General features: G+C 39.0%; 2 protein-coding genes and 1 long non-coding RNA gene across 3 annotated transcripts; 1 reads left to right on the plus strand and 2 right to left on the minus strand.

Annotated features, from left to right (window-relative positions):
• Positions 1-12391: 12391 nt before the first annotated feature.
• Positions 12392-15631, minus strand: LOC128092919 (uncharacterized). The gene is made up of 3 exons (XR_008212095.1): positions 14758-15631; positions 12733-12871; positions 12392-12660 (listed from the first exon to the last, which is right to left on the minus strand). It is a non-coding gene; the product is annotated as an uncharacterized LOC128092919 (long non-coding RNA).
• A 13910-nt stretch (positions 15632-29541) lies between these two features.
• LOC128092918 (uncharacterized) lies at positions 29542-30363 on the minus strand. The gene is made up of 2 exons (XM_052708095.1): positions 30248-30363; positions 29542-30189 (listed from the first exon to the last, which is right to left on the minus strand). The coding sequence occupies exon 2, from the start codon at positions 30034-30036 to the stop codon at positions 29542-29544; it is 495 nt and encodes a 164-aa protein (XP_052564055.1). The 5' UTR covers positions 30037-30189; positions 30248-30363.
• A 19986-nt stretch (positions 30364-50349) lies between these two features.
• LOC120426391 (uncharacterized) lies at positions 50350-52162 on the plus strand. The gene is made up of 2 exons (XM_039591148.2): positions 50350-50474; positions 50532-52162. The coding sequence occupies exon 2, from the start codon at positions 50536-50538 to the stop codon at positions 52108-52110; it is 1575 nt and encodes a 524-aa protein (XP_039447082.1). The 5' UTR covers positions 50350-50474; positions 50532-50535; the 3' UTR covers positions 52111-52162.
• The last annotated feature ends 19927 nt before the right edge of the window (positions 52163-72089 follow it).

The following is a 72089-nucleotide window of genomic DNA, read 5'->3' on the forward strand; positions in this document are numbered from 1 at the left end:
TTCGTCACGGAAAAGCGCTCTTTTGTCTGCCGCTGGGTGGAGGGGGCCGTCCAATGAAAATCCGATGCATCGAGTGTGACGGAACTCGTGGGGTCCCTTCTTCATCACCGCCGGCAGAGATCAAGTCATCCCTTTCTGTCGCGCACTACCTCTGCTGTCTCTGACGAGGGGGGAGATAATTACTCTCATTTCGTCTCCCCCACCGTGTTCGTGTGAGTGTGTATGTTTTTCATTTGCAGCTTTTCATCTCTCTTTTCCGCAAATTAAAACAACTGCCGAGCGCTATAGTGCTGAGAGTGAGCCGAGAGCGGCCCGAGCTCTCCAACAACAGCGAAATTATGTTTTATGTGCCGGCTTGGGACCACGTGGCCAAGGTTCAGCCGGCCGGCAGCAGTAGGCTATGTACACGCTGACTCGACTGTGAATGACATCGCAGCAATCCTTTTCACCAACACTGGCGCAGCACTCATTAAGGCTTCTTCGGTTTGCAGGAGAATCGACGATCCAAGCATGCCTGGACCTTGGCCAAGGCTATCTTGATTGCACGTGACGCCTTTCATTAACAAAAATTCTCTCTCCGTCGTCGTAGTAGCCCTCGTCGTCATTCGGACTTTTTTTTGGGAGGAAAACTCGTTAATGAATGAAACAAAAAGAAAGCAAAAAAGAACAAGCGGTTGGGTTGGGTCGTCCAGCGGGAGAGCATAACCAACAAGTGGACACGGAAGTGTGAAACATTAAAATGCCCGGCCCGACCCGTGTAAACATTAGCGCGTAATTAATTATGTTGTTCGCGTCAGTTTTTTTTTCTTTTCTCGGTCGTTCTTTCTCTCTGTTGTTTTATTGCTTTTGCTGACGTTATCAGCAATTGCTGTCACTCACGGTTAATTTAGGTCCCGCAGGTAGGGTTGTCTGGGATTTGGAGTGGGTTAAAAATTGATGTTTATGAGTTCAAGTCTTATGCTATTTTGAGAAGAAGTATTTGAAATCAAATCCAACAATGTTTGATCAGTTGTAACTTTGCTAACTCTTCGATTAAGACACAATTTAAGCATCTTTGTATTTCACCTCGTAACAAAATATTCAATTTAACAAAAATTCAACTAAATTTACAAAATTAAACTTAAATTTTGAGGTTTCAAATCTCAAACTTTCTCCGCCGAATCAAACTTGCCAATCCAACAGTATCGTTTAACAGGACCTGTAATCCAGTATCTTCCAAGCACAGTTCCGCAGCATGCCATCAACAGTAACCCCATCGCAATCCAGATTTCCGGTGAAATCTTCCGCTTCTCACTATAACCCGCCGGAATTTCGTGACTTTCCATACAATCCACGGTCTGCATCTGACCAAAGGTCAGGTTCAAGCAGGGACATTCCAGTTCCGATCTCGTTTTCCATCGCTTTTCCGAATTTCGAAAGAACTCTCGCGTCCCCGGTGGCACCTCATGGGACAGGTCTTCAATGAGCAGAGTTTCGGTATCGATTACGGTGAATCGAAGCTCGTCCCTACGGTGATGGTGGCACTTTTTCTCGATGGTCGGGTATGCCGTGCCGTCCTGGAGGCAACCGGTTGATGAAATGTTGGCAATGTCAGAGTAGAACAACATTTGTGAATTTTCATTGTCGCAATTGATGTTTACGAAGAAGATCGACTGTTCGTTCGACTTTTCCAAGATAACATCCATATCGACGCAGCCGTGACCAACTGGATCGTAGAAAACGTCGAAAATGTGACCTCTTCGCTTGGAGATGTACCTGTTCCGGGTTATCAGAGGTCTCATTTTTCGTCCGTTGAAATTTGATGAGCAAAGTTGAAATATTTGCGGCTGGATTTGATCCATATTGATGAAACACTCCGTCAGCTGGCATATTTGACTTGATGTCGTTATACACGTTAGTAATATTATCGAAAATGATAACAGTACCATTTCAATGCATTGTACTCTCTTTGAAGCAGAAAGTTTCACTGAACACTGTCAATGTATCGTCTTTTTGTACATTCCCGTAAATTGATTTCAATTCCCAAGAGTTAAATTGACGAACCATGTTTACGAAAATTCCAACGAACTCATCACATATTGATACAGTTTTTCATAATCCAAAGTTGATTCAATCGTTTATGCTTATTCCCTGTAATTATTCTTAAAACCATAAAAATTTTGACAAACTCTGGAGTTTTTTTTGAAGAAATTTTCATTTATTGGTTTGTGGATGTTTTTGAATACTCTTGACTCAAGGTGGTTTCAAAAACATAAAAAAATATTAACTCCGGAACTGTTTCTACACCAACTTTGCATTTCCACAAACAACTTTACTTACCGTCAGCTGGGGCGAATCGGGACACATGGGGCGAATTGGGACAGCAGTTTTGACCATGCATGAGCACAATATTTTGATTTTTCTGGTTGGTTTCGGTTAGAACAGACTCAGATCAACAAGATGTGTACATCCATTTCCAAATTAAAAACTCTTAAATGCTATAAACACTGCTGTCCCTATTCAGACTGTAGTCCCGATTCGCCCCAAATGACGGTAGTTTGCAACGGAAGGAATCACCAAGATTGTAGGTTGGCAATTTTAACATCGGGAACAGTTTAGTATGTCTTGGCAACATCTCATTGACTGTTCACGAAATCGTGAATTGTGTTCGTGAATTCAAGAACCACGAAGGAATATATAAACATTTATGCGCTATCATGAACACAATTTGGGTAATTCTCTACCAACTCACTCGAAATCGGGAAAAGTTGCCCCGACCCCTCTTCGATTTGCGTGAAACTTTGTCCTAAGGAGTAACTTTTGTCCCTGATCACGAATCTGAGGTTCGTTTTTTTGATATCTCGTGACGAAGGGGCGGTACGACCCCTTCCATTTTTGAACATGCGAAAAAAGAGCTGTTTTCAATAACTTGCAGGCTGAAACGATGATGAGATAGAAATTTTGTGTCAAAGAGACTTATTTGTAAAATTAGACGCTCGATTTGATGGCGTACTCAGAATTCCGAAAAAACGTATTTTTCATCGAAAAAAACACTAAAAAGTTTTAAAAATTCTCCCATATTCCGTTACTTGACTGTAAAAAATTTTGGAACATGTCATTTTATGGGAAATTTGTTGTACTTTTTGAATCTACATTGACCCAGAAGGATCATTTTTTCATTTAGAACAAAATTTTTCATTTTAAAATTTCGTATTTTTTCTAACTTTGCAGGGTAATTTTTTAGAGTATAAAAATGTCCTACAAAGTTGTAGAGCAGACAACAACAAAAATTTTGATATATAGACATAAGGGGTTTGCTTATAAACATCACGAGTTATCGCGATCTTACGAAAAAAAGTTTTGAAAAAGTTGGTCGTCATCGATCGTGGCCGTTCATGGTCACCCGCGACAGACACGGACGACGAAACTAAGAGAAACGCAAAATGTAACTTTTTCAAAACTTTTTTTCGTAAGATCGCGATAACTCGTGATGTTTGTAAGCAAACCCCTTATGTGTATATATCAAAATTTTTGTAATTGTCTGCTCTACAACTTTGTAGAACATTGTTACACTCTACTAGTGTTTTTTTCGATGAAAAATACGTTTTTTCGGAATTCTGAGTACGCCATTAAATCGGGCGTCTAATTTTACAAATAAGTCTCTTTGACACAAAATTTCTATCTCATCACCGTTTCAGCCTGCAAATTATTGAAAAACACCTATTTTTTCGCATGTTCAAAAATGGAAGGGGTCGTACCGCCCCTCCGTCACGAGATATCAAAAAACCGGACCTCGGATTCGTGATCAGGGACAAAAGTTACCCCTTAGGACAAAGTTTCACGCAAATCGAAGAGGGGTCGGGGCAACTGCTGTGTGAGTTGGTGGAGAATTACCCATTTACAATTACGGAAATTATTTTTTCGCTGTGTACTTGGCCCAGGTCAAGTAAATATAGGTCGAACGTTATTTACCGTGTAGAACACTCCAATGTCCGCCAATGTCCCAGGGCATTTAACCACTTGGTGAAGTGGCACGCGCAGACTAAAATGATTATCTACTGTGAAATTGTGAAAAATCCCTTGGGAATGAACCTGATCAAAATATAACTCCAATTTATTGTTACTGCAGTTTAGTTCGTAGACAACGCTTAGTTTGATACGATGTATAAACTATTATCCTTTATTATATTAGTATTTTGTACGATCTCAAGAGCATATTTATCTGACTCAATCTGTCAGCTGACCGATTGTCGATCGGAACAGTTTTTTCCTCAATGCTTCAAAAATTTCAGTGCTAGATTAATGTTACCAATGAAACAAAGAAAGCATATGATAACAAAGCGTGGGACTCACTTGTTTGATTTATTCTACGATTCAAACAAACTAGCCTGCACTTTTTTAATGGTAGATTTAGTAGTCACTGGTGAACAATTGGAAGTACAGCTATTGGTAAATTGTAAAAATCTTACTGAGCTAGTAACGTTTAACTATGTTGAGAAGAGTTTTTAGAGCAAAACATGTTTCGAGAAAAATTTGGGCATTCCACTTGTCGCCCAAAAGTGTAATTACTTCTACAGGGAGCAGCTTCGGATCACTATAATAACGAACGATACAGTGTTGATTGAGGATTTGTCGAGTGAAGTATCGCCGGGAACACGAATGTTCTTCAGGACAAGTAGTAGCAAGTCAATCTTTACCGGGCCAAGGTGCTCTTGTAAAAATCTGTACTATGGCCAGATTCGTTATATTGATTGTGTTGAAATGTATCAAAGGCTAGTTTATGGTGGTGGGAATACTTTAGTATCGTTTAAAATATCTATGGTGGCTTGGGTAACTTTCAGTGTATTCTTTGCAGTGGGTTCAATTGCCATTTTCGGGTGGTTTTGGATATCCAAGCAAATAAAACGAAAAACGCAGGTTGTGAATTCAACGTGCACCATATAATCTTAATATAAATGATACAGTTATTATCATTTCTTTTTCTTTTTCTGCAAAAGAATTTCAATTGGTTACTGAAGATGTCATGTTTTTACCTGTTTAATTGTTTGCTTACAATTTAGACAAGAAAAGTGCTAACATGTTTACTTATAAGATTATGTACACTAAAAAGTTCTGGAAATCTGTTGAAATCTTGGAAGGTTCATTTCCTGAATAAAAAGTGATGTCATTTTGATAAAAAAAAAATCAATAAATTCTATTTTGCTTAGTTTTTATACCTAAATAACATGTTTTTTGGCATTAATTTGATAATATCAAATCTCAAAATCCCACCTTCCATCACTTTCTTATCCACATTCCAACGCCACACGGTCCCTCCAACAATTAAATCGTTCGAATTCCACGGCTACTTTGATGACCCACGGCGTTGCTCCGATCAACACGAGGGGACAATTTCATCCTCTTTCCTCCGTCGCGCATTAACGGTTGGTCATTTCTAACAACAAACTTGCCGAGAATCCGTCCAAATAAAGTGACCGCACACCATCGGGACAATCACGTAAATTGCTGGACTGTTTTCGTTTTTGTTTTTGTTTAGGTTGACTGTGACAGAGTGACAACTCTGATGGGAAATTTTTGATGATTTCTGTATTTTTATTTTTAGTTTTTTGGGCCAAACAAAATTAATCTGTCATTTTATGGATTTAGACGAGAAAATCAGAAATAACATCGTTTGACTTAAAAAATATTTCAAACGCTGTTTGCTCATTTTCTTCGAAATGTAATTGAAGTTATCACCCTGGTCCAGGAAACGAGGACAAAAATCCAGCGCAGAAATCAGGGCGTGGAAGCATAGATTTACTGCGACGCGTCGCGACGCCACTTGGCTCAACTGGTGGTGGTGGTAGCCTCAAACGTGGACGATGATGACGGTCCAATGAATTTTAATTGATCTTGATTGAATTACGCTCAATGACCACATCAATGGTTATTTAGGGCTCGATCTGGGCCGAGGTTTTGGACATGGGAAGGGGGACGGGCTCTGATTTCAGCCGAGTGACTCGAATTGATGACATGATGGTTGCTCATTCGTGCACGACGCACATTAGAATTGAGCATGCTGAAGTTAAGTGATGAATTGATGTTTTCAAAAGGCCGGATGCGGGTGCGGGAAAATTATCGTTTGTTGCATTCGACGGTGACACTGCTGCTAGCATGAATGACATACAGTCAGCAAACAAAGTGTTGAACTCGGGATTTATTTATGACCAGCCAGCCAAGTTTTGCCAAAGCCCAGCAATTATCGCTAATGACGATTCCGCCGTCGATCATCCGACACACACAATTTGGCTGCCGCGCCGCCGAACCACGGCTCCACGGCAGTTTTGGAGGGCAAATTGTTGCCAGTCACGCTAATTTACCTTCCCCGGGACGACCTGAAAACGTGGACGTTTTACTCGATTCCTGTGCGAAGCACAGCGACTTGGAACGGGAAGTGGACTCGATTTTAGTGCTCGGAAATTGTTGCTCTATTAGAACCTACCTGTAATTTAAAAAATCAAAAAAAAAAAGTTGCTACAATTATAAAGAAATTTTCCGTCCTCAGCAGGCGTTGAGTTGAAGAATGAATAATGGGAACCCATCAAAGCAAACCTCGTCACCGGAGTCTCGACGATTCGGTCGCGGAGGCCGATCGAAGACTGGCCGGAAAACAAGGTAGCCATGCCGATGAAGAACCCTCAGAAAAATCAGGAGAGCGAGAGAGATCATGAAGATGCTGCCAACGGAAAAGAGATGAAAAGCGCATACGCGAAAGAAGAGGGAGAGAGCCGAAACTTTCCGGTTTATGTAACGCAAACTGATGCACTTTTGGAAGCTCCACCGGGCTCCATCGATTGGCACGCAGACCGATGCAAATTTGCAAAAAAAAGAGCTTCTTCTGTATGGGTGGGATCTCCCCCTACTACAATGACGAGAGAAAGAGAGCGAGAGAGAGAGAGAGCGTGGCGTGTGGGTGGACGAGCGGAGACAAGCTTGCTGCGATGGCCGGTGGCTTGCGTGACGTTATTAAAACTGGGTGCATTGATTTTAATGGCTTCTTTTTTATTTATTTAGGGTACGTTATCCATTAGTGGACCCCTTTCCTATAGTGGACCCTCTGAAGGGTTTTTGATGAAAAATTCAATAAAATCACAATTTCAAGCGTGTTGTTGTCTACAAATCATTTATTTGGCATGTTCAGCATCATTTAAAACAATGTTGACTGACATTGAATTGTCCTTTTCACCAAAATAAGTGTTTTGAGTTCGACATCTGAAATCAGCCATGGCCACTAGCACTTTCACAACAAAACTGCATTGATATTTTATGATTGAATTAACTATCCAATCATTTTTTGACTGCTTATTTAACTTCAGCAAGTCGAAATAATCTAAGTTTAAGGAACTTTACTAAAATAAAGCGAAGAACTGCTCATTTTCGAGCAAAAAGTAGGGGGGTCCAAAATAGGACAACGAAATCCAAACTTTTCCAAAAGTGGACCCCTGTTAATTTAACCTTCAAAAATGAAGAAAACTGTGTATTCAAGCAAAAGTTTCTCTAAAACATACAATAAATGCTTGTTGTTATCAACCTAAACGCATATTTTTTCAATTATGAATATAAATATAGCTGTTTTCATGTTAAAAGTACCAAAAATGCTGAAGCCGTAAGAATTTTTAATTTATCAAAACTGTAGTTAATTGTACATAACTGAAGCATCATAATTGCAGTTTGAAATGATATTTTATAATAATAAATCAATAACAAAACATTTTTTTAAATAAACATGCGTGGTTTTATTAGCAACTGTAAACAAATCTATTATTAAGTTTCGGTCAACCATTTATGTAATTAATATGGAAAAAATGCATCAAGATTCCTTTTTTTAAATATTTTTATGTTTATAGTGGTTTTTGAAACGTTTTCTCTGATCTTTTTCGGAAATAAATGTGTTTAAATGTCTGTTAGGTTTTTTTGTTGTTTAAAGCCAAATTTGTTAACAAAACGTATTTGTTTATAATGAAAAGTGAGCAAAATCCATCTTTTATTCATCATATCTATCATTAGACCTACACCATGCATCAAAACATCAAAAATCGGTTAAATTTGGTATCAAAATAACAGTTTGCCTATAGTGGACCCGGGTCCACAATCGGATTATGGACCCGGGTCCACTATAGGAAAAGGGGGTCCATTACAAGGCAAAAAAACTTTTTTTTCAAATGGCTATTTTTCTGCTCAAAAACAAATTACTGATGAAACAAATAGTCAAAATTGTTCAAAAGACTTCAGATTTCATTGTTTTGTACAAAGGGTTATGAAAAAGTGCTTAAAATAATAAAAATTTGTGAAAAATGTGCTTCGGCTCTACTAGGGGGTCCACTAATGGTTAAAATACCCTACCGTGTCTGGGCAGCGGCGAAACCACCCCGGAATTATTTATGGCGGCTGTTGCTGGGGCTCTTTTTTTCCGTCCTGCTTCCTCGAACGGGGTGGGATGAGCGTGGAGTGGGAAATTTATGTTGATAAATAATTTGATTGAGTTTTAAACTATTATTTCTCTCATCATCTACTGAGTAACACTAACTTTTTAAATACATTATCAACATCTAGCAAAATATTGTCATTAATTTTCAATTTGAAAGCTTTGTCAAACTTTTAAGAACAAGCTTCTCTCTTTAACGTCCTAATCAACACATTCAATTCTCCAATACAATATTTTACTGAACGTAACAAATGTTTTTGATCAATTTTATCCAAAACATAAAATTTGGAGATAAAATTCACGCTTTTGCCAACCCCTTTGTACGCCATCTGGGTTCACAGCATAAATACGGCCATCTTGAAAAGCTTTTCAGGGTATGTTGGAAATGTTTCCCCTTGATGAAATATTTCAAAATGTGATGGAAAGATTAGCATAAAAGCGTGGCCCACTGCGATGCAATTCAAACGAGCAGCATAAAAAATAACTTTTTGTGAGTATTTATTTGATAAGATTTCAAGAAAAAGTTTTACCATAGACTAGCACTCATGAAACTTATGTGTCTTGAACAAATTATATGCTTAGCTTTGGTCAATACAGAAAACCACACATACTTGTCTTAAAAATAAAATACTCTACAACCATGCATTTTTAAACGCGGTTTAACCAAAATTGTTTTTCATAGAACGTCAATTGATAAACATTTAAACACATTAAATTTGCTCGATTCGGTAATGAGAAACAAGCAAATTGTAAAACAATAACTAAAGCAAATACATTTGAAAAATCTCTTTGGATTTTATTTTTTGTTATTTTTAATTTGAATGTAGTTTTATGCGACCAAAGAAGTCAATACACATTATTACTTTTTCCATACAAGTTTTCAAAAAAAATTGGAAGCTGTGGATACAAAAAAGAGGCTATTAAAATATTTAAAAATCGGTATCTTAAGAAGAATTTTCTGATCGCGTAGTTGTAGGTATTTCTTAGGACTCAAAAGAAATGTTTTATTTTGAAAAAATCACCCTAAAATCAAATGTTTTTTTTTTATTTTTAATAAAGTTCTAAAATTTGAAAAAGAACAAAAATGTTAATTTTCAACCATATCAAAAGTTGGTGGAAATTTGAAAATTTGAAAAATATTTTTATTTGAAAATTAAAAAATAGTTAGAAAATTTCACGATACTTAAATATTATGACATTGGTATTTTCAATTCAAAATTTAAAGCTTTATTGGTGCAAGCCGATCTTTGAAACAATTTTAAATGAAAATTTGTAATCTCGCATAGAAAAAATGTTTTACAGTCCAGGCTCGATTATCCGAAGGCCTTGGCAAAATTTCACTTCGAATAATCGAATCACGGAAAAAACATGTTTTTGCGTTGTCTTATTTTTGATTGTTGTGCTTTAGTATGACCACTTAACTGCTCTAAAGTTATTTAGAATTTTTAAATCCAAGATAGCAGCCAAAGTGGTGGTGATGAAATATAAAAAAAATGCATTTTCCAATTTAATAGGCAATCAACCATTAAAATTTGACTAAAATAGGTCTGCAGAACTCGAATTTGTTGTAAAGTAAGAAAATAATAAAAATGCGATTTTTTTTTGTTCATAATTCGATTTTTCGAAGTCCCATACAAACCTTCAGATAATCGAAACTTCGGATAATCGAGGCTTTGGATAATCGAGTCAGGACTGTACTTGAACACGCTGCACGATATCGAAATGTAAAGTAGTTTACGATTGCAAATTTTAGTATACATTAAAACAGTCAAAATATTTTTTTCGATTTTTTTTTCTACAAATTGGAAACTGTGTTAAATATGTTTTGACCAATACCTCAAAATTTGGCAATGTTGACAAATTTATTCTTTCAGAGGTTTTAAAGCCAAAAGTGAAAATTAATATTCTTAAAGAAACTTTTATTATTACTATCTGAATATCAAATTCAATTATAAAAATAACATAAAAATATTTATAGAAATAAACAAATCGAAAGGAATAAAATTATCAAAAGATAAATTTTTGAACAATATTCTCAAAATTTGAATTGTAATTTATAAAATTATATTATTTTTTACGCGATGCGTATCGTTTCGTGCGTTTTTCAAACCTTGTTGTTTTTTATGAGACATTCTTGCAAACATGGGCAATATAGTACAATTAAGTTTTTGTACAGAATACCACATAATAAAAAAACTAGTTTAAAATTTAAATCAAGTTCGATCATTAAACACAGAACACATTTTGTTCTTCTTCAATAATTGTCATAATATTATTATTGAACATATTATTGTCAATTTGATTCTCAAAAATATTCCTCAATTCACCATTTTTAAAGGAGATGTCAGTAAATGCTTCAGTTTCATCATGGCATGATAGATTTGGGCTGACTGAACACGCTTCAATTGAAAAAAAATGATTTTTTGTGAATTTCCTGCCAATAAATAAAAATGTAAATTTGGGTTTAAATCCTAAGAAACCACTAAAATTCAATTTTGGAGCATGTTCAGGGAGTCCAAATCTGTCATACCTTGACGAAACTGAAGCGTTTACTGACGTTGACTTCGAAAAAGTCGAGTTGTGTTATTGTTAACAATTTTGATATTAATCTATGAGAAAGATTGTTTTTGTAAAACACATATTACAACATATCTTAACTTCCAATTAAGATCACTAAAACGCCTCAATTAGCAGTCATGATTCGCTCAATATAAATGCGTACTAAATGGTCTACGCTTTATGCATGGTTTGTCCCTTGAGGATCATAAATCTCTCTCGGTAGATCGCCTCAGATCTTAAACAAACGTTCTTTTAGTCCCACCAAAATCTTTCCTCTTAGCTACGAAAACATTTATTTAAAACGTGCGCAGAATGCAGATTCTATTCCCCCTCGGGGTGAAAATTCCAACCAACATTTCGCGTGACATAATTGCGCAAAATTAAGCGTGTCCCTCACTCCCTGGTTGTTTGCGCAGCTTTGGCGCGAAACTTGCCAAAAACAACACGAGCAACATGGTTGATGACAACAACCGGGATTTGTGCCCATGCTCAACTTAAATCACTTTAATGGCCGTTACAGTGATTAAATTAGTGTAACGACCTAAAGATGCAAAACAAAAGCCGTGTGTGTAAAGAGTTATGAGCTAATCGCAGCAAGCGTCGTCGTCAAATTAGTTGGGATTGCGCGCGAGGTCGCGTTATAAAAACACAATTTGTTCAAAAATAAATGACTAAATGATTCTCAAACGTTTGACGCCGGTGGGGGGGGACGCCAAACCCACAAAACGAGAAACCGATACCGCGTTTGTCGAGTTGTAAAAAAGTTGAAACATGTGCTATAAATACGGCGGGAAAGCCATTACCGACAGCACGCGGAAAAACTTGTCGAAGAAGTTGCTTTTCTATTGACGCCATCGTGCCAACCGAAATATTGCTGAATGAAATACCTAATTTCCCATAAACAACATGTCTGGTCTAGATCGCAGCAGGCGTGCTGAATGACGTTAATCATAATAAATACTTGGCGTGGTCGAAGCAACGGATGATTTCTGACCGCCTACTGCACGATCGCGTGCTTGACAGATTGCTCCCCATGCTACAATGTTGTTTTAGAATTTTATTCAGTGACGCGCGTGACCTTAACCCGAAATTTCCTGAAAACCTTGGCAGCAGCTTTCCGCGAATTTCCCACTAGACCCATTTCTAGGTCAAAGTCAGCAAGTGACTCTGCTGTCTCCGCTCCGTCAACTATCTGTCTGGCACGTTTTGTTCGTTCCGCGAGCTGTAACTCATCTGGATCGAGAGAGCAGCAGCAGCAGACGTAAACGTGACAGGTGAGCGAAGAAGCGCACCGTTGGCCTCAGCTTGGATGGGTTGATCGCACGACCGGAAAATCTCTTCGCACTTTTCCCCGTGGGGTGCCAAAAATCAGCGTGATTCATTGACCTGTGAGTGCATCATCGCCGCACGGTTCGGTGCAGCTAGTTGGTAAGTGTAGTAGGCTGGGTGTAGTTTTTCTAGTAGGTCGGAACCGCACGTGGGAAGATCGATCAACGGCGGCGGTCAGCTGTGCGCTGTGATGACTGATGTTGTGTTGGCGTCTGGGTGGAAAACATGCTGGGTTGCTGAGATCAGCTACTTGGTAGGATGATGGATTCTTGGATGTATTTATTTTTAACTAGGTTGGATTATTTCCTGGTTCAATATTAAGCCAACAACTAAAATTTAAGAGATGTGTCATATTATCAACTGATATAAAATCAAGCTAATCCATTAACGAACTTGAATACCTTTGGGTGTTTCATTAGATCTTCAAAATTATTAGATCTTCAAAAAGGGGAACGCAAACTAAATTTCTAGCTTTTATTGTTGCATTTTTAATCAGCACTTTAAGGGTTCAAACATATAATTCATATTGGGACGCCAGATCTGAAAAATAATAAAAACTTAAACATTTTTTTCAAGGTTTCTTTGATATTTAAGAAGTTTTTAATACATAATAACATAATTATAATAATGTGTGAGCATTTCTTAATAACCCTTGTTTCAAAATTTTGACATCAGTATTAGGATTTGAAATATAGTTTATAGAAGTGATTGTTATTTTTAAATACATTATTTTTCTAAGATTTTGTCCCAAAACATTATAAGACAAAAACTAACTATTTGTTTAACATAAAAAATCATTGATAAAATTGTTTTCAAAATATCGAAGAATAGATGAAATCTTATTTTCGCAGAAAAAAAACCCTTTTGCAGTACTGTACAACGGAATTTTACAAAAAATCTTAATTGATTTGATCGTTCCCAGATCTCCCAAATATAATTTTAATCGCAAGAAAATACATTTCAAATTGTTTTCGGTTGATTAACTTTTAAGTTTTTTTTTTTTTTTTTGAAAAAAAATGTTTGCCCCATGATTTTTTGAACCAAAATTGAAGGGGAAAGGGGGTGACTTAAACTTTGAAACATATTTGCAACAGCCTTCATTGTTTGTTCAATTTTTAAAACTGTTTTATGTTTCAGTAATATTCGGTCTTGATTTTGTTTTTTTATTATTTTATAGAACTTCATTCAGGCCTTTGCATACTTTTTCGAGGAAGGGCGTAAAAAAATAAAAAAAAAGTGTAACAATTTTGAAAACAGACCAAGAAATACAAATTTTAATCGAAAATTTGTTTGAAATGCATTTCATACTAGTCCAGATGTTTTGCAATCACTAGTTTTTGAAATATCTATGATTGACGAAAATGTTTTTTTCTTCGCCTAAATTAATTTTGTTGTGTTGTATTACTATTAAATCAAGTTCAAACATACTAATAAATATGGTTTCCACCGCAGGACAATGCACATCAAAGTGTTTTCAATTGATTAGAATTCCAATTCCATAAAAAGAAAAAAAAAAATGGAACTATAATTTTTGCCCCCAGAGTTTATGACACGATTTGAATTTTGAACATGAATTTTAAAACTATATTTGAAATGACTTTCAAAATTCAATTGCTTTTTCCATGATGTTTAAAAATTGAGAAAAAATCAATGTTTTTCGAGTGAGTCTTTTTTATGTGCAAGAGTTTGCAAGAAACAAAACAATTCTGTAAGTTTTCAGTTAATGATTTTTTTTGTAAACCTTTGTCACTTCTGCCCTTTTCTACGAGGAGAGACTTCCCAAGGAAAAGCCTAAATCGGTTGGGAAATTTACACGCTGACTAATGAATTGTTTTTATAAAGATTTTTGCAAATTTATCTGACATTTCTTTATGACGGATTCCATCGATTATTGTCTTTATTTTCTTTCCACTTGTTAACGTTTATATTACTTTAGATTAATAATTTAATTGATAATAATTTATTGCGATCAATGCAGATTCAGAAAACTTCAATATCACATTTACTTATTTATTACAATAGCATCACTAAAATTTGTTTTTTTCAAGTAAAATTAGCTTTAAAGAACTTTGGCACCAATTCTTTCAAGATGAACACATCAGAACGAATTCTTCCACTTTTAACACACAATGACTTCAGAAATGTCACAAAAAAAATCTCTCTGGCTACGACTCCTCGTTTTCCGCGTTGATAAATGGCAGAACTTGTCGACTGTCGCCTCTGGCTGATCCTCTGCCGGCCGGGATCGGTTGTTGGTGCCACATATCGGCTTAGCTCGTGATTATATCTCTTCTCACTTGGTATCTGGCCCAGGGCCATCTGCCACGCGCAATCTACGGTGACATGCCGGCGCGACAATTGTATTTTTTTGTCTTCACTTGCGTGTGTGATTTGGTTTTTCTTACGAGACGATCATACCCTCTTACCGCATTTTCTAGTGCCGATAGAAAAGGGTGTATACAAAAAATTGGATCTTTTGAATTAAAAATAAATGTATTGAGATAGCGTGGTGGGGCCGATAGCGGCACGAGATAGAATCGCGCCGACTTGTCCCACTAGTGATGAGCACAAAACCCGAGAGTCTAGTGTGAAAATTGGGTGGGGGGGGGGGTCTCAAGTGGGGGGAGGGGGCACCCCAAGAAGGGCGCCGAAGCACGCATCTCTACACTATATACTAGAGGCTATTGCAGCAATAAGCGAGCGCTCTATACATTTCCTCGTCAAACGAGCCGGCCACGACCCGAAGACCGATGATTTCCCACTTTTGGCCAAAAAAGAAAAACCCACGACCAAAGTCTCGGAGACGACGCGATCACATCAGCTCAAGTGGCCGAAGAGACAAGATCGGTCCCGGCAGCATTAAACTTGGTGGATGTGATCATAGCAGGCGGAAAAATTCCAAACAAATTTCCTTGCCTCATCTCCAGAAACGATCGAGTCGACTCAAGTTGGAAGAATTTTCCAGCTAGATAAGTGGAGGGGACATGAAGAAGAAGAAGGGGGGTGGGGGCGAAATGGTCTCAATGAGATTTACGATCGACGATGGCACATAAAGATGTTTACATCATCACCACCACCACCACCAGTGTCAGACGCAGCATCCTTTAGAACCACAATCTCGCAAAGATAAATACAAACAGAGTGTCGAGAAATGCAGCTGCGGTCCATGACGATGACGGATGAGCCTGGCCAGACAAAAGTCGTCGGGAGGAAAAACGGTTAAACGAGTTGCTGTGAGCGAAAAGTCGCGGAAAAACTTCAACGGGGTCGTTAAACAAAATTTCTCAACAATGACAAATATTGATGTTGCATCGTTAGCTTTTCTAAATTGAATCTTCGAAATTTGAGCTCATTTTTTGTTTGTTTTGTTTGTTTTGTTTGTTTTGTTTGTTTTGTTTGTTTTGTTTGTTTTGTTTGTTTTGTTTGTTTTGTTTGTTTTGTTTGTTTTGTTTGTTTTGTTTGTTTTGTTTGTTTTGTTTGTTTTGTTTGTTTTGTTTGTTTTGTTTGTTTTGTTTGTTTTGTTTGTTTTGTTTGTTTTGTTTGTTTTGTTTGTTTTGTTTGTTTTGTTTGTTTTGTTTGTTTTGTTTGTTTTGTTTGTTTTGTTTGTTTTGTTTGTTTTGTTTGTTTTGTTTGTTTTGTTTGTTTTGTTTGTTTTGTTTGTTTTGTTTGTTTTGTTTGTTTTGTTTGTTTTGTTTGTTTTGTTTGTTTTGTTTGTTTTGTTTGTTTTGTTTGTTTTGTTTGTTTTGTTTGTTTTGTTTGTTTTGTTTGTTTTGTTTCAAGAACAATTTTCGAATGCTTGGTATTTATGCTTTTATTTGGAGTAGTCTTTCGTGAATGATAATACATATTCAATTTTCTTCCGACACATTCGACATCAACACACTAAGCAGTGATATTTTCCGCAGATTCTCGATAAGTGCATTCTGCTTAGCTTCAATTTTCTGTAAACTTTGCTCAATCTGATTCAGTTGACTTTGCTGCTGCTGCCAATTCAATCCTATATCAACTTTATCTTCTTGTGTTTCGTCAGCAATTTGGTTATCGTCGATGTGTTCTAAGGCGAACTGATAAAAAGATTCTGTCAAATCGTCATTTTTATGACACAGTTGTGTGATATTTGCTTCCAGCTTTTTAAATTTGTTTTCATTTTCATTGAACTTATTTTTGAACATTTGAACAGTAGCGCTGATCGTAGAATTGAATTTTCGGATTTCTTCAACAATCTGATGGTTTGTAGTTTGATATGATTTTTTAATATCGTTAAGTTCGTATGCTAATTTGTTTCGGAGTTCATCATGTTTTCTCCACATTTTATAGCTAAATATTTCAAGTTTTGCATCGATTTCACCTATATCAAGGCATTTTGATTCGTCCTCTTTGTAGATTTTCACATTTCTCACCAAAAGTTCTTCAATCAAGAAATCCCTCCAAACACAGTAAAGAGGATTACCGTGAATTCGAACATCCCGTAGAACGGGGAATGCACTTAGTACTGACACTGCCATTGGAATTCGATTTCTGTGCAGGTGGAGATGTCGCACTGATGTTGCATTCCAATTTTCGAAGCTGAGGTTTGTCAGTTGATTTTCATGCAAATAAAATAGCTCTAAGCTTGGAAGGTTGATTGTAGCTTGAGGTGAGTGAGATAGCTTTTTAATTTTGTTTGAATTCAAGTGTAGTGATCTTAGCTTCAGCAATCCACTAAACTCGTCTAAATTGATGAACTCAATCTGATTATCTGATAGATCTAGCTGAGTTAATTGCTTTAATGAAGTGATACTTTGTGGAAGTTTAGCAAGCGAAGTTTTCCACACAATCAACGATTTCAGTTTGAATTCTTGAGCTGAATTTATAATGATATTGATTGTTTGACAACTATCGAGCTGTAGATGTTCCAATTGAGGCACGATTTCAACAGTCGGTACTTTTCCTCTGTCAATTTTTAAGTCATTCAACGCTGGTAATTTTCATTGCTCCGGCAGAAGTCTCAGCGGTTAGTCGTGTTTTTTCGCGGTGTGTTTGGCGCGTTTTTCACGGCGATTCCGAGGCGTGTGCGAGCGGACAAGCCCGTTCCGGTGGTCAGAGAGGCCACAATCTGGTCGTCGTGGACACGGCGGCGGTGCAGCAGCGGAAGAGGAACGAGTTCCTGCATCCGAGCAGCAGCAGCAGGAGGAGTGAGCAGCAGCGGCCGCGGAGGCAGCTGAGGCGAGAGACGGTCGTTGGTCGGTGGAATCGGCCCCGGAGAGTCGACTGCGGTCGGCGGACCAGTTTTCGGCCAGGCCAGGTCGGAGACAACCCCGTTGTTTACGTGGCTGGCAGCAGGCAGCACAACAACAACAAAAAGCGCGCGCAAACGAGCTTCCCGCGCATCCCGCTGCGGGCGGCAGCCAGTGCGGCCAGTTCGGCGGTGAGTGCGAAAGGCGAGTTTTTTGTTTGCTTTTAGTTTTTTTTTTTTTTTTTTTTTTTTTTCTCATTGGTTTTTTTTTTCCTGTTAGATTTTTTTTTTCTCATTTCTTCTGCGTTATTTTAGTCTTATTTTTGGTTTTGATTAGTTTTCTTCCGTTTTTTTCCTCAATCATGGATCCGACCGAGTCGGAACACGAGGAATCTGATTTCGATTCAACCATTGATGGTGACGAGGACGTGGAAATGGAGGACTCTGTCTCGGGAGTTCCTTCAAACACCACCAACAGGGACCACTTCCTGAAGGATAAGGATGCTGACGGTAAAGGGGGATCCACGGACGGGTCTAAGAGGACGAAGCGAAAGCGTCCTAAATCAGATCCGAATCCGGTTCCCCCTCAACCACCGATTCCTCCCTTGACTCCAAACCCAATTCCTTCTCCCAATCCAGATCCAATTCCTCCTAAAACACCGGTGCCGAATCCGGATCCAAATCCCCCCCCGATCCTGAATCCTCATTCCCAAAAACCGATTCCTCGTCCTCGTCAGTATCAAGAGGGATCGCAAACGGAATGGGTGGTCTTCTTCCGGCCCAAACAGAAGCCGTTAAACTTTGTACAGATCACCAAGGATTTGCAGAAGCACTATCCTGGGGTGGTCGAATGTACCAAGCTGAACAAGAGCAAGCTCCGCGTGATCGTGAACTCCGCGGTGCAAGCGAATCAGATCGTAACTGATCTGCGGTTCAGCATTGAGTACCGTGTTTGGATTCCGGCCCACAAAGTCGAGATCGACGGCGTGGTGACCGATGACAGTCTGTCGCTTGTCGACCTCTCAAGGGCGGTGGGACGCTTCAAGAACCCTAAACTTCCAGCTGTGGAGGTACTCGAGTGCCGGCAACTGGGCAACGTCACCACCGAGGGTGGCCAGAAGAAGTTCATTCCTTCTGCCTCGTTCCGGGTGACTTTTGCAGGGTCAGCTCTGCCGGACTACATTGAGCTGTACAAGCTTCGGCTTCCAGTTCGATTGTACGTTCCGCGAGTGATGTGCTGCGAAAACTGCCAGCAGTTGGGACACACCAAGACCTACTGCAGCAACAAGAGCAAGTGCTCAAAGTGCGCCGGCCCCCACAAGGACGTGGATTGCCAAAAGCAGGCTGAAAAATGCCTGCTTTGTGGCGGGGAACCGCACAAAACTCGACAGTGCCCAAAGTACAAGGAGCGCGAGGACAAGATGAAGCGATCCTTGAGGGAACGCTCCAAGAAGTCCTTCGCGGAAATCCTTAGTCAGGTGACCCACCCCAATCGCTTCGCTCCTTTGGCGGACGAAGATTCGGGGGACGAAGATTCCGATGTGGAGGTCCTCTTCCAGAGAGACGAGGAAAGTGACTCTTCCGGGCCAAACCCGAAGCGCAACAAGGCTTCCAAGTCCAAAAAAGCCGCTGGCGGCAAGAGTAAGGAAAATGACTCGTTGAACTTCGAGGAGGATTTTCCTTTCGGTCCGTCGGGTAAGCCCGCTCCGAAGCCGGCACCGAAGCCCGTTCCCAAGCCGCTGAAGCCCGTTCCCAAGCTGCCAAAGATCCCCCTGAAACCGGTTCCTCAACCGAATCCGATCACCGATGCCTTCAAAGGAGTCCTTCCTTTTTCCACAATCGTGGAATGGCTGTGCTCTTTTGTGAGTGAACCGACGCGTTTAATCATAAAGCGGTTTGAGCCTCTCGCTAGACACATCGGGAAACAGCTTGCTAGCACGATGCCCCTCTTGTCGTTCATTTCCTTTGATGGGTAATACACCAAAAACGAAAAACGGCATCTCCTTTCTACAATGGAATTGTAGAAGTTTAACCCCCAAGTTAAACGATTTTCAACAATTCGCATTCGAACGGGACTGTGATGTCTTTGCGCTGAGCGAAACGTTTCTTATCGGAGATGAGACGCCAGCTTTCCGGGGGTACAACATCATCACAGAGAGCAGGGCAGGACCAAATAGAGGTGGAGGCGTACTGATTGGGGTCAGGAAATGCCACACTTTTAGAAAGGTCACGCTCCCGAAGCTAGGAGGAATCGAAGCAGTCGCAGTACAGGCCAGGATCAGAGGACTGGACATTTGCATTGTGTCCGTCTACGTTCCCCCACAGGTGTCATTAACTCGACAAAAGTTGTGGGGTATGCTTGAGCTGTTGCAGGCACCGCGACTGGTTCTGGGTGACTTTAATCTTCACAGCACCGAGTGGGGAAGTCACAAGACAGACCCTCAAGCATATCTGATTCATGAACTGTGCGACGACTTCCAGATGACCCTCCTAAACAGGGACAAGCAAGTTACGCGGATTGCAACACCACCAACGCCAACTACGTCCGGTACGAAGGCGAGTGCCATCGACTTGTCGCTCTGTTCCAACAGTTTGGCAGTTCTCTGTGACTGGAACGTGCTCCAAGATCCTCGTGGCAGTGATCATTTGCCGATCGCTATTCTGGTTAGCCATGGCCCACAGCAATCGACAACGGTGGAGATGCCTTACGATCTGACGCGAAATATCGACTGGAAACAGTACGCGGAGGCAGTCTCCATTGGAGTTGAGTTGCGAGCAGGGTTGGCACCGCTTGAAGAATATGCTTTTTTGGCTAACTTGATCTATGACAGTGCTATACAAGCTCAGACGAAACCCGTCCCGGGACCATACATCCGAACGCGCCCGCCACTTCCCTGGTGGGACAAGGAGTGTACGGATCTCTCGGCGGCCAGGTCAGAAGCTTATGTGGACTTCTGCAAGTGTGGAATCCGAGCGAACTTCCAAAAGTACAGAGCTCTTGATCGCAGGTACAGTAATACTCTGAAGCGGAAGAAGCGAATGTACTGGCGGGAGTTCGTTGAAGGACTACCAGCAGATACGTCCATGAGCACTCTGTGGCGCGTTGCGAGGGCCATGCGTAGAGGTTCCGTTCCGAACGAGAGTGTGGAAAAATCGGACAAGTGGATATTGGATTTCGCCAAGAAGGTGTGCCCGGACTCGGTGCCGACACAACCATCATTCGACGTTGTTGATGGGAGCGATTCTAATCCTCCCTTCTCGATGGTAGAGCTCTCCATAGCACTATTGACGGGCAACAACACTGCTCCTGGTCCGGACAAGATCAAGTTCAGCTTGCTGAAGAATCTTCCGGACGTCGCCAAGCAGCGTCTGTTGAAACTGTTCAACACGTTGGTGGAGCAGAACGTAATTCCACACGAATGGCGACAGGTCCGGGTGGTTGCCATTCAAAAGCCCGGTAAGCCGGCGTCCGACCACAACTCGTATCGTCCAATCAGCTTGCTGTCGTGTCTACGCAAGTTGCTGGAGAAGATGATCCTCGACCGCCTCGAACCATGGATGGAACGAGAGCACTTGCTGTCAGACACGCAGTATGGCTTCCGGAGAGGCAAGGGAACAAGCGACTGTCTAGCCTTGCTGGCCACAGGGATCGACATAGCCCGTGGTAAGAAACAGCAAATGGCTTCTGTCTTTCTAGACATCAAGGGTGCATTCGATTCAGTCTCCATCGATGTGTTGGGAGTAAAGCTGCGGCGGAGCGGTCTCAATCCGACGATGTGCAACTTCCTCATCAACCTGTTGTCAGAAAAACACATGCACTTTGTGCAAGGTGATCTGGCAATCACCCGGATAAGTTACATGGGTTTGGCACAAGGCTCACGGCTTAGTCCATCCATGTATAACTTCTACGTCAGCGATATCGATGATTGCTTGACCGGAGACTGCACCCTTATACAGTACGCAGATGACGCAGTGGTTTCAATCGCTGCCAAGAAGGAAGTCGATCTGCTAGAACCCTTGCAAGATACTCTGAACAACTTGGCCCATTGGGCAGTTGGAAAGGGTATTGAATTCTCTCCGGAGAAGACGGAACTGGTCGTTTTTACGGGGAAGCATGAACCGCCGCAGCTCAATCTTTCTCTCTCGGGAAAGACTATCGAGCAGTCGGACCACTTCATGTACATGGGTACCATCTTTGATCAAAAGGGAACATGGGGGAAGCACATTAACTACCTGAAGCAAAAGTGCCTGCAAAGAACTAATTTTCTGCGCAGTGTCTCTGGCAACCGGTGGGGTGCTCATCCTTCTGACCTGCTTCGACTGTACAAGACAACGATACTCTCGGTGCTGGAATATGGCAGTTTCTGCTTCCAGTCAGCTGCGAAATCACGCTTGTTGGTTCTCCAGCGGATACAGTACCGAAGTCTTCGCATTGTCTTGGGATGCATGCACTCAACTCACAACATGACCCTCGAGGTCTTGGCGGGAGTATTGCCTCTGCGAACTCGTTACTACGAACTGTCTTACCGGTTCCTGATCCGGTGTGATTACAGGAATAAACTGGTAATTGACAACTTTGAAACGTTGCTGAACCTTCACGTTGAGTCTCGGCGCATGCTTCTATATTATGACTTTATGTCATCGTGGGAGTGGAGCCTGAGCACAACGGTACAGCGCACGCCTCCGTTAACCAGCAGCACCCTGATTGGCTTCGACACGTCCATGAAAGCCGATACTCGCGGTATCCCAAACCATCTTCTGCGGGGAGTTGTACCGTCGATCTTCGCATCAAAGTACAACCATGTTCCTCCAAACAACAGATTCTTCACCGATGGCTCCAAGCTCGACGGCTGTACGGGCTTCGGTGTTTATCATGAATCTTATCAGCTGTTCTTTAAGCTGAAGGACCCGAGTTCGGTTTATGTCGCAGAGTTAGCCGCGGTTTACTGCGCACTGCGAATCATCGAGACCATGCCACCTGACCACTACTTCATCTTCACCGATAGCTTTAGCTCTGTTGAGGCTATCCGGACTCTGAAGCCGACCAGGGAGTCTACGTTTTTCCTCACGGAAATACGCAAGACTTTAAACAACCTGGCGGCTCAGTCCTTCAGCATCACGGTGGTGTGGGTCCGCGCTCATTGCTCGATTCCGGGTAATGAGAAAGCGGACTTGCTCGCCAAGAAGGGTGCTGAGAGTGGAGACATTTATGAAAGGCCAATTAGCCTACAAGAATGCTACGGTTTTCCGAGGCAGCGTGCGCTTCTGGATTGGCAAAATCAATGGGACGACGACACCAAAGGACGTTGGATGTATTCCATACGACCTAAGGTGCAAAGAAAAGCCTGGTTCAAGGGAATGGACTTGACGCGTGGATTCATCAGAACGATGTCCCGCCTTATGTCGAACCATTACTCGTCCAAGGCTCATCTGTACCGTATCAACATGAGTGATACGAACCTTTGTGACTGTGGGCAGGGTTATCAGGACATCGACCATCTCGTATGGGCGTGTCCAGATCACCATGTTCACAGAATTAAGTTGAAAGATACCCTCAGGGCCCGAGGAAGACCACCAGAAATCCCGATGCGAGACGCGCTATCTCAACTAGACCTTGATGTTCTCTATCCTATCTATCAGTTCCTCTCAGATTCCAAAATATCTATTTAGTTTTCTTCCAGTTAGTTTCCCTTCAGTTAGTTTTCCTCTAGTTAGTATAACTCGCCTTCACACAAAGCCGTCGTTTCTGGTTGCACCGGAAGCAAAGCAAGATCGCCCCAGCAGCTGGACACCGAGTTGCGGCTGAGGACAAATCGCAAAGGCCAGCAGAGCCAACCAAGACCCCTACACAATCCCCCTTCCCTTCCCACGCCTTGTCTTTAACATCAATCCCTTCCCTACTAACCCCGAGTAGGCCGCGGGTAATCGGCTTCCCTCCCACTAACATTTACACACAAGATCCTCTGTAATTATTAAATCAAATGTAATTACAAAAGCCGACTCGGTCCTAACCAGGTCCCAGTACCGAAAAGGACCTAATAAAAATAATTTTATTAAAAAAAAAAAAAAAAAAAAAAAAACGCTGGTAATTTTGCAAACATTTTGCTGCTCATTGTTGACATTTTTTTTTTTTTTTTTTTTTTCATAAAATTATTTTTATTAGGTCCTTTTCGGTACTGGGACCTGGTTAGGACCGAGTCGGCTTTTGTAATTACAAAAAACTTAATAATTACAGAGGATCTTGTGTGTAAATGTAAGTGGGAGGGGAGCCGATTACCCGCGGCCTACTCGGGGTTAGTAGGGAAGGGATTGATGTTAAAGACAAGGCGTGGGAAGGGAAGGGGGATTGTGTAGGGGTCTTGGTTGGCTCTGCTGGCCTTTGCGTTTTGTCCTCAACCGCAACTCGGTGTCCAGCTGCTGGGGCGATCTTGCTTTGCTTCCGGTGCAACCAGAAACGACGGCTTTGTGGGAAGGCGAGTTATACTAACTGAAGGAAAACTAGCTGAAGGAAAACTAACTGGAAGAAAAACTAAATAGATATATTGGAATCTAAGAGGAACTGATAGATCGGATAGAGAACATCAAGGTCTAGTTGAGATAACGCGTCTCGCATCGGAATTTCTGGTGGTCTTCCTCGGGCCCTGAGGGTAACTTTCAACTTAATTCTGTGAGCCTGATGATCTGGACACGCCCATACGAGATGGTCGATGTCCTGATAACCCTGCCCACAGTCGCATAAGTTCGTATCACTCATGTTGATACGGTACAGATGAGCCTTGGACGAGTAATGGTTCGACATAAGGCGGGACATCGTTCTGATGAATCCACGCGTCAAGTCCATTCCCTTGAACCAGGCTTTTCTTTGCACCTTAGGTCGTATGGAATACATCCAACGTCCCTTGGTGTCGTCGTCCCATTGTTTTTGCCAATCCAGAAGCGCACGCTGCCTCGGAAAACCGTAGCATTCTTGTAGGCTAATTGGCCTTTCAAAAATGTCTCCACTCTCAGCACCCTTCTTGGCGAGCAAGTCCGCTTTCTCATTACCCGGAATCGAGCAATGAGCGCGGACCCACACCACCGTGATGCTGAAGGACTGAGCCGCCAGGTTGTTTAAAGTCTTGCGTATTTCCGTGAGGAAAAACGCAGACTCCCTGGTCGGCTTCAGAGACCGGATAGCCTCAACAGAGCTAAAGCTATCGGTGAAGATGAAGTAGTGGTCAGGTGGCATGGTCTCGATGATTCGCAGTGCGCAGTAAACCGCGGCTAACTCTGCGACGTAAACCGAACTCGGGTCCTTCAGCTTAAAGAACAGCTGATAAGATTCATGATAAACACCGAAGCCCGTACAGCCGTCGAGCTTGGAGCCATCGGTGAAGAATCTGTTGTTTGGAGGAACATGGTTGTACTTTGATGCGAAGATCGACGGTACAACTCCCCGCAGAAGATGGTTTGGGATACCGCGAGTATCGGCTTTCATGGACGTGTCGAAGCCAATCAGGGTGCTGCTGGTTAACGGAGGCGTGCGCTGTACCGTTGTGCTCGGGCTCCACTCCCACGATGACATAAAGTCATAATATAGAAGCATGCGCCGAGACTCAACGTGAAGGTTCAGCAACGTTTCAAAGTTGTCAATTACCAGTTTATTCCTGTAATCACACCGGATCAGGAACCGGTAAGACAGTTCGTAGTAACGAGTTCGCAGAGGCAACACTCCCGCCAAGACCTCGAGGGTCATGTTGTGAGTTGAGTGCATGCATCCCAAGACAATGCGAAGACTTCGGTACTGTATCCGCTGGAGAACCAACAAGCGTGATTTCGCAGCTGTTTGGAAGCAGAAACTGCCATATTCCAGCACCGAGAGTATCGTTGTCTTGTACAGTCGAAGCAGGTCAGAAGGATGAGCACCCCACCGGTTGCCAGAGACGCTGCGCAGAAAATTAGTTCTTTGCAGGCACTTTTGCTTCAGGTAGTTGATGTGCTTCCCCCATGTTCCCTTTTGATCGAAGATGGTACCCATGTACATGAAGTGGTCCGACTGCTCGATAGTCTTTCCCGAGAGAGAAAGATTGAGCTGCGGCGGTTCATGCTTCCCCGTAAAAACGACCAGTTCCGTCTTCTCCGGAGAGAATTCAATACCCTTTCCAACTGCCCAATGGGCCAAGTTGTTCAGGGTATCTTGCAAGGGTTCTAGCAGATCGACTTCCTTCTTGGCAGCGATTGAAACCACTGCGTCATCTGCGTACTGTATAAGGGTGCAGTCTCCGGTCAAGCAATCATCGATGTCGCTGACGTAGAAGTTATACATGGATGGACTAAGGCGTGAGCCTTGTGCCAAACCCATGTAACTTATCCGGGTGATTGCCAGATCACCTTGCACAAAGTGCATGTGTTTTTCTGACAACAGGTTGATGAGGAAGTTGCACATCGTCGGATTGAGACCGCTCCGCCGCAGCTTTACTCCCAACACATCGATGGAGACTGAATCGAATGCACCCTTGATGTCTAGAAAGACAGAAGCCATTTGCTGTTTTTTACCACGGGCTATGTCGATTCCTGTGGCCAGCAAAGCTAGACAGTCGCTTGTTCCCTTGCCTCTCCGGAAGCCATACTGCGTGTCTGACAGCAAGTGCTCTCGTTCCATCCATGGTTCGAGGCGGTCGAGGATCATCTTCTCCAGCAACTTGCGTAGACACGACAGCAAGCTGATTGGACGATACGAGTTGTGGTCGGATGCCGGCTTACCGGGCTTTTGAATGGCAACCACCCGGACCTGTCGCCATTCGTGTGGAATTACGTTCTGCTCCACCAACGTGTTGAACAGTTTCAACAGACGCTGCTTGGCGACGTCCGGAAGATTTTTCAGCAAGCTGAACTTGATCTTGTCCGGACCAGGAGCAGTGTTGTTGCCCGTCAATAGTGCTATGGAGAGCTCTACCATCGAGAAGGGAGGATTAGCATCGCTCCCATCAACAACGTCGAATGATGGTTGTGTCGGCACCGAGTCCGGGCACACCTTCTTGGCGAAATCCAATATCCACTTGTCCGATTTTTCCACACTCTCGTTCGGAACGGAACCTCTACGCATGGCCCTCGCAACGCGCCACAGAGTGCTCATGGACGTATCTGCTGGTAGTCCTTCAACGAACTCCCGCCAGTACATTCGCTTCTTCCGCTTCAGAGTATTACTGTACCTGCGATCAAGAGCTCTGTACTTTTGGAAGTTCGCTCGGATTCCACACTTGCAGAAGTCCACATAAGCTTCAGACCTGGCCGCCGAGAGATCCGTACACTCCTTGTCCCACCAGGGAAGTGGAGGGCGCGTTCGGATGTACGGTCCCGGGACGGGTTTCGTCTGAGCTTGTATCGCACTGTCATAGATCAAATTAGCCAGAAACGCATATTCTTCAAGCGGTGCCAACCCTGCTCGCAACTCAACTCCAATGGAGACTGCCTCCGCGTACTGTTTCCAGTCGATATTTCGCGTCAGATCGTAAGGCATCTCCACCGTTGTCGATTGCTGTGGGCCATGGCTAACCAGAATAGCGATCGGCAAATGATCACTGCCACGAGGATCTTGAAGCACGTTCCAGTCACAGAGAACTGCCAGACTGTTGGAACAGAGCGACAAGTCGATGGCACTCGCCTTCGTACCGGACGTAGTTGGCGTTGGTGGTGTTGCAATCCGCGTAACTTGCTTGTCCCTGTTTAGGAGGGTCATCTGGAAGTCGTCGCACAGTTCATGAATCAGATATGCTTGAGGGTCTGTCTTGTGACTTCCCCACTCGGTGCTGTGAAGATTAAAGTCACCCAGAACCAGTCTCGGTGCCTGCAACAACTCAAGCATACCCCACAACTTTTGTCGAGTTAACGACACCTGTGGGGGAACGTAGACGGACACAATGCAAATGTCCAGTCCTCTGATCCTGGCTTGTACTGCGACTGCTTCGATTCCTCCTAGCTTCGGGAGCGTGACCTTTCTAAAAGTGTGGCATTTCCTGACCCCAATCAGTACGCCTCCACCTCTATTTGGTCCTGCCCTGCTCTCTGTGATGATGTTGTACCCCCGGAAAGCTGGCGTCTCATCTCCGATAAGAAACGTTTCGCTCAGCGCAAACACATCACAGTCCCGTTCGAATGCGAATTGTTGAAAATCGTTTAACTTGGGGGTTAAACTTCTACAATTCCATTGTAGAATGGAGATGCCGTTTTTCGTTTTTGGTGTATTACCCATCAAAGGAAATGAACGACAAGAGGGGCATCGTGCTAGCAAGCTGTTTCCCGATGTGTCTAGCGAGAGGCTCAAACCGCTTTATGATTAAACGCGTCGGTTCACTCACGAAAGAGCACAGCCATTCCACGATTGTGGAAAAAGGAAGGACTCCTTTGAAGGCATCGGTGATCGGATTCGGTTGAGGAACCGGTTTCAGGGGGATCTTTGGCAGCTTGGGAACGGGCTTCAGCGGCTTGGGAACTGGCTTCGGTGCCGGCTTCGGAGCGGGCTTACCCGACGGACCGAAAGGAAAATCCTCCTCGAAGTTCAACGAGTCACTGTCCTTACCCTTACCGCCAGCGGCTTTTTTGGACTTGGAAGCCTTGTTGCGCTTCGGGTTTGGCCCGGAAGAGTCACTTTCCTCGTCTCTCTGGAAGAGAACCTCCACATCGGATTCCTCGTCCTCCGAATCTTCATCCGCCAAAGGAGCGAAGCGATTGGAGTGGGTCACCTTACTAAGGATTTCCGCAAAGGACTTCTTGGAGCGTTCCCTCAAGGAACGCTTCATCTTGTCCTCGCGCTCCTTGTACTTTGGGCACTGACGAGTTTTGTGTGGTTCCCCGCCACAAAGCAGGCATTTTTCAGCCTGCTTTTGGCAATCCGCGTCCTTGTGGGGGCCGGCGCACTTTGAGCACTTGCTCTTGTTGCTGCAGTAGGTCTTGGTGTGTCCCAACTGCTGGCAGTTTTCGCAGCTCATCACTCGCGGAACGTACAATCGAACTGGAAGCCGAAGCTTGTACAGCTCAATGTAGTCCGGCAGAGCTGACCCTGCAAAAGTCACCCGGAACGAGGCAGAAGGAATGAACTTCTTCTGGCCACCCTCGGTGGTGACGTTGCCCAGTTGCCGGCACTCGAGTACCTCCACAGCTGGAAGTTTAGGGTTCTTGAAGCGTCCCACCGCCCTTGAGAGGTCGACAAGCGACAGACTGTCATCGGTCACCACGCCATCGATTTCGACTTTGTGGGCCGGAATCCAAACACGGTACTCAATGCTGAACCGCAGATCAGTTACGATCTGATTCGCTTGCACCGCGGAGTTCACGATCACGCGGAGCTTGCTCTTGTTCAGCTTGGTACATTCGACCACCCCAGGATAGTGCTTCTGCAAATCCTTGGTGATCTGTACAAAGTTTAACGGCTTCTGTTTGGGCCGGAAGAAGACCACCCATTCCGTTTGCGATCCCTCTTGATACTGACGAGGACGAGGAATCGGTTTTTGAGAATGAGGATTCAGGGGCGGAGGGGGATTTGGATCCGGATTCGGCACCGGTGTTTTAGGAGGAATTGGATCTGGATTGGGAGGACTTGGATCTGGATTGGGAGGAATCGGGTCTGGAGTCAAGGGAGGAATCGGTGGTTGAGGGGGAACCGGATTCGGATCTGATTTAGGACGCTTTCGCTTCGTCCTCTTAGACCCGTCCGAGGATCCCCCTTTACCGCCAGCATCCTTATCCTTCAGGAAGAGGTCCCTGTTGGTGGTGTTTGAAGGAACTCCCAAAACGGAGTCCGCCATGTCCACGTCCTCGTCACCCTCAAGGGTTGAATCGAAGTCGCATTCCTCATGGTCCGACTCGGTCGGATCCATGTTTGCGAATAAACGCGATAAACTAAACGAAAATGAAAGTGATGAAACTAATCGCAAAAGTAGAAAAGGAGAAAGAAAAAAAAAAACTAACCAAAAAAAAAAAAACTATGAGAAAAAAAAAAAAAAAAAAAAACTAAACGCTAACAAAAAACTCGCCTTTCGCACTCACCGCCGAACTGGCCGCACTGGCTGCCGCCCGCAGCGGGATGCGCGGGAAGCTCGTTTTCGCGCGCTTGTTGTTGTTGTTGTTGTGCTGCCTGCTGCCAGCCACGTAAACAACGGGGGTTGTCTCCGACCTGGCCTGGCCGAAAACTGGTCCGCCGACCGCAGTCGACTCTCCGGGGCCGATTCCTCCTGCCAACGACCGTCTCTCGCCTCAGCTGCCTCCGCGGCCGCTGCTGCTGACTCCTCCTGCTGCTGCTGCTCGGATGCAGGAACTCGTTCCTCTTCCACTGCTGCACCGCCGCCGAGTCCACGACGACCAGATTGTGGCTCCTCTGACCACCGGAACGGGCCTGTCCGCTCGCACACGCCTCGATTTCGCCGTGAAAAACGCGCCAAACACACCGCGAAAAAACACGACTAGCCGCTGAGACTTCTGCCGTAGCAATGTCATTGTTGACATTGTTGGCCATTTGAAGTTTATCGACGAATATTCTGCAAATTGGGACAATTGTTCAATATCTCTCTCAGTGTTTATTACGAAACTTTGTATTTCCCAAGTGTCATCATCAAAGTTGTATTTCACTGTTTTCATAAGAGAACCAACGATGCAACTGAGGAAAATCCTGAAATTGAAAGATAACTTAATTTTGCAAGATTCAATTGTTGGCCTGGCAATCTTACAAGCTTCTCAAATTGTGCAGCATCCTGAACTGGTTGAGTCAGCTTGAAACGACAAACTGAACGGGGTTGAGAAGCTCAGAACACAAGAAAGTCAACTAAACAAGATTATGTTTACGCTTAATGTAAACGATTTGAGTTCAATTATGGCGTTTTTTTTTTTTTTTTTTTTTTTTTTTTTTTTTTTTTTTTTTTTTTTTTTTAATTTATATTTATTCAAATTTCTTTTCCATGTACATTCATTCAGTAAAAATATTATTGAGTGTCCAATCACAAACGATGACTTTTCACCTCAATTTTAAATACTACCAACTTTCATTTATTCATGAAATATTGTAGCTTTCGCTATTCAGTGATTTCAAATGTAGGAGGTCCTACATGTACAAAAGGGAAAAGGGATACCTTAAAACTAACTTATAAACTATATAAAGAGCGGATCAATGCAGCTGAAGACTGCAATGATTTTTGTCGAAATGCATCAATTATCTTATTGGACATAACATCCAAAGTGTCAACTTCGGCTAATTGATGAAGTTCACTGGTGCTGAACCAGGGAGGAAGTTTCAGAATCATTTTCAGAATTTTGTTCTGAATCCTCTGAAGTTTTTTCTTCCTGGTTAAGCAACAGCTTGTCCAGATCGGCACAGCATAAAGCATGGCAGGTCTGAAAATTTGTTTATAAATTAACAGTTTATTCTTGAGACAAAGTCTAGAATTCCTGTTTATAAGTGGATACAAACATTTAATATATTTGTTACATTTAACCTGGATACTTTCAATGTGATCCTTGTAAGTAAGGTTTTTGTCAAAACCAAGTCCAAGATATTTCACTTGATCCTCCCACTTTAAATTTACCTCATTCATCTTTATAATGTGATGACTTTTTGGTTTAAGAAAATCAGCCCTTGGTTTGTGAGGGAAAATAATAAGTTGAGTTTTTGCAGCATTTGGAGTAATTTTCCATTCTTTCAAATAAGAATTGAAAATATCCAAGCTTTTTTGTAATCTTCTTGTGATGACACGAAGGCTTCTGCCTTTGGCGGAGATGCTTGTGTCATCAGCAAAAAGTGATTTCTGACATCCTGGGGGCAAATCAGGCAAGTCAGAAGTAAAAATATTGTATAAAATTGGACCCAAAATGCTTCCTTGAGGGACGCCAGCACGTACAGGTAGTTGATCAGATTTGCTATTCTGATAACATACCTGCAGAGTACGATCCGTCAAATAATTTTGAATAATTTTCACGATATAAATCGGAAAATTAAACCTTTTCAATTTCGCAATCAAACCTTTATGCCAAACACTGTCAAATGCTTTTTCTATGTCTAGAAGAGCAGCGCCAGTAGAACAACCCTCAGATTTGTTGCTTCGAATTAAATTTGAAACTCTCAACAACTGATGAGTAGTTGAATGCCCAAGGCGAAATCCAAACTGCTCATCAGCGAAAATTGAATTTTCATTAATGTGCGTCATCATTCTATTAAGAATTATTCTTTCGAATAATTTACTAATAGATGAAAGCAAACTAATGGGCCGATAGCTTGAGGCTTCAGCAGGATTTTTATCCGGTTTCAAAATCGGAATTACTTTGGCATTTTTCCAACTACTGGGAAAATATGCCAAATCAAAACATTTGTTGAAAATTTTGACCAAGCTACTTAAAGTTGCTTCTGGTAATTTTTTAATTAAAATGTAAAAAATGCCATCCTCACCAGGGGCTTTCATATTTTTAAATTTTTTGATAATAGATTTTAATTCATTCAGATCCGTATTAAAAACTTCATCTGATGAAAATTCTTGTTCAACAATATTCTGAAATTCTATTGAAATTTGATTTTCAATAGGACTCAAAACATTCAAGTTGAAATTATGAGCACTCTCAAACTGCTGAGCAAGTTTTTGAGCTTTTTCCCCATTAGTTAATAGAATATTATCACCATCTTTTAAAGAAGGGATGGGTTTTTGAGGTTTCTTAAGAACCTTTGAAAGTTTCCAAAAAGGTTTGGAATAAGGTTTAATTTGTTCGACATCTCTTGCGAACTTTTCATTTCGCAGGAGAGTGAATCTGTGGTCAATAACCTTTTGCAAATCTTTTTGAATTCGCTTCAGTGCAGGATCACGAGAACGTTGATACTGTCTTCGGCGAACATTTTTCAGGCGAATCAGAAGCTGAAGATCGTCATCAATAATGGGAGAATCGAATTTGACTTGGACTTTAGGAATAGCAATATTCCTAGCATCCAAAATTGCATTAGTTAAAGATTCCAAGGCTGAATCAATATCAGCTTTGGTTTCTAAAACAAAATCATGATTTAAATTATTCTCAATATGATGCTGATACCTGTCCCAATTAGCTTTGTGGTAATTAAACACAGAACTATTGGGTCTGGTAACTGCTTCATGAGAAAGTGAAAAAGTTACTGGAAGGTGATCAGAATCAAAATCAGCATGAGTCACTAAAGGACCACAATACTGACTTTGATTTGTCAAAACCAAATCAATAGTTGATGGATTTCTAACAGAAGAAAAGCAAGTTGGCCCATTCGGGTATAAAACCGAATAAAGACCAGAAGTGCAATCTCTGAACAGAATTTTACCATTGGAATTTACTTTAGAATTATTCCAAGATTGGTGTTTGGCATTAAAATCACCGATGATCAAAAATCGAGATCTATGCCGAGTAAGTTTATTCAAATCCCCTTTGAAATAATTTTTATTTTCCCCAGTGCATTGAAAAGGCAAATATGCAGCTGCAATCATAATTTTCCCAAAAGAAGTTTCAAGTTCAATGCCCAAACTTTCAATAACTTTTAACTTAAAGTCACGTAACGTGCTATAAGTCATACTACGGTGGATAACTATTGCAACTCCACCGCCATTTCGATTCATTCGGTTATTAGTTATAACTTTATAATCTGGATCACTTTTCAAATAAGTGCCAGTTTTTAAAAATGTTTCGGTTATAACAGCAACATGCACGTTATGAACTCGTAAAAAGTTGAAAAATTCATTTTCTTTCGCTTTTAAAGAGCGAGCATTAAAATACATAATATTAATGGAATTACTTAGATCCATGATTAAACTTCAGGGTAAGAACAACATCATTCGCAAATTTTAATCCAATCTGGATTGCTTCCATCATGGATGTAGCATTACTCATTGTTTGAATCAAACCAAACAGTGAGTTTTGCAAAAAAGTCATTTTTTCAAACGTAACATCGCCGAGATCAGAAGATCCCAAAGCGTTGCCAGCAGAAAAATTTTCAAATGAGATTTGAGGTACCTGCCCAATTTCAGAAAGATTGGTAGAGGATTTAAAATTCGTGGATGAACCCGAAACGACGTTAGCATAAGAAATGCCATTGTTGTTACCTAAATTTTCCACGGTAGGGGTATTTCTAGAATTGTTCGAGTGAGACAGCACGAACGTTTGATTTAAAGATGCAGGTACAACCTGACTTTGAGAAAATTTCGGTTTGGATTTCGGCTGATGCTTAGCACGAGAATCCAAAACCTTTTTTCTGATGGGGCAATCCCAGAAATTTGATTTGTGATTTCCACCACAATTTGCACATTTAAATTGGGTGACTTCTTTCACGGGACAATTGTCCTTGTCGTGAGAAGAATCCCCGCAAACCATGCATTTTGGAACCATGGCGCAATGATCAGTACCGTGACCGAATGCCTGGCAACGCCGGCACTGGGTCAGATTCTGGCCATTACCGCCATGTTTCTTAAAATGCTCCCACTTTACCCGTACATGGAACAAAAACTGAACTTTGTCCAAAAGTTTCAAATTGTTGATTTCATTTCTGTTGAAATGAATCAGATAAAATTGTGAAGTCAAACCAAAGCGAGAAATATTCCCGTTTGATTTTTTCTTCATTGGTATTACTTGGGATGGGGCAAAGCCAAGCAACACCTTAAGTTCGTTTTTGATCTCATCCACCGACAAGTCGTTGGAGAGACCTTTCAAGACCGCCTTGAATGGCCGAGCATTCTTGGTCTCATACGTGTAGAAATTGTGTTTGTGGTTTTTCAAATAACCAACAAAAGTTTGGTGATCTTGTAAAGATTCCGTCAACAAGCGACATTCTCCTCTTCGACCAAGCTGGAACGAAACCTTCAAATTGCAAGTTTCCTTGCAATTTTTCAGTTGCGTTCGAAAGCTGGCCAAATCGGAGACGGAAGTCACTACAATTGGCGGAGCCTTTACTCGTTTCTCGACGGCAGAAGGCTCAGTACGAGGAGAAGGTTCCTTGTCTTCAGTTTCGGATAAAACACCGAAACTGTTTGTCAATGGAATTGGAGGATTGACCTCACATTCAGAATCAGAATCAGACCTCAGAAGAGGCTGTTTTCTTTTTCTGTTTCCGTTAGCCGGTTTAGCGTTCAAACGCTTCACCGACGTAACGACCAAATCTTCAGAAGATTTGCGTTTACCTTTGTTTTGACGCATTTTGCAAGCAAAGTTCTCTTAAAAAGATGGCTTCGTTTGTAAAATACAACAAAATTTCAGGTGGGGTTAGTCTTGAAAAGACTGTTTAGAATTTTGGAAAATAACTCAGGTAGTCTTTAAAAAGACTGTGAATTTTGTTTTGAAATAACTCTGAGCTTAGGTAGTAAAAAATACCGCAGCTCTAGTGTCCGTTCACCACGAAGGTTCGCAAGACACTGAGTTCAATTATGGCGTAAGAAACTGTAAACAAAGCCAAATGAAAGTATAAATTCGTTATTCTTCCTTTATTAAATGTTTGATTGCAACCTACGTTAACATTTTAATTTATTCATCATAACATTTTCTATTTTTGCTAAAAAATATTATCATAAATGAAAAATAATTATTATTAGTTTCAAGTAAATACGTAAGTTTTTTACGTGTTTTTTCCCAATACAAATTTAATTTTAATCTTTATATTTAAAGGTTTGTTACTTTTGTGACTTAAATTTTACAATTTTAAAAATCTTATATTTTAAAATTTAACCACCGTTTCCTCCAATCGAACCTCAAGTGCCAATAAACCCGAAACATCTGTCCGCGTCCATCCGGCGGCGCGCTCAATTCGGTTCCAATTGGCCATCATCGTTTTCACCCATGTCCCGTCCCAATCGGCAGCGAATTCCAAACGCACGACCGCCTCAAGTGGGGTAAAATGTGTAAATCTGCTCGCGAAACACCTGTCGGTTGGTTCAACCACAGGCTAGATAAACTAAGTTTTTAATTTTATTTAATTTTTGTAAAAAATAGCTTTATGAGGGCAAAAAAAAACCTTTTTAAAATCTAATTTATTATTTATGAACTACCCCCTTTCAATAAGCGAGAAATTTGGCGTAGAATAGCGTGGAAATTTTAATTTTTCACTCCTTCGACGACGATGTTGCTTCTGCTGATGATGCCAAAGATTCCTGAGATATTTATGATGCATCTTTTGGCGCGGAAGCTGGCGGGTGCGAAAAGATGCACGCCGTGAAGCCATTAATCATGGGGTAGTTATTTTTTCTACCTTCGACTATTTTCGGCCCACCCCAGGAGGGGAAGGATTTTTTTTTTTTTTGAATAAATGCCGTTGTCATCGTTCATAATTCGTGCCAGGAGAATGGGTTTGACCCACCATGAATTTTGTCGCGTGTGGTTTTTTTCAGTGGAAGTGGCTGCTGATTTAGGGTGCGAAAAAAATGAGACTTGTCAAGCGTGATGCTAATCAGCATAGTTTAGGGAGATGATTTGTGAAAATCACTTTGTCTTTTGACGTGAGATAAAATTAAAAAAACTGAATTTATTTTATTTATGATTATAGTAGACCCTGACAAGTTAAAGTTACTTTTGCTCTAAAAAGTAACAATCACACAATTTTCAGTTGAGTTTTTTTATTTTCTGACACAATATCTAAAAGAAGAAGTGTATAGCCATTCATTTAGCCCAAACATTAAAAATAGGAAATTTCCCCCTACAATCTTATCACTTACCTCCAAACTGCGCATGCCCACTACTTTAAGGAGAAATCCACGAAATTCAACACCAGCGAGAAGCATCCCGAATGATGGTGAATTCGCGGTGGATTATTTTTCCCAAGGATTCATAACCTAAGGGGGTGGTGGTGGTGGTTGGTGGATAGGCCAGATTTCCATCGCTAGTGCAGTAGCCGGGCCGAGATTGCCTTACCGGGATTGGGTGCCACCGGTCCCGTTATTACATACAAAACACGTGGTCAACCAAGTTTATTCTATGCCCATTAGCATAAGCTTATCGGAACATAGTGCCTAAATAAATAGGTCATTTTTGAGCGCGCCTCCGCACCAGCGAATTTAATTTCCTCGTGGAAGGTGCGAACTATGCCAAGGGCATGGGCGATCAGGTTCAACCTGATGCATGTGGGCAAATCCTGTTTGAATCTATTTTGTCCTATCTGGTCATAGGGGGTGGAAACAAAGAATTCCCAAAACAATCCTTTAACTTTCCAATGATTCTTTAACCATTTTATCATGATTTTTCAGACGGTAATGACAAAATTTATGCCAATTCAATAAAAAATCCGATCTGATTTTGAATGAAAGTGATTGAAATTTTTCAATACTTTTATGTTATTTATAACAAGTTTTGTTACTTGTTGGTTATAATTTTGAAATTTTTGAATTGTTATTGTTAAAACAGAGTAATAACATTTAAAGTTATGTTGCACACATGTCCTTGTTGTTGGTTTTGTACATTTTAACAACTAAATGATGATGTTCTTACAATAACAACAACTGACCTTCCCAGGTTATTATTCAATATAAAAAAATGTTATTCTCAAGCTAATTACGTCCCCTCAGGATTTTAGAAACTGAAGGGCTAGTTTTGTTTTTTTAACATCTGTCATTTACTGAAAACCATGTAAATTTCAGAATTTCAGAAGAGATACTGTGCGTCTCCACTGCCTGGGATCTTCAATGGAGACGCCATATCTTTAGACAAGCTTGGAGTGGTTTTAATTGTAATTGTAACTTAACCTTCATCTTTATTTATTTATTTATCTGATCATAACCAAAAACTGCCTCTTAATCATGATTATCCTTATTTTTTTATTCAAGCTTTAAAAGTCAGAAGCTTAGATAAATATACCTAAATTGTGGTTGAAATTTTTCAATTGGCCAATAACATTTAGTGATATTTATAACAAGTTTTGTTATTTGTTGGTTTTAGTTGTGTTGTTTTTAAGTTATTATTGTAATAACAGAGTAATAACATTTTAATTAATTTTTGAACATTGCCTTGTTATTGATTTATTTGTGTTATTTTAACAACTTATCTGACCATCCCAATAAATGTTGATGAACTTACAATAAAAAGAACTGACCTCCCCAGATTTCATATTCTTCAATGTCAAAAAATGTTAATTTCAAGCATTTTCCGTCTACTCGGGATATTGGAAACTTTACGAACTCAATTCAAAACCATGCAAATTTCACAATTTCAGAGGAGATACTGTGCGTCTCCACTGGCTGGGATCATCAATGGAGACGCCATATCTTTAGATAAGCATGGAATGGTATTATTTGTAAATATTCAACTCAAGTTTAACATTAACTTTATATAGCTCAACCAAATCTAAAGCAGCTATATGCGTTTGGGCTGCTGTTTAATTGAAGTGGGATCGTAGTTTTGAAATTTTGTACTAAATTTGGCATGTTGCATGCAAGTTTTCATACAATATGTTCAGATGTCGGATGGTTCCCTTTACCGTGTCAGGTAAAATAAGGGTTTGTTTTGTTTTGTTCTCATAACAAAATTATGTGAGTTTAGGTTTTTAACAAAATTAGATTTTTGTTGTATGGATCATTGTCCACAAGTGGTGAGTAGTCCGAAATCTCTATAAGTTAGTCTCTACGTCATTTAATAATGCTTCCAAAGACATAATTCATAATACACCTTGAACGTATACGAGCATTTTCTCTCTTCACACTTCAAATTGATCAGATACAGATTTAAGGCAGGAGATTTCCACTAAGAAATTCCCTTCAAAAATTCGAATAACACCGGAGTCAGTGGTGTTATCCCAATTAAGCCGGAGTCAGGCTTATCGGAGTCGATGGAAGAATAGAACGCCGTGGCCCATGTAGATTGTAGCGCGCCCGGTTACGCTAGTGAAGTATATTTTTGTACAGAATTACAGTTAGGTTCGACAATATGTAACTCTCGACGTTTAATGAATTTTATCACAACATGGAATTCTCGACGTTTAATGATTTTTTTCAATAGTCTCATAAATCACAGTTGCAATAAATTAAACCAATCATATCAACTTTTTAAATTCAACGATACTCTCGGTGCTGGAATATGGCAGTTTCTGCTTCCAAACAGCTGCGAAATCACGCTTGTTGGTTCTCCAGCGGATACAGTACCGAAGTCTTCGCATTGTCTTGGGATGCATGCACTCAACTCACAACATGACCCTCGAGGTCTTGGCGGGAGTATTGCCTCTGCGAACTCGTTACTACGAACTGTCTTACCGGTTCCTGATCCGGTGTGATTACAGGAATAAACTGGTAATTGACAACTTTGAAACGTTGCTGAACCTTCACGTTGAGTCTCGGCGCATGCTTCTATACTATGACTTTATGTCATCGTGGGAGTGGAGCCCGAGCACAACGGTACAGCGCACGCCTCCGTTAACCAACAGCACCCTGATTGGCTTCGACACGTCCATGAAAGCCGATACTCGCGGTATCCCAAACCATCTTCTGCGGGGAGTTGTACCGTCGATCTTCGCATCAAAGTACAACCATGTTCCTCCAAACAACAGATTCTTCACCGATGGCTCCAAGCTCGACGGCTGTACGGGCTTCGGTGTTTATCATGAATCTTATCAGCTGTTCTTTAAGCTGAAGGACCCGAGTTCGGTTTACGTCGCAGAGTTAGCCGCGGTTTACTGCGCACTGCGAATCATCGAGACCATGCCACCTGACCACTACTTCATCTTCACCGATAGCTTTAGCTCTGTTGAGGCTATCCGGTCTCTGAAGCCGACCAGGGAGTCTGCGTTTTTCCTCACGGAAATACGCAAGACTTTAAACAACCTGGCGGCTCAGTCCTTCAGCATCACGGTGGTGTGGGTCCGCGCTCATTGCTCGATTCCGGGTAATGAGAAAGCGGACTTGCTCGCCAAGAAGGGTGCTGAGAGTGGAGACATTTTTGAAAGGCCAATTAGCCTACAAGAATGCTACGGTTTGCCGAGGCAGCGTGCGCTCCTGGATTGGCAAAAACAATGGGACGACGACGCCAAGGGACGTTGGATGTATTCCATACGACCTAAGGTGCAAAGAAAAGCCTGGTTCAAGGGAATGGACTTGACGCGTGGATTCATCAGAACGATGTCCCGCCTTATGTCGAACCATTACTCGTCCAAGGCTCATCTTTACCGTATCAACATGAGTGATACAAACTTATGCGACTGTGGGCAGGGTTATCAGGACATCGACCATCTCGTATGGGCGTGTCCAGATCACCAGGCTCACAGAATTAAGTTGAAAGATACCCTCAGGGCCCGAGGAAGACCACCAGAAATCCCGATGCGAGACGCGTTATCTCAACTAGACCTTGATGTTCTCTATCCGATCTATCAGTTCCTCTCAGATTCCAAAATATCCATTTAGTTTTCTTCCAGTTAGTTTTCCTTCAGTTAGTTTTCCTTCAGTTAGTATAACTCGCCTTCACACAAAGCCGTCGTTTCTGGATTGCACCGGAAGCAAAGCAAGAACGCCCCAGCAGCTGGACACCGAGTTGCGGCTGAGGACAAAACGCAAAGGCCAGAAGAGCCAACCAAGACCCCTACACAATCCCCCTTCCCATCCCACGCCTTGTCTTTAACATCAATCCCTTCCCTACTAACCCCGAGTAGGCCGCGGGTAATCGGCTCCCCTCCCACTAACATTTACACACAAGATCCTCTGTAATTATTAAGTCAAATGTAATTACAAAAGCCGACTCGGTCCTAACCAGGTCCCAGTACCGAAAAGGACCTAATAAAAATAATTTTATGAAAAAAAAAAAAACTTTTTAAATTGATATAATATGTATGAAATAAGAATAAAAACTGTACGTATGTAAAATTATAGAAAATAAAAGAACGTTTGAAAATACCTAATAATTTAGGAAAGAGGGAAAGTATAATATAATTTTTTGCAATTCCGTCGTGAAACTATTTACTTTTCCTGTCATTCTTGAACGATGAAATAGCCTACTTTTCTGTACCAATAATAACAGAATCGAATAGCAACACTTTTCAAAATAAATGCTGAAAAGTTCTACTTTTCAGCACTGAAATGGGTGCTGAAAAGTTGAACTTTTCAGCACTTGTTTGGAAAAGTAACACTTTTCAACATTTTTTTGATTTAAACGATTTATTGACAAAATACATGAAAATTTGAATTAAAATTTCACTCAATGGGTGTTTTTCGGAATTGCAAAAAATGTTGTATGGAACTCGTTGCAAAACTTGATTTTTCAGCACTCTTCGTATTTATCCAACTCGGTGAACCTCGTTGGATAAATGTACGACTCGTGCTGAAAAAATACACTTTTTGCAACTTGTTGCATAAACTACTATTGTAAGTAATTGAAATATATATACAACACTAAAACAGTTTTTTTTAAATAAAAGTAAGTTTGAATCATTTAAATGATCCAAGTTTGAGACCGAAAAATCGCAACGAGCATTAACAATATTTTTGATTAACCGATTGGAAACACTTTTCAAAACAATTGCTGAAATGGATACTGAAATGTTGAACTCTTCAGCACTTGTTTTGAAAAGTTAAACTTTTCAACATTATTTTGATTTAAACGGTGGATTGACTGAATACATGGACATTTGACTTACAATTCTACTCAAACGATGTTTTTCGTAAATGCAAAAAATGATGTATGGAACTCGTTATAAAAATGATTTTTTCAGCACTCGACGCATTTATCCAAACCAGTAAACCTCGCTGGATAAATGTACGACTTGAGCTGATATATTCTTCATTTTGCAAGTCATTGCATAAACTACTATTAAAGCATTTTAAAAAATCTAATAAAACAACGAAACTTAAGAAAGATTTATTTCTGTCACTTTCACAAAACAACACTTCTTTTGATAATTTGGTTTATTACTTCTAACATGAAATAATTTAAATAAAAAATTGTCTGTATGTTGCAGCAGTCACGTGCTTAATACGCACATTGTATAGAAGTTTCCGTGCAACCAGCTAAAAGTTCAACTAAAAACATTTGTAGCGTTAATCAAACCATACGGTACTGCGGGACACAAGTAGCACAGACTGCTTGTTCTAAAAACATCCTATTGGATAATGCGCAGAAGCATGCTTGATGCAGAATATCGTATAAAACAAAATGACAACTAAAGTGATGAAACTAAAAAAAATCATTTGTTCGATGGTCCCTAACGAAAAAAATATTTGCCAATTCAAATGTTCAAGTTGCCCTCATGATAGTGCTATTGTAGGAAACATTTTTATCTTATTTTTTCAAATCAGATTTTGAATTGAAAATAATTCACTTCATACCAGCAGGAACGCAGAAGAAAACAGAACAGATGTCACAAGAAATATCTAATATTATTTGCAACACGTTTATTGTTTATTTACATAAATAGTGGAAAATTTTCTTTAAAAGTTTAAAGTTATTTTTTCACCATCCCAAATTTCAATTTTTGTATACTTTTAAGTTTCGCAAATGGTAAAATTACATCTGGGAAGGAGTACGTCTTTTATATCAGAAAAAATGTTTAATTTTACCTCTGAAAATGTGTAATTTTACCACTTTTCCGGTGTAATGTCTCTTTTTCAGTTTAAATTGAGGTAAAGTTACAGCATTGAAGAGGAAATATTCAATCTTCCAAATTAACAATTTTTTTACTGGGTAGTGATATCCTAATGTGAATTTATTTTGCATGATAAGCAGTTATTTCAAGTATTCGTAATTTTCAGCAACTTTTTGTCGTATTAATTTTTCGCAAACAAAAGCTTCAAGCTTCTTTGAGTAAGCGCTTTGACTCAAACTTTAAAAAATGTACTAAAACATCAAAGCTTACACGTTTCATTCATTTAAGACCATTCAAATGATCAAGTCTAAAAATAGGTTTAGTTCATTTTAAGCTTTGAATCAACAAGTGATCGTTCATTTTGTTTCAAATTATGCTTTTTTTTAATGTTTTAGAGTTGTTTCCATGATAAAAATTCCAAAAAAAGTATTCTTCTATGGATTTAATAGGAAAGTTTATGAAACTATTTCTAAAGCTACATCATATTGACACATTTTGAAAATAAACGAGAGCAAACACGTGGTGCATTTTACGATCTGAGTTTTACGAGCTTACCGAATGAACCGCAAGCATGCGCACCAAGCTTGGCGGTTGAGCTAGCATGTGCTCGGCAGAACAATGCTGTTTATTTTTGAAAGCAATCCCAGGAAGTTCTTGTTTATGATCTTTGACTCGAAGGTCACGCAGAGGTTTTTTTTTTTTTTTTTTTTTTTTCTCAACTTATTTTTATTAGGTCCTTTTAGGTGCTGTGACCAGGTTAGGACCGAGGAACGATAATACAAAAAATAATAAAAAGAAGATGATCATTTTCCTGCGCCATGTGTCAACAAGTGTGCGATCACATCAATCTGTTCCTCGGGTGTCTTGCACTGCCTCAAGCGAACTCTATAATCTCGATAAATGGTCCACAGCTCGGACTCGCTGTACAGCTTCCGTTCGCCTGGTTGGTCCTTCGGGGTTGCACCAGTATTTTCTCGACTTTTTCCTGCAGGACGAGGATGCTTTTCTTCCGTCCCGATGGACGGCACCGCTCCAGGTAGCGGAGGAAAATCCGCCGCGTTGAACGCGGCTACAGCCGGAGTCTGTTTCTCCTTCTTCCATGCTGGAGGCTTCGGCTTGGACGCCTGCTGCCTCGACTGGATGAACTGCGCACGTTTGGGACAGCTGCGGTCCAGACCCTCGTGAGATCCAGAGCAGTTGACACACTTCTTGGCTTCCGTTTCTTCTGCTTTGCACTTTTCCGTGCTGTGGGCACCCCCACAGCTGCTGCACCTGGGCTTGAGATGGCAGTTACTGGTTCCGTGACCGAACTGCAAGCAGTTCTTGCACTGGGTCACGTGCGGTTCTTTGCTCCGGTAGGCCACCCACCGGACGACGACTGGTCCCACTTTCTTTACCTTGCTACTCAACTCCTTCAGACTGGTGTGACCCTTGGGGAAGAGCACGATGAAAGGCGTCTCATCGATGGCGGGAAGCTGCTGCTTCCGCCTGATGGCGTGTACTGCCAAGACGTCCAGCTGATGTTCCGTCTTGAGCAGCTCCTTGACGTAATCCGGTTCCGTGTTCGGGAGACCTCGCATTACTACCCGGTGCGGTCTCGCACTGCGCTTTCCGTGCGTGTAGAACTGCACCTTATTCTTTTTCAGGTGGGCTTGCACCGTGTCGAAGTCGTCGCTCGAGAAGCACGTAATTTTGGTGCCGTACCGCGTCAGTTTGTGTTCCGGCTGGACATCACATGTCGACATCACCTTCGCAAGGCGGGCGAAGCTCGTTTCTTTCACCACCAGCGGCGGCTGCTTCTTCTCCCCGGCCGACTTGCCGGGTGCTGGTACCACGGGGGTGGTTTTTTCTGCTGCTGGGTTCGCATTGTTGTTGTTGTTGCTCTTCTCCGCTAGCGGGCTGAACTTGTTGTTGCTGAGCAGTTTCTCCACTTCCTGGCCATTGCCGTCGTTGATCTCCTCCTTAGCCTTCCTGCGCCGAACCTTGATCACGGGACGAAATTCGCCCCCGTCCTCTCCTCCTCCTTCGGAGTCTTCCACCTCCATGCCCGTCGCCGCCTGCGTTTTGGGTTGGAAACCGTCCGGTTTCTCCCACACACTTTTCTTCATGGCCGCGTTCCAGTAGAACGGCCTTCCATCCTCGGTCCTGTGCTCCGTCCACTCACTCTCCGCCGTCGCGGCCGCCGCCATGGCCGTCGGCGAAAGTTAAAAAAAAAACACCGTCAAAAACGCGCTAAGCTCCAATCAAAGGACACACGTCTGCTCTGGGCGAGCTGTCAAACTGGAATGACACGCAGAGGTTGATGTTCAAGTCAATGTTTTGAATGTTTGATAATTCTAGCAGTTTTATTTTTTATTTTGGTTTAATTTTTCAGGACTTTTTTTTTATTTCGTTAAAAATTATTTGTTATAAACAACGATCCCAGACTAGGAAACTTAATTCACTTTTGCCTGAGATATCCAAAAACAGCATTTTATATGAGCGACATCCATCGTCATTTGTTACTTTGTCACATGGTTGCAAATAACCAAGAGTGACGTGAAACCCTTAGGAAACAGAACCAGCATTTTTCCTAGTTCAGGTCCATCAGTGATGGCGACAACAACCACTTTTTTATTTCCCGAGTTCAATTTCAATTCCCCCCTTTTGATGATATCGTTATCAGAAGCATGCGCACATTGTTCTGATTTTTTCCCTGGGTTTTCTTTCCCTCATCTGTTTTTGTTGCTTATTTTTAGCATCGAATAAATGACACCGACTTGCTATATGTCACGAGTTGAAATCGATACCATCGGAAGGTCGAGATTACACAAGATCATCTGTAATCACTATTAGCTTTAAGAAAAATGTAATTACAAAAGCCGATTCGGTCCTAACCAGGTCCCAGTACCGAAAAGAACTTAAAAAAAATAATTTTATGAAGATAAAAAAAGGTAGAGATTTAGAGCTATATTTTCTATTTTTTCATTCTTTCAAATATGTTCCCAGACAAGGAAACTTAATTCACTGTTGTTCCGGGCGTCCAAAAACAAGAAATAAGTTCTACTATTGCTATACCATATAACAATCAACGATTGTAAGGTGAGGGCCGGTGACTCATAAATGCCACCCACGAACTGCTCTGCCAGTGATGAGGTGGGTGAGCCTGGCTTTCGGCCAGGACATACCGGAATGTGACCTGCGCAGTTGAAAACTGTCCTGGGGAAAAAGGATATTTTGTAGAATGCAGATCTGAATATAAAATACAAATGTCTCAGTGAGATAAGATATTGCTAGGACATGTTAAAACGAAAATTTATTTCAAAATATCCCTTTTAAATGATCCCAGACAAGGAAACTTAATTCACTTTTGATCTGGGCTTTGCAAAAACTTTGAATTCATAAGTTTTTCTATAACATATTAGGCTGGTAGAATTCAATCTATTAAGCTTGAAAGATGCCTGTATTGAAGTGCAAATTGAGTCTACGTAAAGCTTAATCAGTGATAGCCACTGGATCGATATCCTTATTTTGGAGGGATTTTATTGGAAGGATATTTGGAAAAGTGGCACATGCGTAGGAGATTAATGATTCCATTGAGAATGAACTCGAACAGATCTGTTTTGAAACGTTTCAAAGGAAATATTTCACTTTTAGAAGAACATTCACTTCATGCTACAATTCAAGCACAGTTTTTCATGCAATCCGAATGTTGTCTCTGTTTGCATGCAAGTTGTTTTCTTTTTTTTAAGCTTGTTCTTTGAAAATTAATTAACTCCGGGATATAAATCAATTTTGAGACTGTTCCAAGAAGCGTTTCAAATAATGTTTATGTTTATTTATTTTTTTATCTGCACTAGTTATGTTTCTCTTTGTCTGTTATACCGAAATTAAAAAAAAACTAATTTTTGGATACGAAAACAGATGTTCTCATTCGCTCCATGTGTCACCCAAGATGACGATATGACTATAAAAACAGAAAAAAATGTTTCAGTATTAAACATTTTTTCATAAATTGTCTCTTTTTTGTTTATGAAAAAAGGTAACAGCTTTGCAAAAAAAGAGTATTTTTTTATTTATAATCGACAAATTTGATGGCAATAGGACACGATCCTTAACACGAAAAACTCGCCCGAGTTTACCTTATAATTCCGAATGTTACACCATTTATGATGTAACAATTTTGCACGTTAATAAACACTTAAATTTACATGCATTTTGATGTAAATCTACAACAAACCTTATGTAAAATGTGATTTTATGTGTGATTCAACCGTTTACGTCAAATTTCAACATCAACAAAGTCTACATGTGATTCATCTTTTCCGTGTCGATTGAATTCACACTGTTTTCTTTGTTCATTATGCAACTATCGCGGCAAACACTAACTGTTAATTTTAAATTGGACATATTGTCGATTTTGATAACAAATCTGTTCAAACATTTTGTTTTTCTGTTTTGAAAGTTTATACCCAGACCAGGAAAATTAATTCTCTACTGTGCTGGATGTACAAAAACATGATTCAAATAACTGAATCTTTTTGTTTATGATGAACTGGTTTCCAGCCTGTGGCTTAGGGCACTGACGAACCAGCTACGCCAGCGATGCATCAGCATTAGGCTCTGACGTGAATAACTAAGGTTTGATAATATATATTTTTCTAATTGGACTCTATCGTCGATATTCATAACCATCCTGTTAGTTTTTTTTTTAATAATTGCAGCCCTGACAAGGAAAGTTAATTCGCTTTTGTTCCAGGACTTCCAAAAAACCCAATTTTAGTTTGACTGGTATATAATATATAATTATATGCAAAATGGTAAACTTTGGGGACAGGATTTCAGCATTTCCTTTTTACGAGACTCAGTTGTGACAGTGATGGAGGTCCTTGCAGGAAGAATCGTGTCAGGATTCTATAAAAGAACGAGGGGTGTTTGAATTTATTTTGTTTTATTTTTTGCTAGGGACGCTGCTTAGGTTTTGTGTGTGATTTGATCAAAAACTCAACATATTGCGCTGAATCAGTCTGCAGGGCAGGACACTCTCGAGGGTAGTTTATAATGCGATTTAAGTTTATTCTTTTTTTTCCTCATTTTTACCCTTATCATATCGACCAGTGCACGAAAACTGGAAATGTCAACAGAAGTAGATATCGATCAAAATTACAACATGACATGAGAAAGATTTTGCTTCGTTTAGATTAGTTTAAACCAAATGCGTTCCTCCTTCAAGTTTCAATTGACATCTGAACTTCATTTTGAACATCTCTTTCTCACTCATTACATCCTTTTATTATGACATGTGACTTCTCTCCAACAAGATTACCTGATATAGAAGAGAGAGGTTAGATCGCAGATATCAAGCAGCCGAGCTCAGTGGTTGCTCTAGCGATGTAAATGCTCTGGGTTTTTTCGCTGCATTCCAATTGGAACCCGCTGGGAGATTAGGGAAAGTGAGAGAGGATGGAATTTTTTTTCCTGTTGGAGTCCTCGCTTTGTACTAAATCAAAAAAGCAATACAAATGTTTGGCAGATTCTAAATAGTCTAAGAACTAGGAAAAAGGAATCTTGTGATTTTTATCCTTACATGTATGTTTTTTCGTAATTCAAATCACAATTACAGTATGTTTTGTTCAATCTTGTAGAGCCCTCCATGGACTAAATCATCTAGCCAAGGATACCTGATAGACTGAAGTCCTACGGTCGTGTGATACACAAGGTTGCATCTTTTTAATAGATGGTCCATATCTCCTTTAGGAATACTTTTTTGTAAGCTCACTTTCGCAGAAGAGAATTTAATTTCCTTGCGGGGAGCATTTCCATACTTTTTTTTTCATAACATATTCTTATTAGGTTTATTAGGTACTGCGATCAGGTTGGGACCGAGGATCAAATTAAAATGTAATATATAATAATAACAAAAATAACTTCTTATACTCCGTACTTCGAGATCATGTAACTGACTAGGGTTACTTGGTCCAAGCGGGTCTTGCAGGTCTTGAACTTGCCGATGTTCTCGGAGAAGATGCCCCACAGCTCAGCCGAACTGTAGAGCACCTCCCCGGCTTCCTCCTTCGTGGCTCCACCGTCTCGTGAGCCACCTTGGGCGACTTTAAATTTCCTTGCGGGGAGCATTTCCATACTTGCTAGATTTTTTTCTGCAATCAGCAAATTATTCTTACTGTTGTGCCAATCGCCAGGAAATTGAATTCTCTGCTGCGATTAGGGGCATACAAAAACTATTAGTTTAAAAAATAAAGATTGGTACCTCCGTACTTTAACATAATTCGTAGTTCCCATTTTTAGCAAAAAACCAAAACTGAAACATGGTCCTAATGTGATATTTTCCATTTTCCAATATTCAAGCAGGAAACTTTTCCAAGGAAAAATACATTTTCACTTGCACACCAATACACTGTAGGATCGACGCAGGATGCGATGCGCGATGGTACGGAAATTGACCAAAGCAGGCTACGTTATGAAATGTTTTGCTGTCTAGATTTTTCTCGACAACGTGAAACAAGTTCAGAAAATCTGAAAAAGCCAATTTGAAAAAACGGTTATCTTTTATATGAATTTAATGTTTACTTCTCTTGTTTTATATTTTTTTGTAATTTTATTTCTATGATATTTTGTATATAGAATAAGCTCGAATCATATTTGTTTTGCTTACAAGTTTCAGGTTTATTTATATTTTCCAGTCGTTTTTTCATATTTTTTTTTTCTTCTTGGATTATATATTAGTCACAGTAAGGCCGTTGAAAATATTTTTCAAGGTTTATATCTTGATTTTTCTGGTGAAATTTCAATACAGCTAGAAGTTTTTTTTAGTTTTTATCCCTCGATATTGAGTTTTTTTTGGTGATAAGTAGCTTAGGTTTGAAAAAACTGGACTGGTGTAAAGATAATTTTGAAACACTTTTTCATTCAATTTAACATTTATGGCTTGTATTTTTTATTTTTATTTGGGACAAATCATAATGCAATATAAAATAGAGGTTGCTAATTTTGATATGCATTAGGGTAGAGTAGTCATCAATGAGACACGGGCAACAATGATAAAATGGCTCTCACAAGTCGTAGTTTCAACCAATCAGGCTCATATTTGGGGGAAAGGTGTGTCTACTGGATACACGTCTGCCATTATAGTGGCTTTGGTTATGGACGCTCCCTTGAAAAGTTATTCATAAATGTTTGATTCTGGGGTGTAAAAGTAAATTATGGACAAAAATTACTTTTTCGCTCGTAGGCTGCCATTAACACCAAAACTAATATTTCTTCAAATTTCTTTCGACGTTCCATAGGGATTGAGTTGGGCTACAATGTCCTTTCATTAGGTTTGGCCAAAATTTAGAATATACCCAGTATACAGGACTGTCTCATTGTTCCCCGCTCATTGCAGCTCATGAGTAACAATGAGACACTTTGATTTTTCTTCATTAAACTTTTCAAAATCTATGGAAATCTTTCAAAACATGAATTAAAAGTGATTTTTGGCATATTTATAGAGTTTTAACTTCATTTAACCAAAAATGCAAAGTTATTTGGTATAAATATACGAATTTTACAAAATTTAAATACATTTTAGTATAACTTTTGTTATTTAAAGTTTCATGTAGGCAAAATTGCTCTAAAATGTTCAAGGCAAGTTACCTGCAATGGAACAATACAAAACATGATGTTTTACTAGAAAAATCTTGATTTTCGTAGTGTGTCTCATTGTTCCCCAGCTGTCTCATTGTTCCTGCCAAGTGCGTCTACAATGAGACAGTTGAATAACTCTGGCTGTAGATGTCGGATCGATCTCATATTTTGGTCAATGTTAGAACACATTAAAAGAAAGAAAATGCAACAAAAAGCTAATTAAAACATGCTGATGAAAAAATGAGAAAAATCTTTGAAAGTTGAAAACCAAAAGTGTCTCATTGATGACTACCCTACCCTATCTTTACTTGTTCTAAAAATTGTTGGAATTTTTGAAATACCGATAATAATTATAAATAATGTGTAGGTAGGATTTTGAATTATGGTTCCAAATATTTTGAGGATTTCTTCATGGTTTACACCAGAAGGCTTCTGATAAGATAATATCGCTACATTAGATTGTCCACATTTGAAATTCGCAAGTATCGAAATCAATAGGGTTCCTTCGATATTGTTGATTTTTTTGTTTCTTAAAATTTTACTTCTAACTTTTTGACATGATTGAATTTCTTTTAACCAGCTTGAATTTTTGTAACCAGAGAATCAAAACACAATACAGACTAAACTACCTATCTTATCAGTGTGACACCTGTCGTAGCGATAATGATTGTTTGCCATTAAACCAGTCGATATTTGTTCAATTCAAAGTTGACTATTTGGTAATGCTGAAAGCACGTATATTTTCTATGTATGAAAAATTAATGATCGTATCAAAACTCAAAAAAGAGTTGTAACTCTTTTGGGTAGGTAATTTTTACTAAATGGCATTACAGTGCATTAACTATTTGCTTCTTTTCTAGCACAATGGATCCACAAGTCAGGAAAAATAATTTGCTTATGTTTGCCATCGAAGACCAAGATCACACAGAAATAGAACGACTCTTAACCAATGGTGCAAATCCAAATTTCGTCGATGCCAACTGCACCAATGGACTGTGCACTCCATTGCACATAGCTGTGGAAGAATGTGATCCGAAATCAGTGGAAATTCTGCTCCGCTGGGGTGCCAAGTTCGACACCAAACTCAGAAATCACAAGTCTCCGTGGGAGCTGGCTAAAAGTAAATTTCAAATCAAACCCATCTTTGAAAAGCACTTCCGAAGCACTCCGAGACTTTTGGTAGTCAAGAATTCATCAAACCCTACAACTTCAAGTGATGGTGAATACCGCCGACGACCGGGATCTGCCGGAATTTCTGGCCAGCTGTACGAGGCCCGTTTGATGGCGCTGGTTTATCTCCGGTTGGAACGCCTGGGATGCCAATTTTATCTTGGATCCAACGTGGACGGAATAGGAAACTTTGACGATCTGGTCGTGCGGTATCGCTGTGAAGGTGCAGATCGGGACACTTTGCTGTTTGTTCAGGCCAAACATCGTGAAGACCCTGACAAAAATAAAATCAAGTTTGCAGCTGTTGAGGATGTAATGTGTGAAAAGGGTGACTTTAGTGTGCATACAAATTTCAAGAACTATTTGATGATTCGTGAACAATTCGGTCGAGACAGATCCGGGGGATTCTTTGAAGGAAATTTCGAGGATTTAGATGTGGAGCTAGTTTTGTACACTTCAGCAAAGTACGAGTATACGTTGGTACGTAAAGTTAGCAACAGTGATTTGCTAAAGACAAATGACGAAGGTGGAATATTGCAAGTAGACGATGAAAGTGAAATTATAACAAATTTGTGTAAATCGGCCGATAAAAATATGGTTAAAAACATTCTTCAAGCAGAAAAAAAACTCATTGGTTTTAATTGTATAAAATATCTTGCAAATGATTTTTTGAAAAAGTTTCGTATTTATTTCAATCAAGCAAAAGAGGATTCAGTACGGAGAATTGTTTTAAATGAATTCGACGACAGATTATATGCTTTAGAGTTTTTAGATGTTATACAAATGCACTGGATGCAAAGTGGGCGAATTCAATTTCTTACTGAATCCAGTAATCTTTTCCTAATTTTAAATACGAGTTGTGTACTCTATGCTCAAAGTAATTCAAGTAGGCCTGTTTTTGCTGAAGAACAAATAAAAGTTGTAAAATATCTACCTACAACAAGACTTAACATCAGGCTGCTATTTGAAATTGAAGACAAAAATCATAGAAAAATGCTAGAACTGCTGCATTTTGAAAAGGCTGATGCCAACTTCTTTGATGCAAACGCTACAAACGGAAACAGTACCCCACTGCACATGGCAGTGGCCATGAATGATCCGATATCGGTGCAAATTCTGCTCAACGCTGGAGCCAAACTTAACGCCAGGAACAACAAAGGGGAAAGTGCTTGCGAGATGGCTTTACGACTAAAATATGCTGACGTTTTGAGTGTAGTTCATAATTTTATTGTGACGAAATTAGGAATTAGGGTGTTAAATGTTGAATAAGACCAATAAGCTTCTCACCATTTCGTTTTCAATAAACAAAACTGAAACTTTTTTATCGGCAGTTTTTTTTTCTATAGCCTTATTTGGACGCAAATAAGGTTCGGATCTATCATGTAAACTACATTGGATAGATAATGTGGTCACCCTATCTTAAGATATTCGTACATTAGTTGGGATTGATTTACAGTCCAGACTAGATTATCCGAAATCCTCGAAAAAAAACTTCAGATCTTATTCTGGGTCACTGAGTTCAAATCTGTTCTGAAAATTTCATTTAGTGATTATGAATTCCTAATAAAACTTTGTAAAGCACTTCATGGTTGCAAATTTGATTTTACATTAGAAGCTCAAAAAAAATTGACCAAAATTTCTGTTTTTCTCAAAAAAAAAAAATATTAAAAAAACATAACTATGCGAAAAATGTTTGTCAATACTTTATTTTGGCTCAAAATTTACGGTTTTTTGTCCCCTAAAACAAATAAAACAATCAAAAAAAAACTCAGAACTAGGGATTTTAGGATGCTGGACTTTTGTGAAAAAAAGTTTTTCTCAAAATCAACCTTCCGACACCAAATCGATCAGAAAATTCTTTAAAAAGTTTTTCGATTTTCAAAAATTTACGTACCATTTTTGGCCAGCTGCCAAAATTGTATGGAGACTTGTATGGGTTAACCGCAACGAAATAAAAAAAAAGAATATTTCAATATTCGAATATATGTGTCCCGGAATGTGATTTTTGTATTTTTGGTGTGATGTCTCTAGCAAAGTTGTCCACAATGCAGATACTAATAGTGACACTGTGAAAATACTAATTTTTAAAATAACGTTTAAAAAAAATAACGTTTTTGCACAATCAGTTAAATTATGAAAACTTGTTGTTGTTTGTTTATTTAAGGATCTATTAGACTATGACAAACAAACAAACTTGCATTTTTTTCGTGTTTGACAGTTTGCTAAATTCGCAAACTTGTTTGCGGCAAACAAAGCAAAATCTGTGCAGGCTTACGTTTCTGCAAACAAATGCTGGCAAACAAACAAGCTAACAAACTGCCAAACTGTCAAATAGTGCGAGTTTGTTTTTTTGGCGATGGTCCAATATCTCCTTCAGGAAAAATCAAAGAGATATGTACTACATAAAAATTTCAAAAATCATTTTCAACAGAAAAACTAACTTAATCCACCTATGTGGTTGATGCCTTCCTCACTTTATACCAACAATGTGTAATATTGGTTTGGACACATATTTCAGCTATTTTTTTAGGTCCAGAAAAATAAGTACACAGATATAATTTAAGTTGTCATAACTCGAGACAGGGTTGCCAGATTTTCAATGTTGTGGACTCCTAGGAAAGGTCTCTCGATTACCTAACCAATGATGAGTCGGATGATGGATCCGGACATCGTTTACATGCATTTTAGTGAGATCCGGCTTCAAAAAAGTACATAAATATCTTAAGTGGTCATAACTCGAGACAGGGTTGCCAGATCTTCGATGTTGTGGACTCGTTGGAAAGGTCTCTTGATTACCTAACCAACGATGGGTTGGATGATAGATCCGGACATCGTTTACATGCATATAATTGAGATCCGGATATATGTGAAAACACATTTTTATACATAACTTTTGAACTACTTATCGAAACTTCAAACAATTCAATAGCGATGTATGGGACCCTAAATCAAGTCGAATGCAACTGGTTCGATCAAAATCGGTTCAGCCAGTGCTGAGAAAACTTGGCAAGATTTTTGAACACATACATACATACACACACACACACATACATACACACACACATACACACATACACACATACACACACACACAGACATTTGTTCAGTTTTCGATTCTGAGTCAATATGTATATATGAAGGTGGGTATTCGAGCTTTTTATAAAAAGTTCATTTTTAGAGCAGGATTATAGCCTTACCTCAGTGAGGAAGGCAAAATTAAACCATTACTTGCCGAAAAAAAGGTTATTAGAAAACTCTCAGGAATTTAAAATTGTCTGTATGCAGTCCTACAACTCAGTTTTTTGTTGTTGTGAATATAAGAAACTTGAGAAGAAAATTCTCATTTAAAAAATAACTTTTTATTAGTATTTTTTCAAAAGTAAAACGTAAGAAAAAGTACACTTGTTGATTAATACATTATTTTTTCATCAAATGCACTTCGCCAAACTAACCCTCTTCGTCCGAAATCCCCCCTTCAAAATTCCACCTTTTTCGCCACCGAAAACGATTCCAGCGGGATTCCACTAATTAAAACGTCACCCGATGTCAAACGGCCGGCCGACTGATGGAACGTGACACTTTCCCCTGCCCCACCGCATTTCGAACCCGTTCCAAACCCGATCCCGAAACGAGATCGCCGGTTGATCTGGTTCGTTTTCGTGGAAGCAGATCGCTCTTCTCTTTTCGTTTTTTCTTTTTTTTTGATAATGCTGCGCCTGCCACGAGATTGATCTGATCGGTGTTGATTGATTCTGCTGGGAGATTATGAAAGAGTTTTGTAATTTGATATCAATTGGTGCTCATTTTTTGTGTTTGGTGTTTAGCTGATAGCTTATTAATCAATAAAGGATAAAGATTTATGAAATGGTATAAAAGTGGATGATTTGTGGGGAAAATTAGCCAAATTTCTGTTTGTTAAACCAAACCAATTAATAAATGAGGATCGATTTAAACCCAATCGATCATAAAGCCAATTTTTGAAAACTTTTTACAGAAGAGAATACCATCTTCGAATGTTCATTCGAATGGTTATTCCTCGTGAAAAGTTCATTTTATTGATTCGACAAAAATCAACCGCTAAACTTGAATGCAAGTAGGCTATGAAAGCTAATCGTTCGAACTAGCCATTCCTTAAACATTTGAACAGTTTATTTTAGTACAGCCGCTCATGGCACGCTTTGCCTTAAAAAAAATTTCAGTGAGAATTTACTCTCAATCTCCTGCTATAAATCCAACTAAAGAGAACCAAAAAAATACACACACGAGAGTCGATCTGCGCATGGTGGATGCTGCGGAGAGAATCAACATTTGCTCTCACCTCTCCCTTTCCCACAGAAACCCACTTTGGTCCATTTGTTTATTTTTCCTGTCTCAATTTTATAGCAACTCAACTTTGCTACTGGGCGCGTCTGCGGCGGGGATCGAACCTCGAGAGGTGATCTGTGATAAGAGGAGGAGATGACGAAAGGATGCTGCTGCGTGCAGAGGAGTGCGGTGAGAAGCAAAGCAAAAAAATAAAAAAAAGAGACAAACGTGCGCGCGCGAGGTCCAGGAACGGTGCCCCAGTGAGTGACCTTGCTGCAATGCAGGTTTTCTGGTTTTGTGCGTGGCACTGTGGAAGTGTGGAAAAAGCTGATAGTGGATGGTCTAGTGGTTGGAATATCAGGTTGATTTCCAGGGTTTTTTTTTTTATTATCAGGTCCTATAAACATATGAAAGACAATAGTTTATTGGTCCTTTAAAAAAAAAACTCTGGATAATTTTGATCATAGAAAAGTTTGAGAGCAGTACATTTTCAAACATGTTATTTTATTATAAAAATTTTTTTGCATCACGTTTTATTTTAAATATGATTTAATTTTTAATTTTTTTTTTTAACGTCACTTTTGCATTTCAGAAATCAATCAATGCAATCAACATTTTTTTCTTAAAACAGTTAATGAATTATTTCAAGGGAAAACTGTATGTTGCTATCCTAACAAAATTGGAAAATTGTCTATTTGTCTAATTGTCTATTAACTATTTGTTTTGCCTTCCTCACTGAGGTAAGGCTATAATCCTGCTCGAAAAATGAACTTTTGAAATACAGCTCGTAGACCTATATTCATGTATACCTATCGACTCAGAATCGAAAACTGAACAAATGTCTGTGTGTGTGTATGTGTGTGTGTGTGTATGTATGTATGTGTTCAAAATTCTTGCCAAGTTTTCTCAGCACTGGCTGGACAGATTTTGATCAAACCGGTTGCATTCGACTTGGTTTAGGGTCCCATACATCGCTATTGAATTGTTTGAAGTTTCGATAAGTAGTTCAAAAGTTATATATAAAAATGTGTTTTCACATATATCCGGATCTCACTTATATGCATGAAAACTATGTCCGGATCCATCATCCAACCCATCGTTGGTTAGGTAATCAAAAGACCTTTCCAACGAGTCCAAAACATTGAAGATCTGGCAACCCTGTCTCGAGATATGTCCTCTTAAGTGGTATTGATGCACTTTTTTGAAGCCGGATCTCACTTAAATGTATGTAAACTATGTCCGGATCCACCATCCGTCCCATCGTTGGTTAGGTAATCGAAAAACCTTTCCAACGAGTCCAAAACACTGAAGATCTGGCATCCCTGTCTCGAGATATGGCCACTTAAGTGATATTGATGCTCTTTTTGGAAGCCGGATCTCACTTAAGAGGCAGTATTTGTAGATTCTGCTCGGTTTGTTCTAGAGGTCGTATCGAGGTGCTCCGATTTGGATGAAACTTTCAGGGTTTGTTTGTCTATGCATGAGATGAACTCATGTCAAATATGAGCCCTCTACGACAAATGGAAGTGAGGTAAAACGGGCATTGAATTTTGAGGTCCAAAACACATGAAAAATTTTAAAATTGCTCGCAATTCCGCAAAACTTCATCAATTCCAACTCTCTTAGGTGCATTCGAATAGTCTTTCGAAGCCCTTCAAAATGTGCTATAGACATCCAGGATTGGTTTAATTTTTTCTCATAGCTTTTGCAAATTACTGTTAAACATGGATTTTTTTAAAACCTTAATATCATTTTGCAACAGCCTCCAACACCCATACTCCCATAGGTCAAAAGTTAGGGAATTTCATAGACTATAAGCCTGCGGTATTAACTTTTTGGCCAATCGCAGTTTTTCTCATAGTTTTACGATTTTTCTAGAACAAACTTTTTACAACGTTAGTTTTTGCCCTGTAGGCCAAGAGGACGGCACTTTTTGGTCTCAATTTTGTCAAATTCGGAATCCTTGGTCAATTTCACGTAAGTAAGAAGTATTGGAGTTGTAATTTTGATTTAAAAATAACTAAATAAAAGATTTTTGAAAAAAGAAATAGATCTTATTTACCCTGTGATCAATACGTCAAATGCTGTATCAAGTAGGCGAAAACTTGTTAAACCCCTAATCCGACAAAATTCTAAATAATATTTTAATTAATTCTAAATGGCATTTTTTCCAATCAAATTCAAAATTCCAACACCTCAATCTAATGTAAAATTTTCTGAGGATTCCGAATTTGACAAAATTGAGACCAAAAAGTGCCGTCTTCTTGGCCTACAGGGCAAAAACTAACGTTGTAAAATGTTTGTTCTAGAAAAATCGTAACACTATGAGAAAAACTGCGATTGGCCAAAAAGTTAATACCGCAGGCTTATAGTCCATGAAATTCCCTAACTTTTGACCTATGGGAGTATGGGTGTTGGAGGCTGTTGCCAAAAGTTATTAAGGTTTTAAAAAAATCAATTTTTAACAGTAATTTGCAAAAACTATGAGAAAAAGTTAAACCAATCCTGGATGTCTATAGCACATTTTGAAGGGCTTCGAAAGACCATTCGAATGCACCTAAGAGAGTTGGAATTGATGAAGTTTTGCGGAAATGTGAGCAATTTTAAATTTTTTCATGTGTTTTGGACCTCAAAATTCAATGCCCGTTTTACCCCACTTCCATTTGTCGTAGAGGGCTCATATTTAGCATGAGTTCATCTCATGTATAGACAAACAAACCCTGAAAGTTTCATCCAAATCGGAGCACCTCGATACGACCTGTTTCACATCGGTGAAAAACTCGCTCTTAAATGTATGTAAACTATGTCCGGATCCACCATCCGACCCATCGTTGGTTAGGTAATCGAAAAACCTTTCCAACGACTCCAAAACATTGAAGATCTGGCAACCATGTCTCGAGATATGGCCACTTAAGTGACATTTATGTACTTTTCTGAAGCCGGATCTCACTTAAATGTATGTAAACTATGTCCGGATCCACCATCCGTCCCATCCTTGGTTAGGTTATCAAAAACCCTTTCCAACGAATCCAAAACATTGAAGATCTGGCAACCCTGTCTCGAGATATGTCCACTTAAGTGATATTGATGCTCTTTTTTGAAGCCGGATCCCACTTAAATGTATGTAAACTATGTCCGGATCCACCATCCGACCCATCGTTGGTTAGGTTATCAAAAAACCTTTCCAACGAATCCAAAACACTGAAGATCTGGCAACCCTGTCTCGAGATATGGCCACTTAAGTAATATTTATGTACTTTTTTGAAGCCGGATCCCACTTAAATGTATGTAAATTGTGTCCGGATTCACCATCTGACCCATCGTTGGTTAGGTTATGAAAAACCCTTTCCAACGAGTCCAAAACATTGAAGATCTGGCAACCATGTCTCGAGATATGGCCACTTAAGTGACATTTATGTACTTTTCTGAAGCCGGATCTCACTTAAATGTATGTAAACTATGTCCGGATCCACCATCCGTCCCATCCTTGGTTAGGTTATCAAAAACCCTTTCCAACGAATCCAAAACATTGAAGATCTGGCAACCCTGTCTCGAGATATGTCCACTTAAGTGATATTGATGCTCTTTTTTGAAGCCGGATCCCACTTAAATGTATGTAAACTATGTCCGGATCCACCATCCGACCCATCGTTGGTTAGGTTATCAAAAAACCTTTCCAACGAATCCAAAACACTGAAGATCTGGCAACCCTGTCTCGAGATATGGCCACTTAAGTAATATTTATGTACTTTTTTGAAGCCGGATCCCACTTAAATGTATGTAAATTGTGTCCGGATTCACCATCTGACCCATCGTTGGTTAGGTTATGAAAAACCCTTTCCAACGAGTCCAAAACATTGAAGATCTGGCAACCATGTCTCGAGATATGGCCACTTAAGTGACATTTATGTACTTTTCTGAAGCCGGATCTCACTTAAATGTATGTAAACTATGTCCGGATCCACCATCCGTCCCATCCTTGGTTAGGTTATCAAAAACCCTTTCCAACGAATCCAAAACATTGAAGATCTGGCAACCCTGTCTCGAGATATGTCCACTTAAGTGATATTGATGCTCTTTTTTGAAGCCGGATCCCACTTAAATGTATGTAAACTATGTCCGGATCCACCATCCGACCCATCGTTGGTTAGGTTATCAAAAAACCTTTCCAACGAATCCAAAACACTGAAGATCTGGCAACCCTGTCTCGAGATATGGCCACTTAAGTAATATTTATGTACTTTTTTGAAGCCGGATCCCACTTAAATGTATGTAAATTGTGTCCGGATTCACCATCTGACCCATCGTTGGTTAGGTTATGAAAAACCCTTTCCAACGAGTCCAAAACATTGAAGATCTGGCAACCATGTCTCGAGATATGGCCACTTAAGTGACATTTATGTACTTTTCTGAAGCCGGATCTCACTTAAATGTATGTAAACTATGTCCGGATCCACCATCCGTCCCATCCTTGGTTAGGTTATCAAAAACCCTTTCCAACGAATCCAAAACATTGAAGATCTGGCAACCCTGTCTCGTGATATGTCCACTTAAGTGATATTGATGCTCTTTTTTGAAGCCGGATCCCACTTAAATGTATGTAAACTATGTCCGGATCCACCATCCGACCCATCGTTGGTTAGGTTATCGAAAAACCTTTCCAACGAGTCCAAAACATTGAAGATCTGGCAACCCTGTCTCGAGTTATGATTACTTATGTTATATGTGTGTACGTTTTTTTCTGGATTCAAAAAAATAGCTGAAATATGTGTCCAAACCACTCATATTACCCATTGTTGGTAAAAAAGAGGAAGGCATCAACCACATAGGTGGATTATGTTAGTTTTTCCATGTAATTTTGCCAGCTGAATCTGATTCTGTTCTCATAGTTGAGCCAAGGTATCAAAATATCAATTTTTGGTCATATTTCAAGGTTTTTTAATGTAAAATAATCAGATAAGCTATTAAAACCCTAATTATGACCAAAAATCAATATTTCCGCTGTTTGGCTCACTTCTGAGGACAGATTTTCGATACCATGCCCTTTTCTTTTGTAAACTAAGGTTGTTGCAAATAATTTTCAAAGATGTTGTCTCCCCTTCCCCTTCAAAAACGGTCCGAAAAATCAGGGGGCTAAAACAATTGTTTTTCAAAAAGCTTCAAAATTTCAACGTTATTTTAATTGCATTCAGCTGAAATCAAAATAAAATGCATTCCCATGCGTTTAACATGTTTAAGCTAATTTATTAATATTTTGAGTTTTAGTAAATTTTCGATGTATAGTGCAACAATATGTTTTTTCCGCAACAAATAAATTAGGGCGTCCTATATTCCCGGGTTTTGAATTTCCCGGGAAACGGGAAAAATATTTTTAGAATCCAAGGAATTTCCGGGATCCCGGGAAATTTTTGCACCAGTCAAAAAATCAATATTCATTATATTTGTTATGTTTCTCAAGCTTAAAATTATAGAACTTGCTCAACAATATTATTTGGTGATAATCTAAATTCTATTCTAAAAAATGACGACAGTTTTTAAATTGCTTAAAAGAAATTAAAATTTTATTTTTTCTGTTCTTTGTTGTGCTTCACATTTTGTAACGTGCTACAATTTTTAATCCAATGTGATTAAAATTTAATAAGTATTTTATAAATATATTTATTATACATATTATTTTATGTTACTTGACTAGAAAAGCTTGAAAAATTTCTTTAAAAATGTCTAAAAAAAAAGAAGAAACGGCATCAAATAAAAGATACCAGTCAATATTGAGTTTTACATAAGTTTTGAATTTCATGTTTTAAAAAAAACATATTTTACAAATTATTTATCTGTGCAAAATTGGGACTGCAGTTTGAATAGGTACAGGAGATTTTAGAGCAATATTTTGAAATCGGTGTTTTGTTCGGTTCCTGTTTTAACCGAAGTCATTCAAAATGTTATGCAAAAAATTTGGCTTAAATAGCTGTCTGATGAAAAATAATTCAACATGATATTTTTTTTCCAAGTCATCAATATACGTGAATATACGTAAAATAATACCCAGTCTTTCTAAAAATAAATAAAAATAAATTGAAAACATATAAAGCACTGGGCACTTTGCAGATCCGTAAACTATTTTTTTTTTTCAATTTTCCCTTAGGCTGGCTTCAAAATTGGCCCGAAAAATCAGGGGGCAAAAAAAATTTTTTTTTTTCGTTTAAATGTGAAGACTATGACTTGTTATTTAAATTTTTATATTTTTTTATTTTTTCGCCCCCCCCCCCCTTGACCTCAGCCAGGGCCGAGGGACAAAAACTTTTTTAAATATTTGCATCGGCCTTATAACCCAAATTAATGCAGTTTATAACTGTATACAAATTTTAATACTTTAAAATTCTTATGGATTACTCAGTATTCAACTATTTATCAATTCCACAGCTAAATCTGAATTTTCAGAGCAAAATTTGTTTATTTTTTTTCAATTTCGGGAATTCCCGGGACAAATTATAAAAAAAATCCCGGGTTCGGGAATTCCCGGTTTTGGAAAAATCTCGGGAATTCCCGGGATGGACGCACTTAAATAAAACGTAATAAAGATTTTTGGAGAACAAATGATAGCAATTCAACTGTACCGTAAACTGGGGTCAATCGGGACACATGGGGCGAATTGGGACAGCAGTTTTAACCATGTTGGAGGCTCCAACTTGGAGCACAATATTTTGATTTTTCTGGTTGGTTTCGGTTAAAACAGACTCAGGCCAACAAAATGTGTACATCCATTTCCAAATTTAAAAAGCTTTAAGTGCTCTAAAAACTGCTGTCCCCATTCAGACTTAAGTCTAGATTCACCCCAGATTACGTATTTTGCGCAATACATTTTGCCATGACTTTTGCATTAATATGTTGAAATTCTGGAATGTTTTTTGGAAAAATATAATTTTTTGCCCTTACATTTTTTTTAACTAATTAAAACGTTTTGCTTTATTGTTCTTAATTTCACAAAAAAAATCAAAATAATTTTAAACGAGCCAAAACACGCTAAATATGATAATCAGAGGCGTTCAGTTAATAAGACTTCTATTGCCATAACATTTTTTAAGTTTTTGCAGCGGCCATATTTTGTTTTGTAAACAAAAAAAGGTTTGTTTGTAGAGCCCTTTTCAAATGTTGCTTAAGTATTTAGGAATTTAGGAAGAATTAAAAAGGACGTCAAATTTTATAGAACTTGGGACTCAAAAATAACTCTAGACTTATTTATAGCTTATATTTTTTTTAAAATAATCTAGCACAGCTATTTAAATAGGTTCACTATTAAACCACACCAGATGCTAAACATTTCAATGTAATTTTTTGGATCTTTTAAAACATCAACGAAATATTTTTTCTTATTGGATTTTTTGAAGGTTTTGAATTTCCTCCATATTTTAAGAAGATTTTTAAAGAGGAGGGGATTGACTTATCTATGAAAACATTTACTCGGCCTTATTGAAAATCAGTTATTAATTTCAAAGTGCGAAATATTTGCTTGATTTTTATTCTTGTGGAGAAAGACAATATCTCGGGTGAGTTTTCAAAAAGCCGTAAGAGCCATCGTGACCTCTGACACTAATTGCCGTTTTTCTCGAAAATGAAACAAAATTTAATTTATTTTAAGTATGGGGCACTTGAAGGACGTGTAGAAGAACAATTTAGAGCATTTTTGATATTGGTTTTTCGTAAGTAGGTCGAATACCGATGCAAAAAGGGCTTTGTTTACCAATGGCTTTTACGGCTTTTTGAAAACTAATCCGAGATATATTCCTTTGCAAGTTTAGTATAAAAATGTTAGTCTTTTACATTACTCAGCATTTAGGCCGTTGCAAATATTTTCCGAAGATTATGTCACCCTTTTAAAAATTGGTAAAAAAATATTTCAATAAACATAAAATTTTCAATGAAAATAGAAGTCTAATCAAACTGAAATGCATGTTTATGCATTGAAAATCATATTTAGCATGTTTCAGCTCTTAGTACAATTGTTACCTCAAAAATAAACATTAAACTTTTAAAAACATTGGACAATTCACAAAAAAGACAAACATCTTATAAAACACATTTATTTTTTGAAAAAACTTGAAAATAGCTAAACACTCATTAAAGCAACTTTTCAATCAAATTTGTCTAAAGAACAAGAAGTCTGTGCTCAAGATTTGTTATTTTATTGCAATCTCACATTTGATAATGAACAAAAAAATGCTTTGATGATTTTAGTGGTTGATGATTGCCTCTAACTCAATTTAAATTTGGATTAATAATCGGGTAATTCTCCGCCAACTCACACAGCAGTTGCCCCGACCCCTCTTCGATTTGCGTGAAACTTTGTCCTAAGGGGTAACTTTTGTCCCTGATCACGAATCCGAGGTTCGTTTTTTGATATCTCGTGACTGAAGGGCGGTACGACCGCTTCCATTTTTGAACATGCGAAAAAAGAGGTGTTTTTCAATAATTTGCAGCCTGAAACGGTGATGAGATAGAAATTTGGTGTCAAAGGGACTTTTATGTAAAATTGTACGCCCGATTTGATGGCGTACTCAGAATTCCGAAAAATCGTATTTTTCATCGAAAAAAACACTAAAAAAGTTTTAAAAATTCTCCCATTTTCCGTTACTCGACTGTAAAAATGTTTGGAACATGTCATTTTATGGGAAATTTAATGTACTTTTCGAATCTACATTGTCCCAGAAGGGTCATTTTTTCATTTAGAACAAAATTTTTCATTTTAAAATTTCGTGTTTTTTCTAACTTTGCAGGGTTATTTTTTAGAGTGTAACAATGTTGTACAAAGTTGTAGAGCAGACAAATACAAAAAATTTGATATATAGACATAAGGGGTTTGCTTATAAACATCACGAGTTATCGCGATTTTACGAAAAAAAAGTTTTGAAAAAGTTGGTCGTTGTCGATCATGGCCGTTCATGGTCACCCGCGACAGACACGGACGACGAAACAAAGAGAAACGCAAAAAGTAATTTTTTTCAAAACTTTTTTTCGTAAAATCGCGATAACTCGTGATGTTTACAAGCAAACCCCTTATGTCTGTATATCAAAATTTTTGTAATTGTCTGCTCTACAACTTTGTAGAACATTGTTACACTCTAAAAAATAACCCTGCAAAGTAAGAAAAAACACGAAATTTTAAAATGAAAAATTTTGTTCTAAATGAAAAAATGACCCTTCTGGGTCAATGTAGATTCGAAAAGTACATTAAATTTCCCATAAAATGACATGTTCCAAAATTTTTTACAGTCGAGTAACGGAAAATGGGAGAATTTTTAAAACTTTTTTAGTGTTTTTTTCGATGAAAAATACGTTTTTTCGGAATTCTGAGTACGCCATCAAATCGGGCGTCTAATTTTACATAAAAGTCCCTTTGACACCAAATTTCTATCTCATCACCGTTTCAGGCTACAAATTATTGAAAAACACCTCTTTTTTCGCATGTTCAAAAATGGAAGGGGTCGTACCGCCCCTCCGTCACGAGATATCAAAAAACGGACCTCGGATTCGTGATCAGGGACAAAAGTTACCCCTTAGGACAAAATTTCACGCAAATCGAAGAGGGGTCGGGGCAACTTTTCCCGATTTCGTGTGAGTTGGTAGAGAATTACCCAATCACGAAACAAACAGTCATTTAGAGTCTGTAATCCAAACCGTAGCAAAATATTTAAAAAGTTTATGTCCTTGGACTGTAAGCTAGATTCTAGTTTCCATTTTCAGTGGATTTCTGTCTTAGGTTTCTTGAAGATCAGACTCTGTTTGTCCCCTGAAATGAGAAATATTTGAAATGGTGAAAAAATACATAATTTCAATTCAATTCCAAAAAGCGTAACAACCTCAAAATACTACAATTATCCAATTTCCTCCCTCTTTCCCTGCTAAACGACCTCAACCACGACCTACCCCAAAAGAACCCAAGTTGAGCCGATCACGTCTCGGCAGACAGCAGACCAAAAACCGCGATCTTAATGCCGACATGTCTCTGACTGACTGAGAGTCTCGTCAAGTCGGACGAGATCGTCTCGTCCTCGTCGTCAATCAGTTGCCAGATGCCAATTTCACCGTTCCTTCATTATCTCGCTTTTCAGACGTTTTGTTTTTTGGCTGCTTTTCCTTTACTCTCCTGAGAGGTTGACTTTATTTCCTGATGTAAGATGCGCTGCCTTTTTTCCTTAGGTTCTGGGCTGATAAGGGAATTTAGGTCACTGTTACTAAAAATGTGCTCATTCGAGCGCGCACGTATATTGATAAGAATCGCATGCACAAAGCTAATCCACGTTTTGTTTTTGTTGATACTTTTGTTCAATTTTTTTAATTATTTCCCGACTGGGGCTACACTTGCTGCCCGATAACCTTTCAACCGAGACTTGTGTAGGAAGCTGTTTGAAAATAATCGTGCACACTTTATTAAACTTGTGCTTTTCAATTATGCATCTATTGTTGTGGAACTTCTTGAGCAACAGAGGCAAATCGATCGATCATGTTGAGCGACAGGTCAATAAGGTGGGGTGTAATTAACGGTCGTATTATGCTGGGCATTAAATGTTTCGGTGGCCCTGGAGCGAAAAATTGGTGGGAACTTCGAAAAGTGTTGAATTTCTCAGGACAGATTAGGGAGCTGAGAATACTGTTGACAGTGACGGATCTGCTCATTAACTCGGTTTTCAAGAAAATGTTTGTCGTGGTACAATATTGAGACAAATTGAGTGGTATTTATGCTGGATTATTTTAAGTATTTCAGTTACTTTTGAATGAAATTTCATATGATTTTGTTAAAATTATTCATCACACACAATAAAAAATTGTGTAAATTTGAAAGATTGAATATTCACAATTTTTTTATGTAATTTTACCTCAAATTAAATTGAAAAAGAAACATAACACCAAATAAGTGGTAAAATTACACATTTTCAGAGGTAAAATCACACATTTTTCTGACCAAAAAAATACGTCTTTCCAGTTGTAATATTGCCACAATTTTGTTTTTTGTAGAGGTGGGCAAAACCGCTCTTTTTTAGGAGCCGCTCATTTTCGTTCGCTCATTAAAAAGAGCCACTCTTTTGAACGGCTCTTTCGCTCTTTTTCAAAATGAAAATGTTTTTTAAGAATCGTATGATTTTAAAAGTTATTTCACACTGGACTTTTACAAAATAATTTGATAAAAAAAATTAAAAATGAAAACGAGAAGATGGCCTTGAAAACCATTGGTCTTGGCGGTCTCTATGTCAAGATTTCTACTCGAACCTAAACATTCGAGTAATTGAATGGCATCCAAACTTAAATCTAGGATTGGAAAAAATGCTATTAATTTTAAAATTGCGTTTATTTCTGCAAGAATTGAACTAATGCTGATATTTTATTTGGAGAAAACATTCTGTGAACTCTTTTTTACATTCTGATTTAATTAGTAAATATAGATAATAGTCCATAAACGCTAAAGTTGATTTGGACAGAAGGTTTTTTTTCAAAATCTCTAAACTATTCAGAAGATTTTTGATAATATTATACAATTTGAAATGCTCAAATTTGTATTCCAGTAGTACTTTAATTTATAATCAGTTGTAAAGTGAAAAATATTTTCAAGTTGTTTAAAACAATTTTTTTTTGGTTTTTTTATAGGCATTGAAATATTTGAAATTGCATTTTCAATTCTCAAAAACAAATTTAATACTAAATTTTTTGGAAATTCAATAAATTATATTTATAACAAAAATCATGCCATGTTGGGCCGGTTCTTTCAAAGACTGAAGTTTAAAAAAGAACCGCGGTTCTTTTTTTGTGAGCCACGGTTCTTTCGCTCTTTTCAGTGAATCGGCTCTTTGAGCGGCTCGCTCTTTTTTTGCCCACCTCTAGTTTTTTGGGAAATAAACATAAATATCATTTTTTTTTCATATTTTTGTTTAGATATTTGCAGCAACTCCCCACGAAAACAGCATGATTCAATAAAAAATCCGAGTGGGCCCAATTTTTTTCTGGGGGTTCCTTGGCCAAAATAATTAGACGCGATATTTTTGTTAGGCCATTAGGGTGATCTACGCCGTGTGAGGGTGGTCCGAAAAATGGCCATTTTCGTAATTTTTCGCAAAAACCACCTTTTTCAAAACAAAAAATTACATGATTCCTCGGAAAATTTTACATAACATATCAAAAAAGGTGGAGTTTTGTTTTCAATTTTCTGATATACACCCAAAGGAAAAATATATCTCAAAATCTGCAACAGTGGATTTGCTGCAGAAAATGTCACATTTTATAACATTTTTTGCAGCAAGCCCGTAGATCATTTTTGCCCGCGTGTAAAAACATCAGCAATCTGCAGTTCTCACCAACACATATAATGCTGGCCCGTCCCCTAGCAACACTCCAAAGAGAGGCATATGTTGGTGCTCTTTCACTCACTTTTCATCAAGCGTCCATGGCGCGGTGATAGCGTGTCGGATCAATAACCAAGAAGTTGGTGGTTCAATCCTCGTTCTGCTAAGTGTTTTTTTTTGTGAAATACAACCAAAAAGCCGTCGGTAATGTCGATAATTGTCGGTAACGGGCAAAAATGTCATACTCCTATATCGCAAAAAATGCATGAGGACAGATTTCATGCAGATTTTGATATACTTTCATACCGCCATGCATCACAATCATGCGACTGCCAGTTGGGTGTACGATCAAAAAAAAAAAACTGGGTTTTTCGCCGCACCACGGCAAAAACAGGACGAAAACGGCAAAAAAAAACTACTTTTTTCACTTAAACTGCGATAACTTGAAAATTTCAGCGATGACCTATACATGTTAGGGTACCGAAAGTGCATTTCTTACTATTTTTCCCAAATAGCCAAACTAATCACCTTTCTTTTGCGTCTAAGACAGCTAAAATCGGATAAAATGGCGCGGAGATATACATTTTTGAAAAAAGTGTTTTTTCCGAAAAATGACGAAAATTGCCATTTTTCGACCACCCTAACACGGCGTAGGTCACCCTAATGGCCCGATCGGAGAACTTTTTTTTTTTTGAATCATGTTGTTTTCGTGGGGAATTGCTGTTTTTCGATATTTTTGTGTTATGATATTTTAAGACATTTTAAGATGCCTTCAGAGATTAAATTTCTGTAGATGTTACTTAAAATTAGGTCCTGTGTTTTGAAATTTAGTTTCAGGTAGTAAATGAATTTACCAAGAATTGGGGTTTATTATACTTCTATTTCAATTTCGAAGGAAAAAAATCCATTTAAATCAAAATTCAATTAGTCAGAGGATTTTTGAAGATCTTTCAAAGAGGGAAACTTTGAATGATATCATAACTTGAATACCTGATGCTTGCAAAGCCGGAAACGTTTCCCAAATACCCTTTTTTTTTCAACACAAAAATATATTCAAATTGTAAAAAAAACCAAACTAACTAAACTCTAGAGCAACATTTCGAAGGGCGCATAAGCCGTTTGGAAGCAAGGAATATTTTACAAATTCCGAAACAACAGGGTACATTTAACAAAACGCATAGTGTTAAAAGGTAGCTTTGAAAGCCAGCTTTTTTATATACTTCGAGTTATGTGAAAAAGTTACCTATTGTCTCTAAATTTGTAAATAGGTCCAGCTGTCAATATTTTTATTGGCCCTTTTTTGTGTTGCTCCAGAACTAACAATCAATATAATTTTTGTCATAATAGGCCATGATTAAACATTAAAATCTTTTAAAGAATACACGTTACCTGAAACCCTGTTAAACATGTGACTTCTGGAGTGTCCAGAATTCAAATCAAAACACACACAATTAAAGTGTTTTATCGAAGAAAGTATACTTGTTTATACACTGCTTAAAAGTTGACATTGTAAGACAAATGCTATAAGTTGACTAGTAATTTTTCACAGCAAAATAGTTGAAATTTCGCGGCATGCCAATTAAAAATTGTTAGAATGTCACGGCAATTTCATGGTACTCTAAAATATGGTTGAAATAAACTTAGCAGAAGTTCAAGATACAAACTATATTTCCTTGACACAAAATATAAACTGCAAACAAATTACGAATTCAATTTTGTGTAATTTTGTTGAATTTCCACCAGATGAATTACGAAATTTATTTTTCAAAAATATCTCTAAAATTAAGGATTTTTGTTATGGTTTTAAGCAAAAAAGAAATTTCAGGATTAAAAAAAAACAAAATTGTATTTGTAGCAGATTTAAAATAAATATATTTATAATTTCAGAAAAATTTAAAACATTGCCAAATACTTGGCAAACTTTCTTATTTATATCCAAAATATTGATTATTTTAAATAATCCCTAAGCCTTGCAATTTGCCCAAAACAAAAACAGGTATTGAAAAATCAAATTGCTCAAACTGCTTTACTTTTTTATATCCGTTGAAGTTGTAAATATCATTATTTTGGAATTTTATATAATAAAGACAAAGAATTCATATCTAATCCACAATATCTTCAAAAATAAGTTCCAAATTTGCTAAGTTTAACTGTCCAAAAATGCCCGTTTGAAAGATTAAAAAATCAATATTAAAATAATATCAATTTTTTTCAAGTTATTGATATTAGAAACAAGAACCAATAATCACCTTTTCAACGTCATATTCTAAATTTGAATCATACAATAATGTCATTAAAGCATCTAACAACTAATTCTCCCTCCCCACTCTTCTCCACACCCCACCCCAACCTTCTCTCCGATTGGCGCTTGCCCTAAGCTCCACCCATCGAGCAGCCAAGCATAACAATATGATTTTTCCTCAGCCCCGGCGCATTGTTCCCTTTCTGCGAGGTGGAATTGTTATTATTTTTGAGCAAAATTTTCCCAAACTCTCACCGCACACGCCGGTGCTCTCCCCAAAACTCTTGGCGCTCTCCCTCGCTCGCTCACTCACACAGCAACAATGGCCACTTGTCGATTTGTCCATTGTCGCAGGGTTTGCCATAAAAGAGAAAATCGAAGCGATTTTCCACCCAAGAAAGGGCGCGCTCTCTTGTAGGCCACGTGGATTCGAATAACAATAGCTCTCACCGATGGTGCAACGTTGTTGCGAAAACCTAGCAGCCTCCTTCGATGGAGAGGAATTTTCCGAGCGTCGTCGTCGTGACGTCGAACAAAGGGGAGTGCGCTCTCGGGAAAACAACAAAGCAGGCTGCGTGCCACGTGGACCGATGATGATCATTGTCTGTGCAGTGATTCGTGATTTTTTGGCGGCGCGCATTGTCTTCGGATTGGCTTTTCTGCGATTCTCTTTTGTTTTTCGCACCGCCGTCACCACCACAAGGGCATTGCTTCATTATTATTTTTAGGGGAAAATTTTCAATGCAAAATCCCCTCTCGATGTTTTGCATACGCTTTATCCTTTTGCGGGTGAGATTCACTTTGAATTTTCTCCAGGAGACAATTTGTGTAAATTTGCTCATCGGAAAGGGCGTTTTCTGTCCTCCTGGGACCAGTTCACCGTGGCGACCTTTTTTGGCAACCACTCAAAAAGTGGGTTCTTTCTAAGGAGAGAGAGAGGAGCGTTCACGTTTGCTCTCCTCCTCCTACCCAGGTTAAATATCTCCCTTCCGAAACGATGAATCTCGTTAACGATAATTATTAAGTAAGTAAGTGAGTCCCCTTTCCACCAAAAAACAGTCTCTCATTAACGAGATGACAGCGCACAATTGTTTGTCTAGTGTTATTTTTCACGAAAACTTCAAACGGGTTTCAAGACCTTTTTTCCATCAACCGTTTACGCAAAGTTTGCTTAAGGGAGCGCATCACTTTTTGGCAAAAGTAAACAATAGAGCAAAAGTTACGTCAGTGACGGAGCAAAATAAAATAATACGAAAATGTGACGCTGCAGCGTGGCGCGCCGCGCTGTGACTGGGGAAAAAGAGCGGGAACACGGCGGCGGATGATACAATTTGTTTATCTTATCTTTCCGGTGAACTGGTGCGGAAAAGAGGGAGGGGAGAGTTTTTCGGGGGAATAAGCGGAAAGTGTCGCTGATTTGGTTAATGTGATCGGCTTTGATTTTGGAACAGATTTTGAAAATGGAAGCAGAATTGGTTGTCTTTGATAGATTTTTTGTTTAAACAAATATTGTTCAATTGGAGTTCAACATGAAAATTTCAACTTATGTTAAGCGGAAAACAATGCAATTATTTCTTAATTATTCAAATATTTAATTTGCGCACATCCATGCCACATAAACATGTCACAATAATTCTGAAAATTTATTCAATAAAAATAAGAAAAATCGGTATATTTTAGGGCCATCCATAAACCACGTCGACACTTTAGGAAGGGGATTTTTTGTACGGAAAATTATCCACATGGGGTGGGGGACCGGGTCATGAATTTCCTAATAAAAGTGTCCACGTGATTCATGGATGGTTCCTTAGGACATCTGTCAAAATGAACAAAATTTACCTCAAATTGGTAGTACGATGAACTGTTATTAGCTTTATTACCGAATTTTGGTAAATTTTTATCAATGCCCGAGCATGGGTAAATAACAAGGGAAATGGGTAATAATACCTTTCTCTGGTATCAATACCAAATTTTGGTATTCCTGGACCCTTTAAAATTTGTCTTAAGGATTATGCAAGAGCAAAATGTGGTAGCATACAAATTTAAGGTATTGTTTTGATATTGCAAAATTGCATAATTTGTCAATGGTCGAACACCAAATTTTGGTATTCTTTTGGTATTACAGTATTTTATCAAATTCCTCTGAAACTATGGGAAAATTCTGACCAATTTTGACAATATAATTAATTTTGCGCTAAAATGATGTCTCAAAGCGAATGCCTTCATTGAAAACTGGAAATATCAAACTTGATTTTAAACATTTTTGATATACCCCCTAAAGAAATGACTTGAAATTGTGGAAAATTTTCTAAGTCAGGATGGCACATATTGGTATTATTTTGGTATTACAGTGTTTTATCAAATTCCTCTGA

This window comes from Culex pipiens, chromosome 2 (genome assembly GCF_016801865.2).
Source record: "Culex pipiens pallens isolate TS chromosome 2, TS_CPP_V2, whole genome shotgun sequence".
NCBI lineage: Eukaryota > Metazoa > Arthropoda > Insecta > Diptera > Culicidae > Culex > Culex pipiens.

Bases quoted from the DNA above. Each gene is read 5' to 3' on its own strand.
- LOC120426391 (XM_039591148.2), top strand. From the start codon at position 50,536: ATGGATCCACAAGTCAGGAAAAATAATTTGCTTATGTTTGCCATCGAA.
- LOC128092918 (XM_052708095.1), bottom strand. From the start codon at position 30,036: ATGGCCAACAATGTCAACAATGACATTGCTACGGCAGAAGTCTCAGCG.